Consider the following 72089-nt stretch of genomic DNA (forward strand, 5'->3'; position numbering starts at 1 on the left):
ATATAGTAACGAATGACCATGAATTGATTTTATTTTTAAATTTGCAATGATCTGAGTCTCTAAATGTTACCATATCATGATTTAATAAAAAAAAATTGAGATAGTAGATGTTATTATGGATGACAATTCTAATTGAAATCATGGGGAACCGAACCGAAATCGAATCGGTCAACGCGGTTAAAAATCGTTTAACTGGGTAATAGTTTGGTTTGGAGAAAAATCGAATACTATTTCAATAGGTATAGTTTGGTTATGGTTTTCACTAAATTTAAATCGAAACCCTAACCGAATATGTGGATAATCGAACCAAATCAAATCGAATATGCATATATATAATATATATTTATTTATTTAATATATTATATATACACATAATATATATATTGACTAATGTATTTTTTTTTACAAGTATTTTAACTAATGCATTATAAATATATAAAATATTTAACATTTATAAAGTAATTAAGAAGTAAAAATAAAATCTAATGTTAAATTATTTTATTTTTATCAATCAAATAATTTTATTTAAGAAGTTTGAAGTTAATTTGTAACTTCATGCAAAAAGAAGATAACTTTATTAGAGTTTGTCTTTGTTTGTTGATATGGATCAAATTAAAAAAATTATGGTTAAAACCGAAATCGAATGGTTTGGTTATGTTTTTAATTTTTAAAACCAATGAGTAATGGTTTTGTTTTAGTTTTAATAGTTTAAGTTTGTTTTGGTTATGATTTTGGCAAAAATCGAAATCAAACTGAACCATTGCCAACCTTAGATATTAGTAGGCTTTTGCACATAATTACACTTGTATATTTTGTGGTATCAATATTGAAGTAGTGATTATGTTCAGTTTTTAGATATAGTTGGTGTAAGTAAAAAAATTAGATTTTAACTATATCGATCTTTTGTAATTAATTTGTTTAATTGTTATGTATAATTAACTAAGATATATTGTAATATGCTAGCAATTTTATTTAAGTTATTTGGTTATTGAACATGCAAATAGAAAAAGAAAATGAAATGTATAGGTGCCACTAGATGTGTAGTTTGGTGGCATTTCAAATGGAACATTGAAAAAAAAGTACATGTGGGCTTTGTTGATTTTAATGAGGTGACATTTGAAATGCCACAATTAGGGTTTTTTCTAAAATTTTAAATATATCATTTGTGGCATTTTGGAAGGGTCATAATATCATCCTTTATAGTGGCATTTTAAGTGTCAGAAAAGCTATTAGTTACAAAACACTAATGTCCATCATAAGTGTCACTAAAAATACTACAAAATTACTTTAATAACATATTTAATTTTAGTGTATTTTTAGGCACAGTTTTCATTTTTGCCTGCCCATCCGCCAGCACCACGTCCTTTATCAATGTTGGCAATTTCCTTTTAAAATTGTTATTTGTATATTTTATTATATATTTAATTTTTATTGTATACTATAAAATTGAATGTACTTACATGCATAAATAATATTTTTATTTCCCGTAATATTTGGCCATGCAAATTTTCGTATTACTGATGTTAATTACATCATCATGAATATAATAATACCATGAATGAATAAGAAGAGTTGCTTTAAATAATTGAATAAATGAGTAGAGAGGTAACTCGCTCCATTTTATATGATAAATCCCAAATAAAACCGAAAAAAAAATTAGAAAAGTAAAACTTATATAATTGGCCTTATTTGATAGCTTAGATGATTTGTCATTGCTTGAACAAACATGACGATTTGTTATTTAATGCACAACCCAGAAAACAACACAGATTTGAAGAAACAACACGCCAAGCTTTGACATTGATTTGACCTCAGATCATGTGAACCACTGAGTATTTTCAAATGGCACCAACAGAGAGTCAAGAGACAGAACTGGGAGAAAGAAATGGCTGCAAATGGCTGAATTTAAGTAAATAAAATAGTAGCCAAACCCAGTTTTCAGCTAAACTACATAAACCTAAACCTAAGTTCTAAAAGACGTAACAATGAGGCAACTTCATCATATACTACACTCTTGTGTATATACATTATGGTTCAGAGGCTGTGGCTGTTACCAACTCCCCAACATCTTCTCAAATCTTTTTGGCAAAATGTCACCCCTGCAAAACCAGAACACCTTACAAATAGCCCAAGCCCGAAAACTCCTGATCGTACTGAAGTATAGATCCAATTGAATATTTTTAAGACTTCCCGCTTTGTGAAAGAAGCAGATGGGGATTCCAAATATCATCTGTTTTGTTGCTGCTATTGGGATTGTGCAACTAAAGGTGCAGAATGGCCAATTTCTAAAGCCCACGAGGGATTGCCGGCATTCATACTCTTCTGCGAATTGCAGGGATCAGGGGACTTTGTCGACATGATAGGAGGTGGGTGTAGCTCGAACAATGCTTTGCTGCCTTCGCCAAAACCTCCTATACATATCGTGTCACTGCGACCATGCCAGGTCCCTTCTTGAACATTGTTCATCTCCAGCGTTCTGGATTCCTGTTCCAAATAACACGATTGTTAAAATGCCCATTCCAAAAGGAAAGAAATGTATGACCACAGTGCTTGAGAATGCGGTCTTCTGGTAGTAACTAAATTGAAGAATTCATTATTTTGTTCACAAGGTTGATATGCAATGCACTGAAAGGCTAGGACAAACCTGACATAACGTGCAGCAAGGGCAGATTAGATGGTAGACGCAATCATCCACTGAACTATCAGTACCCTGCAAAACAGCAAAATTAACCAAATTATGTCGGCATAATGCAGGAATGAACTCAGGAAACATATGCATATATCATACAAGCTGAGGAATGAATTCATGAAGTTCAGAGTTCAAATCTGTCACATAAAAGAGATTGAAATTAAGTAAACTTGCAGTGCTTGCAGAAAGCAGCATAGTCTATATATGATTAATTTCCTGGATTTTAGCTCCATTATCTTTCTGTGCTGAGAGAAGCAATTTGTGATCATTAAGTACTGCTATGCACAAGGAAGGGATTGGAATGATTTCAAATGATAAACATGCAACATGCATCAAACAACAAACTGATGCAATATTGTATATCATTCAAGTCAAAACTAAGGAACAGGAAACTCAGCTCAGAAGTTGCCAGATTATTACCACTTTTAACTTGGGAAAGGGCCAGTTTAATAGAACAAAAAGACTGTCAAAATCATATAAAGGACATTTAATCAGGAGAAAATATTCATGTCATCTGTAGGGGAATAGCCATTTTTTGGACACACTGGTAAACACCAACACCTGATGGGTGTCAATAGGAGACAGGATGGGAGGGCATTCTGGTGACTGAAAGAGGCTGAATTATTTGCAGATATATGGAGGGGTAATCATTCCTTTCTTTCACCCATGGAGAGGCGTTTTATAGGGCTTTTGTCATGGTCCTAAGGTTTAGCCTAGGCCTAGAATGAAAATCGGAAGGATTCGATACAGTTAAGGTCAAGAACAGAATATATAGAGGGGAAATTGAAGAAGAATGGGGGGAGAAATTAGAGAGAATTGAGGGAGAATGACAGAAGAACGAGAGAGAGAGAGAGAGAGAGAGATTGGAGAGAAATCTTGGGAGAGAATTGAGAATTCAATTATCAAAATCAGCATAAGCATTCCTCTGTTTACAGCGGCCTTTTATAGGCATTATTAGCTTCTAGTGAATTGCATAACAGCACTCATGTGCTTCTAATCACTAACTAAAATATTTTCTAACAAATTAATATAAGTCTATTACAATATTACCCCTTTATTATATCCCTATCACAATATTACCCTTCTAATCCTCCTAGGGACATGACAGTATTGATTTGGCCTTGCCTCCTTTGCTGGACTATACTGTAACCAAAGAAATTCCCTGTAATTAAAACCTGATGGATGCAGTAATTTTATGAATTGGTTTATAAATCCGCCGAATCTGCTTCAGCCTCCCCACTATAAGTAAGAGTCATCGAAATTCACAACTGAGAGTCACAAATCCTTTCCATTCCGCAACCATTACCTTCCCTAATCTGCAATTAATTGATGATCAGGAGTATAGGACTGACAGCAATCCAAGCTGATCGCTGAAATTCACTGCAACGGACCACTACGAATTAGCTATCGCTCAAGATTTGCTCCACTTTGGATCAACGAATGTGGTTGATCTGTCCTTGAATTCCGCCGCCAAGATAGTCCGAATTTGCCGGAATTCACATGTATTCCTTCCACTCCCCAGAATTCTACCCGATTGACGGCGTTTCTCCAATGGAATCGCCTGCTGCAATCGTTTCCAGCACTCGATCACAGCAAATCCAAGATCGCCCAGACTCTCTGCGCGACTGCTGTGATTCAACGGCTGCCCCAACCTACTTCCACTTCGTGCGGAGCTTGCCGAAATTCGTGGCTGGACTTCCACCTCTTGCTTCACCTCCCATGTCCGTATTCAATTATGGCTTGCAACTGATCGCTACCTAGTACCTACCCATAATCAACGCCAACCAAGATTCCCAATGGAATATTCACCCAATCACCGACTACTTCAAGCGTATATCGTCGGAAATTGCTGCTTCTTCCCAAACCTACTGTTAAGGATTGTCAGAATCCCTGCCGCTTCCGACAACTACTAAAACGGAATCAGTTCCGAGATCCAATGGTCGTCTTCGATTTCAAAACTCGGATAGGAGTTTCCAGAATTCCCAAACTACAATCACTCACCCAACCACTGTCCAAGGAGTGTCGGAATTCACCTGAATTCAGTGCCTCTGATCTGCAACTAAATAGCCGATCAAAATCGACTAACACGATAGATCAACCACTTCCGGACTTGCTCACGATCGCTCCAAATGCAAGGTCGTCCAGTCTACGTCCACTTCACGCCTTGGTCGATGATCACAACTTCCTAAATCTTAACCGAGAATTAATTCTCAACCGAGATACCATCCAAGCACGCTGGAATACTTGAACTCGCCTATTCCGTTTAATCATTGAAATTGATTTCAGCAGCCTTCAAAACGAATTGAAACCACAACCAAGAATCGTTGGCTCTGATACCAATTTGTCATGATCCTAGGGTTTAGCCTAGGACTAGAATGAAAAATCGGAAGGATCTGATACAGTTAAGGTCAAGAACAGAATCTATAGACGGGAAATTCAAGAAGAATGGGGGAGAAATTAGAGAGAATTGAGGGAGAATGACAGAAGAACGAGAGAGAGAGAGAGAGAGAGAGAGAGATTGGAGAGAAATCTTGTGAGAGAATTGAGAATTCAATTATCAAAATCAGCATAAGCATAAACAGCGGCCTTTTATAGACATTATCAGCTTCTAGCTAATTGCATAACAGCACCCATGTGCTTCTAACCACTAACTAAAATATCTCCTAACAAACTAATATAAACCTATTACAATATTACCCCTTTATTATATCCCTATCACAATATTAATGATGTGAATCATAAGGGAGTTAAGGCAAAGGCTGACCAAGGACATGAAATTACAAGTGATGGGCCAATTACACGTTCAAAGGCTAAGCAATTACAAAAGGAATTTGAGTTATTCATTGGAAAGAGTCCAGCCCACTTGGAGGAATTAAAGCCCAAATTAATCACTTTGCTTACTTGCTTGGAGGATCAGCCACGAAATTAATCAGAAAGGAATCTTGGAACCTTCATATCTCTTTGATGGATTGGAGTTAAGAGGCGTGCCATATGTCATTGGAAAACTCACGATCTTAGTAGCAATTTCTTGTATTCATGAACGCAATTCCGAAATTCCAGCTATGATTTATGGTCGATTTAAGTTTGCTTGGCAGAACATTATGAAGAAGCGGGAATTCAAATTTATGGGGAATCAAAGCGCATTTATGGCTTTGTCTCCCACTTTGGCTTTAATCTCTTCCATTTCCTAAGCTTCAAATTTATGGAGAATTGAAGCATTTAAAGGCTTTGTTTATTATGTCTCCCACTTAGTTTTTAATGTTTCTGTTTCCCATGCTTGAGGGATGTTCCAAGAGTTATTTTTTTTTATGTTTCCCATGCTTGGAGGGATGTTCCAAGACTAGTATTTATATGGTTCCTCTTATGTACGTTTTTTGGTTAATGAACTTTTTCATCTAAATGCAGAAAGCATTTTTATAAATTCTTATCTAAGCTTTCTTTTGCTTAGTGGCGAATTTCCTTGGATTCTTATCACTCTTCCTTCTTCTTTCTAAGAGTGTGGCGAATCAACCCTAGTGTTTTCTTGTTGTGGCGAGTTTTCTTATCAACAGGAAGGTGCTGGGTTTTCTCTTTGGCATTTTGGGCACATCAATTAATCTTTTAATCTTCCTAGGGACATGACAGCTTTTTTATGCCAAAATGGATTCGATAAACAATCATATCATGGATGCATGGAAGGGGACTGGCAGATCTTCCTCCTTAGCCCAGTAAAATAGGGAGATGACTTCCCATTCTGAGGTTGACAGCAAGGCTATCATTCTCCAAATATAGTCATTTCTTTTTTTTTTTATGAGAAAATATTTAATCTTTCCAGCATGTAGTGAGGGAGAGGGAGTGTGGGTGAATGCTTTGAGCAAGGGTACAGTTATACATGAGAGGAAAATCCTCCCTATTGTAGAACACCCCCTCCACCCTTCTCCCAATATCAAGGCAATTTTTCCCATCAATGGGATAAAAGGGATATGTACTTTGATGGTGCTTGGACCTTAGCCTCCAATAGATAAGTTGTCATAAGGATGACGTTTTTGGTGTTCTCACACCTAAATATGTACCAGAGACATGTTGGACTATAATAGGGTTGTATTAGAGCCACCCAAATACAAAGCACCCAACCCATGAAAAGTGATTTTGGAGCCACTCACAGTACTATCATGTGGGTTGGAAGCACCACAAGTAACTTATAAAGAGGGGGTCAAGAATTGAGTGAGGTGTGCATAACAAGGCAAGTATTGATCCCATATCAAATGTTTAACTAGTGATTTTTGGCTATACAAGAGAGAGAGCTAGTATCACTAATAGGAATTGCTTTTGGGTTAGATATTAAGTGCTTATCTCGTGACACAAGCCCTCTAGGTTCTTGTTCAGAGGGAGGGAGAAGACTAAATCCTGTCTTACCCAAGTTCTAAGGAGATGTTCTTGATATTTTTAGGATGAATGTGAAGGTGCATCCAACTTTGGCTTAGGGGTGTGCAACGGTTAGTTTGGGTGGTTTGGAATGTGTTTTCCAAACCAAACGACTATTGATGGTTTGCCTATCTTCTAAACCATAACCAAACCACCATATGCTTGAAACCCAAACCACAACTTAACAGTTTGGGCAGTTTCAACTATAATAATTAATAGCAACTCATAAAAAAGGAACATACCAACAACAGTGACATTTTTTATTTTTTGTTTTAAATTAAAAAAACTTGAGAGTTGTCAATTAAACCAACCCCGCCAAAGTTACTAATTTGTATGGTTGAGAGTGAGGGAAAAAGTTGATGATATTTTGATTGTTTCGGAGGCTTTATGCCAAATCATTAAACCAGAAACTATGAATTTTTATTAACTTGACAGTCAATTAAAATTCATAGTTTTATAACTAAATAAAAAATTCAAACCATAAAAAACTTAATTTTATTTGGGATTTGAGTCATGTCATATACCTAGGGTTTGGACTAGAAATCGAAAGAACCCGAAGGAATTGGAATCAAGAACAAAAGGGATTGGAGGGGGAATTGGACAGAATTGGAGGGGATATTGGAGGGGGAATTGGACAGAATTGGAGGGGATAGTAGAGGGGATATTGGAGGGGGAATTGGACAGAATTGGAGGGGATAGTAGACGGAACAGAGAAGGGGATAGTAGACGGAACAGAGAAAGGGATAGATTAGCAAGGAGGGAGGGAGGAAATCAGACAGAATTGGAGAGAGAAATGACGAGAGGGAATTCTAAGAGAATTCAGTATCAATTCAAAACATAATTTCCCATCCTCAATTGTGGCTTATATATAGCCTAACAGCCTCCTACATGCATCCATGTGTAGTACAAACGGTAAGCCTAACTGCCTATAAGGGCAATTATCTATAACAGAAAAGAAGGAAAATTACAATTATTGTGTAATGCAAGCTAACTACTATTATAATGACAATTATAGACTTGGGGATCCTTGTGGTTGTGACAATTTTTCCCTCCTTGAGGGAGTTCTTGTCCCCAAGAACTTATAACGATTGCGCCGTTGTTTCTTCATCCAATACTAGCTCTCTCTATCTGGTTTATTCCTCTTTCTCTCTTTCTCCATCTAGGCCTATTCCTCTTTGCCCTTATGTTCTCATCAACTGGAACAAAACCATGGGTTATTACCACAACTTGTACAATTGCAATCAAGGTTGCATCTACCTCCAAGGTGTGATAGACCCTTCCCCATGGATTTGCAATAGCTACCCAATCAAGATTGTTGGTACTCACGGTCTTAGGATCCAATATGGTGCCAAAACTTGTCAATATGTCCACATCAAGTGCCTTTAATGAATTTAGCCGCTCCCTGTCGTAGGTAGCAGCTGAAACTTGCAACCCTAAAGCCTTCAAATGTTAATCATTTTGGAATTCACACATTTGACAAGTTACCACATATGTTCCCCTCTTTTCATCATCTTCAATGTTGGCTATTTTGAACCCAAAGGATTGACTAAATAATTCTTCAGTCGCAGTAGAAAGAAATGAATAGGTAGACTGTCTTCCTCTAGTCTTAGGACCTCTTCATCCTTATGAACAGGTTCCTTATAGCCAATATAAGACTGTTCCGATCTGGATTGCCCCATCAAAACGTCTTTCACTACATGTGGAGCATCAAAGACTTGATCCAACCTAGAATTGTTATCACAAGAATCACCACTCACAGCTTCAACCTGCTTTATAACCGACTTATCTAACAAATCAATGTTTCGTTCCAAAGATTCCAGCACCAATATCCGCACAGATGGATGGTCCTTCAGTTGAATTTGCTTGATCCAATGCCATTCCATCAGCATCTTTTTCTTTCTGTTTGCCGACATATTTCCGAGGTTCACTCTCCACATCCAATCTCCATCTTCGGAATCTTGAGTTACCATTAACAACTTCACTTCGATTACAACATCATCTTCCTTAATATTGACTGAATTTTCAATCGCAACCTCCTGATTCCATGCAAATAATTCAGCAACTCCTTTTTCTTTGTGTTTGCTGGAATATCCCTCTACATGAACTTCTTTTTCAAGAAGATCAAATCGTCCCTTTACATCTGCTACCCTAGCAACCTGATTGTTACAAATTCCCTTTGGATAATGCATTGCACCACCCATATCATCTCTGATGTTGCAGTCATCCTTCTTGATAATTCTGCCTAAATCAAAATACTCCTTCTACGCATACTCGAAGGTAAGCAATGAATCATTTTCCCATAATCTAATCATTTTCCCATAATCTAGACTTCTCTTTAGGCGGCTTCATTTTCAGGAACTCCTCTTGGTTAGAACTTCCGCGGTGATCATCTGAAACATTTCTTCTCGGTTTATCGAAGAATTCAGCAGAAAATTGACATTATAACTCTTAGTCAACATCTTTGCAAACTCCTGCAGTTGCTCTCGTAGCACACAACCTATTTCCACGCATAATTCGTGTATCACTCTTCTTGTTTCCTTGTCAATTCGATTGAACTCATTATCAAACTTCTTTTTCCATGTCTGATGCTTCTAGCCAAACTCCTCACGATTTATGTTGGATCCAACTAAAAATGAAGCATTCTTTTGTTGCAATTGAGACTCCAATTGTCTCATGTGTGCACTGCTCCCCATGGTCGACATCTCACAAATAGGACACTTCGTGAGATGTCGACCTATTTCCACGCATGATTCGTGTATCACTCTTCTTGTTTCCTTGTCAATTCGATTGAACTCATTATCAAACTTATTTTTCCATGTCTGATGCTCCTAGCCAAACTCCTCACAATTTATGTTGGATCCAACTGAAATTGAAGCATTCTTTTGTTGCAATTGAGACTCCAATTTGTCTCATATGTGCACTGCTCCCCATGGTCTCACGAACAGGATACTTCGAAGATCAAGCATTCTTCTGCTGCGATTGAGACTCCAATTGTCTCATGTGTGCACTTCCCCCCATGGCCGACTTCTCACGAACAAGACACTTTGAAGAACAAGGAGTAGGAGTCCTATACATACTGAATCCACACCCTTCCGTGAGCTAATCAGCTCTAAACTAGAATCGCCTCAACGCAATTCAATAGCCGAGGAGCACTCGCTCTTCTTTGCCTTTCTAATTCGAACCAAGTTAACCAAAATTCACAGCCGAAATCTACCTCTTGTTTCCCCTTACTCACAATCTAGAATTTCGATTGGAATCAACACCTTTGGAATTCTCTTCACTGATTTATTAATATGCGTTGTCAGACTTCTAATCGGAATCTCCTGAATCATCGCTCAATCAGTCTCGATAATGGCTAAGGTCACCTTCTTGAACAGCGACTGTAGCAGCTTAGACATAGCAACGAATCAAACTGTTGCTCCACCTTCACAGTCGAACCTTCCACTTCTCCTCTGCAATTTGAAACGAAAACCCAAAGTATTTCTTGTGAGTTTGATCAGTTCTATTACAGCCTCCAAAAAATCAATTGACTCCAAAACAGCTACTATGCTCCACCTAATTGAGAATTGATTTCCTCTCAATTCAACAACCTTAGATCCGTTTCACTGAATTGCTGCTATGAATCGCCTATCAAATTAATCGACTCTGTTACTCTAAAACTAGAAATCTTAGCCAAAATCAACCTATAGGTTTAGCCCAAGTCACCATGTAGTAGCCGATAACCACCGACTCTGAATTGCCTTCAATTTCAACAGATCATTCACTAAATTCCACCCTCGGAAAGTCAGACTTACACAAGCAGAAGAAATCGAAGGCTAAGGAACTGCTCTAGAATTCACCACTGTTCACCTTTATAAATCACCTTCGTAAATCACCATTGCTCCAAAAGTCAAACAACCTTCCTGATTGCCGAAATTCTACCAAAACGCCAAAATTCACCATTGGAATCATTTGGGTTGCTCGCTTCCCTTGATCAATTGTGATGCAACCAACGGAGTTCTTCGAAATTGATAATCGATGGTTGCAGTAGTTTATGACTTGGCTTCCAACTCCGCCTAAGCTGTTTCGCCCTTCCACTTCGAGCAAAAATTATCGCAATTCATGGCCAAGTGTCAACCTCCTGCTCGCCTCCAAGAAAATTAAACAACTCTTTTAGATCACAAGTCGTGATCGCTTGTGACCCTGCTTACCCAATTGTTTCCTGCAACTCAATCGACTTCGAGAACCACTCACTCTGTGTCGCCAACAAGTTGAAACGAGATGTGATCATCAAGCCCCGCGCCCTCTTCAATCAGCTCCGTTACTATCCTTCAAAGTCGCCTCAATTCACATCTAAAATCGATTGAAATCACAGCTGAGGAAGGATGCTCTGATACCAATTGTCATATACCTAGGGTTTGGACTGAAAATCGGAAGAACATGAAGGAGTTGGGATCAAGAACAGAAGGGATTGGAGGGAGAATTGGATAAAATTGGGGGAGATAGTAGACGGAACAAAGAAAGGGAGAGATTAGCAAAGAGGAAGGGAGGAGATCAGAGAGAATTAGAGAGAAATGACGAGAGGGAAGTTTGAGAGAATTCAATATCAATTCAAAACATAACTTCTCATCCTCAATTGTGGCTTATATATAGCCTAATAGCCTCCCACATGCACCCATGTGCAATACAAACGATAAGCCTAATTGCCTATAACTAAGGGCAATTATCTATAACAAAAAAGAAGAAAAATTACAATTATTGTGTAATGCATGTGAGCTAACTACTATTATAATGATAATTATAGCCTTGGGATCCTTGAGGTTGTGACAAGCCGATGGTCAGTTTGGAGGTTTATCAAAACTCAACACCCAAACTAAACCACTTTAGGCAGTGTTCAAAATTGTCAAACCATAACTAACTGCTTCTCTTGTGGTCTGGCTTTGGTGATTTGGGTCAATTTGGTTTGGTTGATTTGAGTGGTTTGGTTTTTTCTTGCTCACCACTCGAACTAAGAGATATTGGCCAAGCCTAGGATGCTAGAGGCTCTATAGTTTGAAGAGGGGACCTACCCGAGCTCAATGTTTAATCCAATTATTTTGGAAGACATACAAGTCATGTGTCATCTAACTAGACTGACATGTGTTGCCAAGTGGCAACTAATGAAATTTTCAGTAAATGCCACTTGGCATGATGGTAGAATACTCGCATCATCTCCACTCCGTTTCTTTGATCTAATAGCAATCAACTGTTAATGATAACAGGTTAGCTTCTAGTATGGTGTCATGCCTTTAATGTAGAAAGGAAAAGTGGTTGAATGAGGAAGCACGCACTATAAACTTAGAGAAAACTTTCTTGCTTCACCTATGGAGGCTGGGGTGCTCCACACATTGTAAGCCAAAAATGTGCATATTCAAATAACCTGAGGCGGAAAAATTAACCTAGTAATGCAATTATGCAAAATCTAACACAGTAAATTTCTGAGGGCTCTTCTTTGTTTCCACTATCTCCGCTACCTTTATTTTATTTATTTGTTCATTTTTTAATTGTCATTCCCCCACAGCCCCACATGGTGGGATTAAAAAGCTTGATATGTTGCCGTCCTCCCACTACCCCATCAAAGCTGACAGAATAAAGGCATTCTGAGACTCCACAGTAATTGGTCATGTGAAAAGGAGCCTATTATGCTGATAAGCCAATGTAGTCATGACACAACAAAAAAAAATAGTAGAAACAAATAACACCAAGAAGAACAACGAAGGTTATTCATTCAAATCCTTAACAATTTCAACAGTACGAAAACATGAATTCATACTGTTGAAATTGTTATTTAAATTACAAGGTGCAACACCCAAATTCAATTTCTTAGCAGTAACACCCCTGTGACAAATCCTAGACTCAAAATAGACCTTTATATCAAAAAATATTACATACATACATATATATATACACACAAAGGGGAAAAAATCTTGCAGAAGCTGCAAAAAAAAATGGAGAAATAGACACAGCTTCCTGTTATATTGTTTCTAGTGGTAAGTAAAGTAAGCAACATAAAATCCCACACACAGCATGTTCCCATTTTATTTTTCCCTAATAATTCAGAAAACTGCAAACTGGTTGAAAACACTTTTAAAGGTGCATACATGACATACCACAATTCCCAAAAGATGACAATACAAAGTGAAACAATAGTATGGGGAAAAATGGAGTAGATTAAGCAAAGGCAGCACGTAACTTAAAACTCAGAGAATGTATAATCTCAGACAACCTAAAATAGAAATGCTTACCCTGATGTTAAACTTCTTCCTTATCTGCGAACGAAAAAATCCCAGATATGCTCCAACTGAGATGGTGAAAGCAACAGCCAAATATAGAAAAAAATTTCTCTTGGTCATAATAAAGGCTATGCAATTGACAAGTGCACTAACACCAAGAATGAAATGTACAATTCCCTGCTCAAACCAAAACAAAAAGAAACTTTATTAAGGCCAGTTTCAATGGTATCAAAGAACATGACAAAAGAAAACCTAAAGTAGGGTGTTAGATCATCATCATCATTAACTGCACCTTATACTAAGTTAGGATCCTGCCACACAATATCAACTGACTTCTAAAAGTCACATTGATAATACAAATCCATGCAAAAAAATAATTTAGCAAAATTTTACACCAAATGCCCTTCATAATGCAACCATCTAGAGGGGTAATGATGAGATAAAGTTCCAGCACCATCTTCATATGGAAAAGTTTCAAGAGACGGTGGTAAATGAAGATAATTGATATGGTTGTCTTCCATTATATAGTTAATGTTGCAAAACCGACTTGTACAACATGGAAAGAAGGGTGTTGGATATCTCCTCAAATCCCATCAGATGGGATTTAAGCAAGGATTTTTTTTTTCTGTAAATGATTTAACCAAGTTATTGGATAAAAATTGTAACGTTGGTTATAAGTGAATTATTCCTAGTAGGGATAGTGGATATAGGCCTATTGACAGACCTATATCAAATCTTTGCGCTCCTCCCCCCCGCGGGTACTATGAGAGTGATTTCTCCTTGACTTTGCGAAAGCATTGTTCATTATTGTTATTATTATGGAACTTCATCAACAATAATCATTTTACAGGAGAATGGACCAATTAAAAATTGTAAAAATACACGGAAGAAAATATCAATATTTGGACAAAAGGAAATACTCTTACCTGAACAATACAAGAACCAAAACCAGCTCGGCCCATGTTCTTCCCGAACCTATAGGATGGACAGCTGCAAATGCAAACTCCTAGTTAACACAAGCAACGAACAAGAGTTGAACCATACATGTTTCTTGAAATTGCTGCAGCAGTTCTTAATCACGGCTGCAGCTGGGTCTAATAAAAAAAGATGATAAATTTTGTTACATCTTGCAATTAAACACAGCAAGTCCAAGAAATGAAGGCACGTAGTTCTTGTCAAAACCCATTTGGAGCATTCAACAAACAGTTCATAGGACATAATTTTACTCAAATCAACACCAGAAATCAGAAATTCCCTGATTCCACCAAAAGGCACCCCTCAAAAAGAAAAAGGAAAAATCATCATTTTTCACCCTTAACGGAGAGAAACTCCGATCCCAAGCTCGGATAAAAGATAAAAATTTAGTTAAATAGCCGACAACCAGCATAAAACCCGTCCGATTAAACAAACATGAATTACAGACAAATAAAAGCCCCGGGGCGTGTAACCCTTCATAACGACACGTTCCACCGATGCCATGTACTGACAAATAGTGAGATAAAAGCTCGGTGTGTTGTCGTAACTGAGAGGAGAAAGGGCGGCAAGAGTTTTTACCAAGCGGATTGGAGGGCGATGCGGCGGTCTTGGAAGCAGTCGAGAAGTTCACCCTCCCACATCCTGAAGACGCCCCCAAACTCGGCGCCGCCGTCTTCGAAATCGCCGTCGTGAGTACCCAACTTGGTCCATTTGCCGCCCTGCGTCTGCATAGCCACCGTGGAGCAAAGCACGTCGAAATCCAACACTGCCACGCCCTCCAACAACCTCTTCTCTTCCTCTTCCTCTTCCTCTTCCTCTTCCTCTTCCTCCTCCTCGGCGGCGGTTCCACCGCCATCCTTCTCCACCATCTCCGCCATTAGGGTTCTCTCTCTCTCTCTCTCTCTCTCTCTCAATCCTTGTGAATCTTTGGGAATCTGTTAATGGGAGGGTTTGGTTTGGTTTGGCTTTGTTTTGCTGGGTTGGCTCGCTGGCTGGCTGGCTTTAGATGCTTTGGTTGGCGGAAAGACAGGGGAGGCGCCCAATAATTGCAGGGTGGGGGCCGCCATTGCCATTAGGGATGGTTCAGCAATTGCCATGTCTGAGTCCGTGAATTTAGGACCTCTTTTTTGGGTTTTTTACTCCTCACCTAACCAAATTAACGGTCTGAACAACCCCTCAAAAGATCTCTCAAATCTCATTTTATCAAACTGATCACGCCCTCCTCTATATATAACTATATATATATATATATCATAGCATCATTCATAGCATCATACCACACCCAGTTGACAAGGTCACTACTCTGCATGAGTGAGTGAGTGAGTGAATTTTGTACACGAGTTATAGAATATGGAATTGCCATTTTTACAATGAGTTCGTAAATACAGGGTGAAAACTCTTTCACATATAATAATAATAATAATAATAATATAATAATCTTATACAAATACGAACATAATTAAAAAGGTAGAATAATTTTACATCATAGAATTGGTTTGTATTTGATGAACGTCAAATCTAACTTAACCCTAATCAATCTGTAATTTTATAAAATTTAAAACTAATTTAATCATACTACAAAAACTGATTAACCGAACCTAACTAACTTGGCTAATGACTTTTTTCTCTAAACCAATTTTTAGTTTACCCGTATTCTTAATAACTATTTATGGTTTATGAAATTGAGGATAAATTAAACTTTATTTATAATAATAATAATAATAATAATAATAATAATAATAATAATAGTTGGATGTGACTGCGTCATCAATCCACAGGATCAGTGCAAGGCCAAGCTGGCGGATGGGGACGTGGTGGCGGTGGCTGGCTGGCTGGCTGGCTGGCGAGTTTTGTTGGGATAAGCTTCAAATTTTGATAAGGTTTGGGGAATAGATTAAATGAATTGAGTCATCAACAAACCCATGTGCATAAAGGTGTTTAGGGTCACAAGTTGACAAAACCAAGTGCCTTCAAGCCCTGCACCATACCCATCACATCACAGGCCAAGCTCGTGGTGGATATATATATATATGTATACATATATTAGTAATATTACTTGTATATAGTATTTTAATATTATATTTTGATATTCACAAAATTAGAAATATTTTTTATAAATTATAAATACCTTTCCCATAATAAAAATATTTAGTGATGTGTATAAGGGCATAGACCCATTTACGAAACCCTTAAAAGTTCAAATTTAAAAATTAAAAATAAGTGTAAAGATCAAAAATAGAAAAAATTAACAAAAAAAAAAAAACCCAAAAAACCCTCTCATATAAAGGGATCAGAAAGACTCTCTTAGTAAATTCCTAAACTCTAAATTCTAAATTTTCGTGTAAGATGACTAAAAAAATCTAAAATTTTCTTAAAAAACCTCTCACAAAGTATTCTTATGACAAATACATGCATGCATAATTCTAAATTCTTTTCCTAAAATTCTATAATAGATAGAGATAAATAAGATCCATGCCAATCCTAAAAGTCAAGAATCATTATAATTTTATATCTGCTTTAATTATAAAAAAACACGCACACATTCTCTCTACTAAGACACTTCTACCTTGCAAATAAATATAGTTTTAAAATTTTGACTTAACCATCAAATTGTTTACAAATGAAATATCATATCCCTTCTAATCATGTTCTGTTTTGTAGAATTCTTGAAACTTAAAAGATGAATCCCTCCTTACAAATTATATTATTGTGTTTGAGTAATAATATTTATAATTTTAAAATATTTACAATTTCTGTATCAATTAAAAATTATTCTTAAAACTTAAAAGATGAATCTTTCGTTACAAATTATATTGTTGTATTTGAGCAGAAATATTTATAATTTCTGTATCGATTAAAAATTAGCATCGCTGATAGTAGATTCATTCACCGCCGAAGGTTGGCTGGGTGAAAACAGTTATTAAATATAAATTTCTATATTCTCGCTTAATACGCATGATATCTATAAATATAAACTATTTCACATGAATAATAAAGTTTTCCAGAAAGATATTGGCTACCGAGATTTTATCAATAAAAAAAGTTAAAAAGGTAAAAGAATGGTACACTCGTGACGAAGGCATAGGTGAAAAAACAGACAAATTGAGCTCTAGGTGGGAGTGGCTGCCACTCTCTATTCACCAGATAAACAGTATGCATTACATTACATTACACTTCAACCTCCGAAATTAACATGCCCATGAAAAGCTAAGAGAGAGCACGAAGGGGAGCTTGACAGAGCAAGTCGTTGTACCATAATGAACACAACATGGGACATCTTCTTGTTTCATGTCTTCATTGCAGGCCTAACCAACCCCAAACCAGAGCCACTACCCAAATGTTTGAAATCTGTTGCCATCAGATGATCCCCATGCCCAGAAAACCCTGTCCCTCCTTTCTCCAAGGGAACCAAATTCCTTTCTTTACATCCCCTGTTGCAGACCAGACAAACCTTGTCCACGGCCAGGAACTTGTCCCCGCACTTCTTGCAGAAGACATGCCCGCACGAACTTAGGGCAACAAGCGATAACGTGTTAGTAAGGGTGACCTTGCAGCTGGGGCAGATGTAGGTCTTTTCAAGATCGTTTGATTTCTTGTTGTCATGAATGTCTTCGGTTAGGTAGATCGGGAACAAAGTTTTCAGCTTAAGCTTTTCCTTGCCTTCCGGACAGATTGTATTGGTGAATGGGGCCTCTACCTTGGCCCGAGCTTCTGGTGTGGCAGAAGGCAGCCAAAATGCTTTCATGGTTCGGAGTGCTTCCTCCTCATAAGAGGTGGCCTTCACGCTGTTTGCACCGTGGAAGCCATTCTTATCCTTGTTATAGTTCCTATCACTGTACTGTGGCACTGCACCGTGGTTTTGCTGATCAAATGCATCGAGCTCTCTGGCTTTCTGAAGCATTAACCTTTCTTCTTCCTCTTCTTTTTCTTGCTTCTCATGAGCAGCATGTGCAGCTAGCTTCCTGCAAGGCAATGAAAACATTTTCAGCATGTCATGGACAAAAACTAACAACTATGCAGAGGAATTGCCACAGAGTCTGACAACCACGTAAACAAGGAATATTACCAATACATGCTGCTGGATGTGCAATTGAGGCGGCGGCAAGTAATAGTGCATGACATATGTTTTGTTATTTTACCTCTTTCATTGGTACTTATTTACCTTACCAGATACCAGCAGCTTGTCCTATCTTACTTTTTTGAATAATTACTACATAGAAAATTAACTATGCTATAATTTAATGGTTAAAGAGTCTGTTAAGTGCAGTACGCATTGCGCCCCCCCCAAAGACAGGCGTACAAACGTACAAGATGAAAAAGAAATTCCTTCAATTTGTATTTATCTGCTAAATGGACTCACTAAACTGAAGAAGGCCAATCTTCAAGTTCTTAAACAACACCAAACCATCTTTGTCCCATAACAAATTATACATCTATGAACAACCCAGAAACAAAATTGCTCTCAATTTTTAAGAATATTCAAGAAGCACTCATTCAATCATGACTTCCTCTACAACTAGCCACTCAGGTATAAACCACCACATTGCCAAATATATCATCACCATCATCAACTGCACCTTATCCTAACCATTAGGGTTTGTGGCATGGCATCCAGAACATCAATTGACATATAAAAGTCACATTTAAAATACAAATCCATGCAAAATAACAGTGTGGAAAAATTTTCACTGGATGCCCTTCCTAACACAATCCTCTACTGAGGAACAATGTGGCCAAATATATGAGTTGACAAATTAGAATATCCTTTACTAACTGACCACAGTGCAGCAAAGATAGTCAGGGAATGCTGCACACAAACCACTCACTGCAACCTTCAAAATAAGGGAAATTAGACATGTAAAACCCAAAAATATATGATATATATTATTTTGCAATTAAGAAAATATTTTTATTGATTAACCTTTACAGAAAGGGCATATTGAAAAAAGAGGCAAAAATCCTAAAGCCCAGTTTTTACCTATTGAAACCAATGAAAAGAGTTCTGCTTCCTTCCAAACATCTACTTAACCATTGAACGACTCAAAGATCCTTAGTTAGTGAAAGTGAAGTACAAAGGATTCTAAACAAGTCTCTACAAGTTTTGGTAGGTAAGTCTATTTTCTGCTTTATAACAATTGTCTCCAATTTTTTCTTACATAGATTAAATCTACAAATTGATACTGCAATGTACAAATTGATACTGCAATCAAAACGAGTCTCTACAAGTTTTGATTGCAGTATAATATTTATTATATTGCATCCGGTTCTATATTTGGCAACACCCAGATTTCTCAGTCTCCTACATTGGCATTCAGTTCTATAGCCCATAAAGGTAACACCTTCCACACCTTGACTGCTAACAGTAATTTTTCTGCTGTATAGGTTGTTGATTCAGGGGCTTCAGATCACATGACTGGAGATACTAATCTACTAACTAGATTTCAACCATGCAAACAAGATTGGATGGTAAGAATTGCTGATGGCTCACTGTCAAACGTGGCTGAAATAGGTTCAGTGGCTGTATCTACAAACCTTACCTTAAATTCTGTACTCTGGTGCCAAATCTAGACTGCAACCTATTATCAGTTAGTAAGTTGTCTGCTGATCATGATTGTGTGGTTAAATTCTCACAAAATCAGTGTGAATTTCAGGATCGGATTTCGGGGAAAATGATTGACAGTGCTAAGGCATGTTCGGGACTCTACATCCTTCAAGGGACTACTTCCAGCAATAAGCTTGCTCATTTCAGCAATGGTTCCTCCATTAAACCCTCTGTTTGTCTCTCTAATTTTCATTCTAACAATAATAGTGCAATCATGTTATGGCACTATAGACTAGGACATATTCAAAACACTTATCCCAGTCAGACCTATACTCCATCTTACCATTTTTCTTTGATTCATAGTGATGTATGGGGGCCGTCGAGGGTTAAAAACATTACAGGGGCTCGATGATTCATATCCTTTATTGATGATCATACTCGCCTCACTTGAGTGTTTCTTATGAAAGATAAATCTGAACCTGGTCCTATTTTCCAAACCTTTCATTCAATGATACAACAGCAATTTAATGCCAACATTCAGATCCTAAGGACCGATAATGGCAAAGAATACTTCAATTCTATTCTTGGTCATTATCTCTCCCAACAAGACATTATACATCAAAGCTCATGTGTCGATACCCCCCTCACAAAATGGGATTGCTGAACGGAAGAACCGACACATATTAGAAGTGGCAAGATCCCTATTGTTTTCTACTAATGTTCCCAAACATTTTTGGGGTGAGGCTATCCTTACGGCCACATACCTTATAAATAGAATGCCCTCAAGCATCCTAAAGCATTAAACTCCTAGTCAACTTCTCCTCGCATCCTTTCCTCACACTCAGATTCTTTCACAAATTCCTCTAAAAATTTTTGGTGGTTGTGCATTTGTTCATGTTCACAAACACCTTAGAAGCAAACTTGATCCTAAGTCCATCAGATGCATCTTCCTAGGCTACTCTCCTCATCAAAAAGGGTACAAATGCTACTCTCCTGAGCTTCAGAAATTCTTCACCTCTATGGATGTAACTTTTTCTGAACATCAGCCATATTATCCCAAATTTGATATTCAGGGGGAGACCACTCAAAACACTCAAAATAACACTTCAGAATACCAATTTTGAGATATTCTCTCTCTTCCTACCGATAACCATCTTCCTGCCAGTAACCAGCAGCCTGAGGAACCAGATTCAAATTCCAAAATCAGCCATTCTCCTTCTCCTACCAAGGAATTTCAAGTTTATTCTCGAAGACAGTCTAAACATAAGGAAAGTGAGGACCAAACATGCCCTAGGACCGATCGAGAGGCTGACCCAAATTCAGATCTGGTGATATAAGGGGAAGGAGTACAACCACTGGTGAGGATTCTAATATTACTTCTATTGATGATGATGATTTACATTGGCCTATTGCCTTGAGAAAGGGAATAAGATCATGCACACAACATCCTATACAAAACTATATCTCATACAAGGGTCTCTCACCCAAATTCAGCACATTTGTTTTAAATGTGGATAAAGTGCAGGTTCCCAACACTATTCAAGAGGCTTTTCAACATCCTAAGTGGAGAGAGGTTGTCCTTGAGGAAATCAAAGCTTTGGAAAAAAATGAGACATGGGAGATCACTGATTTACCTCTCGGAAAGAATCCTGTGGGCTGCAAATGGATTTTTACAGTAAAATACAAGGAAGATGGAAGGATTGATAGGTTTAAAGCTAGACTAGTGGCAAAGGGATTCATCCAATCCTATGGTATCGATTACCAAGAAACATTTGCCCATGTGACAAAGCTAAATACCATCAAAGTATTGTTGTCCCTAACAACAAATTTGAATTGGCTTTTGCACTAGTTAGACATAAAGAATGCATTCTTAAATGGAGATCAAGAAGAGGAAGTCTACATGGAAATTCCCCATGGATTTTAAACTAAGCTTACAAGAAACAAAGTATGCAAGCTAAGGAGATCAGTCTATGAACTTAAACAATCCCCGAGAGCCTGGTTTGAGAGATTTACAAGGGCAGTCAAGAAGCATGGATACAATCAATGCCAAGCAAACCACACCTTATCCATCAAGCACTTCTTGGAAGGTAAATTATTTATTCTTCTTGTATATGTGGATGACATCATTGTTACAAGAAATGATATTATTGAAATAAAAAATCTTAAAGAAATACTTGCAAGGGAATTTGAGATTAAGGATCTCGGAAGTCTAAGATACTTCTTAGGCATGAAAGTTGCAAGGTCCAAAGAATGGATTTCAATCTCCCAAAGAAAGTATATCCTAGATCTCTTAAATGAGACGGTGATATTGGGTTGCAAACTAATAGATACTCCTATGGAATCAACAGCAAAATTAGACAGTGGCAAAGAAAGCACTCTAGTTGACAAAGGGAGATATCAAAAGTTGGTGGGAAAACTCATTTACCTGTCACATACTAGACTGGATATAGGCCTTTTTGTGAGCATTGTAAGTCAATTCATGAATGATCCCAAAGAAGAACACTTGGAAGTAGTTTATTGCATCCCGAAGTACTTAAAATTAACTCCAGGCAAGGGATTAATGTTCAAGAAATAGGCAAACCGAGGGATAAAAATCTATAGTGATGCTGATTGGGCTGGGTCAATCCTAGATAGAAGATCAACCTCTAGATATTGTTATTTTGTATAGGGAAATCTAGTTACTTGGCGCAGCAAGAAACAATATGTTGTCTCTAGAAGCAATGCAAAAGCTGAGCTTGGAGCTCAAGGATTTTGTGAAAGAATATGGCTAAGAAGGCTACTTCAAGAACTACAAATACCTATGATAGAGCCAGTATGAGTATTGTGTGATAACCAATGGGCTATTAGTATTGCAAAAAATCTGGTTCATCATGACCGAACAAAACATGTGGGGATTGATGGGCATTTCATCAAAGAGAAGATCGAAGAAGGACTATTCAAGTTAAGCTACACTCGTACTAACAGTCAAGTAGCTGACATTCTCACTAAGGCTCTACCAAGAAGAATATTTGATGAGTTAAGCTACAAGCTTAGCCTAAATAACATATTCAGCCCAGCTTGAGGGGGAGTGTGGAATTAAGAGATAGAGAGGTCAACAGGCCAAGAATAGTGCAAGATAAGGATCCGAAATCTTAGGGAAGTTAGAGATAGAGGGAAAAGAAGATAATTCAGTTTATATAATTCAGTTTAAATTATATTCCCAAAATTTAGAGATAGCTAGTTTGTATTTTAAATAAACTTAGATATCAGGTAAATAAAGTAGACTTCTATAGGAGGTAGACGTCTTGTACTCATATGTATATAATATATATATACATCCCATGCACGAATGAAAAGGTAGAGATTTCCTTTCTCCTAAATATTTTCTACAGTATAAATTTGGGGGCATGACAAAGCAACCGACAGAACTCAGACTGACAGTGCAACTTCCCAAAAATCATTCATTATCTTAGAATCATTTCAGACATGTAATTACCCATCCCCAACTTCTTATCATTCAACAAAAATACACAGTGTATATCACTAAGTAGAATCAAATAGGTGCTCAGTAAACATCCCCTCCAAGTTGCACCATCCTATAGGGCAGCTTGTGACTCCTACAGACACATTTTTTGAGTCAGAAAAGGTTGATGACGATCAAATTCCTGGTAATGTCAGAGAATTGAATACTTAAAAAAAATGGCAGCAATTGCATTAGGAGATTATCAACCACTCTATCACAGTCAGTTTTCCAATCTCTGGGTTCAATTAAAGCGCATACAATCTGAGCAGGCTTCTAAACATTCGACCACTGCAGATCTAGGCGATGAGAGATCACAATATAACCAGGTTAAAAACTCCGATTCCTAAGTTTCTAGCTAACCTTGTCAACGACTCCATTTATAATTCGTACAGGACTCAGTCATGACATAAACACAAACCCTAATCAAAATTATCCACCACATGATATCATACCCAATGGCAAGAAGTCCATTTTTAACCTAAAAAGAAAGTTAATCAGATAACAGAACCCAAATGCCCAGACAATCAACTAATATACAAAAATCTGAATACCATAATTTCAGGTAAAAATAAAAAGAATCAAAGAGGGGTACAATTAATTACCTTTTAATGTCTTTCTTCTGAGACAGCAAGCACTCAAGAATGCACTCTTTGCAGAAGACATGGCCCTTCTGGCAACACATGGGATCTATGAAGGGCTTCAAGCAGAGGCAACAAGCGTCGAAGGGCTTGATCGAGTCCTTGCCGAGTCTCTCCTTCTGAGTCCCGTACCCGAGCTTTCGCTTCTCATCGTATGTGAAGAAGGCGAGGTCATTGTTGTTCTTCGAGTGTCTCTGAGGCATCTCTCCGATCAAATTTATCAGAAACCGCAGTTGATCGGATCCGATGAATCGAATTTGCGATCCGCCGGAGGATACACAGCGAGACGAGCCCTAGAAAATCAGCACAGGTATTAGGTTTCCCCAAACAGCTCCTTGGGCGGTCAATGAATTGTGTGGAAGGGTATATCGGGATGGTTGGAGTTTTATATAAACCCGAATCCGAATCCAAATCCAATCTAAACCCAACTGATTGGGTTTATAATTTTGATTTCTGAATAAATTAAATCGAAAATAGAATAAACTAACCGATGGCAGTGGTAGTGTGTGTGCGTATATATATTTATTTAAATAATCAAGTAAGTAGTGTTTTTAAGGCATGATATAGTCCAAAAACTAGAAGATACGATTTTGGATTATGTGTATTTGTGAATGCAATTGCCAATTAGCTACTGTTCCTTCTGGCCCATAAGGTTGGTAGGAGCAGTTATAGTGGCAATAGAATGTCATGATCTGATAATTTTCATAATAAGGGTGGTTAGTACATATAAGCATTTTAAAGCTCAAATTAGTGAGGATTCAGAATGTAAAAGTGCTAGTAAAATTTGGAAAGAATATATTTTGACCTATGATCAAGCTTGTTTTTATAGAAATAAAGGTATTTTATATATCATCCGTAATCATAGGAGGATAGAGAGTTGAAATGTACGATAATGATAAAGATCATTCTCTAAATCTTAAATTTGATGAGGATTATGAGCTAATGAAAATTAGTATACGAGTTATATGGGATTAATGAAATTTATTAGAATCTCAATTTGAATAAAAATATTATTTGAGCTTTTTAGGCCAAGATCTAATATGAGGATTGGGCTAGGTGCCTTGGCACGGCCCAATGGGTCACTAGTTGGAAATTGTGAAAAGGTACCTCTTGAAGTCATATTTTAGTATTGTTCTAGTTAACAATATAATAACTTTTTTTAGTAAAACATTTTTAATGATAAATTACTGTGGTTATATATATTATATATGTTATGTCTATCTAATCTTATTTTTAAAACTTAATGTATTAATTAAATTTTAGATAAATTAATTATACATCCTTTTAATTATATCTCAAATACTTTTAAAACTCTAAATTTTGTCTAATTAGTCCTTAAATTTTATAAAATTAGTCACAACACCATTTCAAATGACTCAAGGTTAGGAGGCGACATGGCTAATTCGAAGAGTGATTGGCTAATTTTAGAAGATTTAGAAACTAATTAGGTGAGTTTTAAAATCTAGGGGCTTTCAGGCCAAAAGATAAAAGTGAAAGAGGTGTTTGGTTAATTGACCCTTCAATTTTTTCTACAATATAAGAGTATGTAATCAACTCAGTCTTGATCATTTTCTTGAGAATATTTAAAAGTTGAAATTAATTATTTAATATCACATATTAACTTGTTATTTTGATGAAGTTGTTAAAGATAATATGATCAAATTATTTACTTAATTCCATTTTCATCTTACACCCCCCATTGGGTAAACCAATTAGAAAAGAATACTATTATCTGATGATATAACTCTTTTTGCTATTTAAAAATAATGATATTTACTATATGTCAATGAATAGTTTATCCGACTAAAGTGGGATAAACTAATACCCCTATCATCTACCATTTTCATCTTACACCCCGTTTGGTAAATGAATTAGAAAAAAAATACTATTATCTATAGTATTACTCTATTTGTTATTTAAAAATACTATATTTACTATATGTGGACGAATAGCTTATCCAAGTAAAATGGGATAAACTAATACCCGTACCACTTACCATTTTGCCCTTAGAGTATGAAAATTGATGCATGGTCTCTTATTCTCATTTCTATCACCCGCTAATGCTATGACCAGTAACCAATATTTCTTCTTCATCTTCTTTCTCCTTTTTATCACTCTTTGCATATATGACAATCACCATTGTCCACAACTATTGTAGCTCTTCCTTTAAGGGGAGTTCTCCTCGAGAAGATAACACGTTTGAGAGTAGCAATTCTCTTGAAAGGGTCCTTTCGAGTCGATCCTCTCGAAGGACCATACGATAGTTTTTCTGAGACTAGCTTCCTAAAGCCGTATCTTGCAATCTTTCTCGTCAAGCCTAGCTCTCAGAGAAAACCTAAAGAGATCCATTTACTGTACAACATCGCCCCACGTTGTCGCGCACAATGTTGCCCACCTATTTTAGGCTCTCATTTTTCTATAAGACCTTTCTTCTAGGAATAGAGTTCTCATGAAGACCCTCTTTTGAGCTTAACCCTAAGACAACATCACATGTGTCAGAAGTATTTCGTCTTTTCGCACATGTGTGTCACGTGTCCCAATCACGACTAATGACTATAATAGCCTTCAACCCCTCGTATTCAAGGATATTTTTTTTCTCACCTTCAACCTCTCAGATTCTCTCTCATTCTATTCTAAGCGACCTTTTGCATCCTAAACACTCAACATCACACTACTTTTCCAAGAGAAACCTTTCTCCCCAATATTCTCCAGAGCACTGCATACTGCATTCTAGACTCCATGACACTATCTGACTTAAGCATAAAAAGGTATGTGTAGGAAAAATCCCTATATCTCTTTTGAGTGCTTCTTTGTATCATAGACAATTTTTAGAGGACACACTAACTCTCCCGGACAATGGAGACATCCCCTAAACCATGACAACTCCCTTTCTCCCTTCGGTCTTGCGTTAGCTCTCCCAAACAGCAGATCAATCTCTCTTTGAGGCCAATCCTAACTTTCTTGGACAATAGATCGAGCATGTCTCATATAACCATCTCCCTCCCCTTACATTATGGACACCTTGACATAAGATTGTGTTTTCTCTTGAGCCCTGCTTACTGTCTGTTGAGTTTTTCTAGAATAAATAAATATTAATTATTATATTTTGACAATAACAACAACTATTACTATTGCCACTATTCACAACCATTGAGATCACCACTATAACATCTTAAATATTTTTAAGATAATTAAAAATTTTAAAAAACAAACTTAAATTTAATTTAGAGATAATTTAGGATTGTCAATAAGATTTGGGTGAGTGGGCTTTCAAGTTGATTGAGTTAATAGTGATAAAAGAAATAATTCGAGTTTGAGTAACATCCCAAAACCTTATAGAATCTTGAGAATAAATTTTTGGATAGTGGGAGTTGAAGAAAAAAATTAATTGAAAATTAATTAGAAATTAGCCTATTTGATCAAGGAAATAGGTCAAATTATATATATTGTACATGTATGTGTATATATATATATATATTAAATTGCGAGTGAGTTGACACGTAGACTAGCTCGACAGGTAAAATGACTAAAGATAGGCTCATTTTTTAAAAAAGACCTTACGATTCCTTTTATTTGGCCACCTAAGTAAGCAGTTTGCGGTTCGCCCGCGTGAGCAACAAATCTCCACCCCCTCTCCTTTTTTTCTTGTCTTATCTTATATGTGGGAATTACCACTCTTTTCCAACTTTTGACGCCAATTTTGAAGGGCAAGAAATTGAAGTTTTTCACCAAATTGAAGAAGAAGACTTTTAAAAAAAATTGAAATCTTACCCATTTAAAAAATATTATCTTCCCAAAAGGTAGAGTGGTGCCAAGTGTGTTTGGGTTTAAATAGAAATCATGAGATTGGTCTTCAAATCTGCATAAGAGAGGAAGGGAGAGATAAGAGAAAGAGAGATATATAGTAAGGAGGAATAAGAGGCTGCCACTAATGTGACAAAGGAGATGTTGAAAATCTAGAAAAAGTAAGTAAATATTTCTTCTAAATAAACTCTAAGGCGAGGTTATCTAGCCCACAAAACCCTTATTTTATGATTTTGTTATGTTGCATGAAAATTGACTTGAAAATGTATTCTATTTGACTTTTCATTTGCATCCATAATCATGTATGATCATGCTATATTGTCTTGTATTATTTGGGCTCAAGGTAATATAGTTGGAGGCCTTTCAAGAAGCGTTTATGGCACTATTAAAAAAGTTTTTGAAAGCATACTAACAAAGTCACAAGTGGCATCACAGAATAGAAGCTTCATCTTTCATGCGATAAATAATTCTAGAGGTTCCTCATTTATCTTTTAATTTGGTTTTATCCCTTAAAATATTCAAATGCTCAGGTAAGGCAAACGATTTTAAGGGAAAGGAACGCTCAAAGCTTTGTTTGGAAGTTCATTTATATTTTGTAGCATGCCATGTTTTTTTAGGTGTTATACAAGTTTTATATGATGCATTAGGAGCACGTATAAATTTTATTTTAGTAATATTAGAATAGCATGCTAAATCTGTTGTATAAGTTGAGTTTTCATGAAAGACATGTTATTTTTATTTTGAAAAAAAAAAATAGATGATCTTTATATTCATATTTTAAGTTATAGTGACTTAAAATTTATTTTAAAAGTTTCTAAAGATTTCTGATGATTTTGAAAATAAAACGGAGCCAATGAGGAATGAATTAAAATAAGGAGAAACCAAATAAAAAACGAGAACTAACTTTCTAGACCTGAGTTATAGGAAGTGAAAGTTTTAGAACTTGGAAAACAAGTTTCAAAACTTATGACTACTAACTTCAAGGCTTGTTGTTGCTCATTGTAACAAAGCAAGGTTAGTCCCACTCGAAAGCTCTTGGGAGATAAGTTAAAATCCTGTCAATCGAGATGCATAATTTTTGGGAAACAAGGCTTGAAATCGACTAGTTTCAAAACTTATGTAAGAAGTTTCGAAACCTTTTGCTTAGAAATTGTAGGATGAGTTTCTAACCTGGCTAGTTTGAGACTAGCTATGACGACCAAACAAGTTTTTTTTTATATAACTAAATTCAATATTTTGAAATAAACTAAAAATTTAAACTTCTTAATATGAGGTATGAATTAAAATTGGTTCAATGCGAGAAAATAAGTGTACACACAAAAATTCTGTCTCGATAAATTAAATCAAATGGAGGAGTTTGGGTGAAAAGTAGAGATCAAATAAAAATTAAAATTAAAATTTTTTAACTATTAATTAATAGTAAAAATAAAAAAGAAAATCAAAATTTAGGTGTTTTACAGGGTATGTGTCTCAACTGCCCATATGCCCAAAGCTTAAAGAAGTCAACACCCCATCCACTTAGGCCTTCACCCAAAGAGTCCCATGCTTTCCATAATGGCTCCTGGGGCCTCGGCTCAAGGTGCACCCCCTGGATTATATTATGCTCAACTTATGTAAGTTAACTCAGCATATTTTAAAATTTATTAGAGTGTATTCATATATAATTTTTTTGTATATTTACCTAGTGTGAGTGATATATAGACCATTGTGTATGTTAGACGAACTTTTCTAGTAAAAATTAAATATAATTGACTGTGTGTTTTTATTGATAAGGAGAAAAAAAAGAGTAAAAATCTTAGGGCTGTTTGATACAACTTTTATTTTTATTATTTTGAAAATGAAATCAGAAAAATTGTGTTCAGTTACTCGATTTAATTTTCAAAAATTTTAAACAAGCAAAATGTGTGTATTGTTGTTGTAACATCTTGCTTTTCTAGGTATGTTATAATTTCGGGATTTGAGGATTTTTTTTAATAATTATGTTTTGTACACAAATTTTTTTCTAAAATTGTCCTTTTAACCCCTTAATCTAGCAACTTTAATAAAAATATAATTAAGACAAGTAATTAGAGTCTAGTACAAAATGTTGGTTAGATCAAACCTAAAATGAAGTATAAACTTCTAATATATATACATTACATTCGAGTTTACTTCAAATAGTAATATAAATTTATTTAATCTCTAACAAGATAAGAGTACAAATTTAATACATTGAATTATAAACATGCAATTGAATACGAAAATCTAAGGAGCGAATTTGTTCTTTTTCATATCTCGTTCATTGGCCAATTTCTTTTTTTATCCATCATCCATCTCATCTACTTATATATATATATATTATAGAAGAAAATACATTTAGGGTGAGCTATAACTTCTAAGACATTTTTGCATAAGTTACATGATATGAATAGACAAATTCATTAATTTGATAACATCAAGATATCACAAGAAATAACTAGATAAATACCACATATGATATAACTGCATGAACTAAATAACTTTCGGTTTCTTATTTGTGGTCTTGATGAACTCAAAAATGTTTTTACAAACCTTAAATGTTTTTCAAACACTTGGTATTCTTTCAAAAATATTTTTCTATAATTTTTCCTCTTATCTCTAACCACCATTTTATTTCTAACGGCCTATAACCCCATCGTTTCCTCATATTTTCTTCTTTTTTTTTTCTTATTCTTTTCTTCTTCCTTTTCACCTTATTTGGACATTGTTACCTTACTAGATTGATTTTTCCAAAGAGTTCCTCGATTTTCTAACAAATCTCGAAATACCCTTCAAAATATACTATTTTCTCTCTATTTTGTCCCAATCTCTTTCTTGTGATCTCTTCTACAAAGACCCTTTATAAAATCTCTTCAAAATCAATCAACCATGATTGATTTGTTCCTCTAATTTCAGCTAAAACCCCTATATTTATCACAAATCTTCATCGTTCAAACCACCCCCATCCTCAAATCCTAGCCATTCTTCATTTTCTTCATCATCCATAGGTCAAATCCTAGGGATTTGACCTCTGGGGATGGTAGCCCAAGTTGCCCGAAAAGTTGCTCATCAAGCTGTAGATATTTAAAAACTACACTTTTTAAATTGTCTAGTGATTCTAAAATGAACTTATGCCTGATACCTTGCGTTGAGTTTGATTCTAAAAATATTTTGAGTTTAAATTATTATATTGGAAATTATTTGGTTGATAGAGAATTGAAGTATATTATAACAATCCCAACATTGAATAAGAAAACAAGGGATAGAATTTTTCATTCCAAAATTCAATAATAACAAATTCAACCTAGAGTTTACAAAACATAACCAACTTCAAATTCCCTAAAATATAATTCTAAGGTTGAAGTCGAAAAGGTCTAATTTCTTCCTTCACTTAGACTTACAAGTCTCTAACATTTGCATTCCAACAAAGGTAGCTTGCAGCAAATAGCAAGAAAAGACACCGTGCCAATTTTTTCTTCAAGCTTTTCCTTTCTTTCTCAAGCTCTTTCACTCTTTTCATCAACCCATTAATAGCATAATAGACATGATCAAGCCTGGGAGGATCATGCTACTGAAAAAATTTTCATGCTTCATGCTTCACCCTCTGTAACTCAAGCTCAAGAAACAAATCCAAACCTCAACCAACAGGGTATTACATTATCCAATATGGAAAAAAAGTAAATTAATTACCCCATATGGACGATAACCATAAAATCACTTGTCGACTTTCACTTTCGTGTATGAAATTCTTAGAATTGCAAAAGGCCCACACCTGCATTCTTGGTGGATTGCATCCTTAACTTTCCATGTCTATTTCAGCATTCGCACGCAGATGAAAGCAGTGTCGGCAAGAAAGTGAGGAAGTAAAGCAATAATGAAGCAACATTAATGAGAAAGGAAGAAGCAACGTCGATGATGAAAGAATGAGGAACCAGTGTCGATGAGGAAGGAAGGATGTGAGGAGAGAATGTGACCTTGTAAAGGTTGAAATTTTTAGTTGTTGGAGGATTCAACAATAGAGAACCAAGATGTGTAATTGTTATAAAATTAGAAGTTGAGGGCCTAACAAATTCAAGTTTAAGTTACGGGTGCCAAGAGGCCAAATTGCCAAAGTTGATGGGTATTTCTTTTGCCTAACATGAAAAAGTATTTTACAAGTCATGCATGTGTGCTGCAATAAATGCATTGCAGGCAAGCCTTTTCACGTAATAGGCGAGCAACTGCTAGGCTGCTAAGTGAAAGGCACCCAAAGGTCCATTTCTTTAATTTTTTTGCATGGAAGAGGTGAGTTGCAGCCCACACCCCTTCGCATGACACTCTTTTTCTCTTAAAAAGACTTTTAATTTGAATTAAATTAGTTAATTGTACAAGAAAAGAAAGTTTCAAAGGATAAACTAACATAAAAAGTCTTTAAAATTAATTGACCCCTTAATGAAAAAATCAAGGCAAAAATTTGATTCTATATAGAGGAGGAGAAAGGGGTGGTCTTTTACTCTTAGTGACTCAAGAAATATTGTTTAATTAAAATAGAGAGAATATAGAAGAAAATAGAGGCTTTGGATAAGGAAGAGGGTGGAAGCCTAGGAGCAAAATAAATCTTCTTCAGGCACATTGTTAAGGTAGGGGAGAGTAGTATATTTTTTCTCCCATTATTTGACATAATAATTTAATTTCATAAATGCTATTTTGAATAATTTGTGGAAAATGTTAAAAATGAATATGCATATTCTTGTTAGGTATTCTTCCAAAAATGCATGTTACATGAGAATATTTTGATGCATATTTAATTTGAAGTTTCTTGAAAATGCAATGTATGTTAAAATGTTGACACAATACTTGATAAATGTATAGTTTACCTCAAAGTGTATTTTTTTTTTTTTTCTAAATGTGTGTGTGTGAAGACGTGAGAGTAGATCTTCCAATGGCAAAGAGAAGATTATAGAATTAAGGAATATATTTTTTTGAATATATTGCAAATCTATGTTCTTGTAAATTTTTAAACTATATAAATTTCATTTTGGTAGATTTTTTATGAGAGTGAATCCTTATGTAGTAACATATAGACCATTGAAAGGTTAAGATGTGAAATAATTTTGATATGATTGTTTGGAATGAGAAACTAACATATGTCTACATTTAGTAATACTTACCATCTTGGGCTAAACAGAGTTTATGGTGTATATTTATTTCTTTAACTATATATTTTTTTTTAGAAACTAAGCGGTGTTGCGGAACTTTTAGTGTAAGAATCATTAAAAAATGATTATTCTGCATTTAGTTATGAATTTTCATGTAAAACTTATCTAAATGGTTTAAAACATAACACTAGTATGAACTAGTCTTTTTGGTAATAATAAAAATAGTATGTGTTGTGTCATAAGCAAAGGTCATTAAAAGGCTAAGAGCTCAAAACGATATTTTAGACTGATAGGCATACATTTTTCATATGCATGAGGGTTTTACACAAATGTGCCAACTAGATAAGTCCAACATCCAAAAATTTCTCCAAGAAAATGATAAATGATTATTTATAAAGAATCCTAATTCTGAAATGATTTCAAAATATTGGGATAAACAATCATCCATACAAAATTTTATTCCCCAAAAAAGCAAGATAAACATCATCTATGAAAAATAAATGTCATCTATAACAATTCTAGTCTCAGCTAAATTAAGATTAATTAAGATAAGCATTATCTATAAGAATTCTAATTCTGTTACACTTTAGATCACTCCATATTTCTCTATAAATAAGCAAGCACTCATTATTAAAAAGGTAAAACGTCTCTAATACTAGTTTCTTTCATCATACTCAGTGTTTAACTTAAATATCGGAGTATTTGTACGAAGACTTCTTTGCACCTTTTGATTGTTTTCTTATTTTTACAGATTTGGGTGGCTTGACGACGATATTTCCAATCAACTAAATTCATTTGTGTATCCAGGCAACAATAGTGTTAAATTATAAAAAAATTCCAAATGATGGCTAAGGAAATAATGAGTTTTCTTTTTGCTTGATCATATGAGTTTATTCTGTTAGATGGTTGAGGGTTAGTCAAACTAAGTTGTCTTGTTTTCCAATGTTGGGTAATGACTCTTCTCTTATTCTCCAATTAGGTTGGTTTTCTCTAGTTAAAGACTTTCAAATTTCTCGTCTTATTGTTGTAGCTTCTTCTTCTTTCTTTTTTTTCCTTTAATTCCCTCCTCCAAAATCAATCCTATCAATTGCCATGGAGTTAATGGTTAGTGATTCCCATATTTAAAATGAATGTCATGACTTCTAAGGAAGTATGTGTGACAAAAGAAAATGGTGGAGTCACTAAGCAATTTTAGACATGTCATTTAGTTACTAGGATCGCAAATGAGTTGAGTCGTTCACGAGTGGCTTGGTGTTCAGCTCAAAAAAAGTTTGTTCGAGTTTGTTCGTTAAGATAAGTGAACTGACCTTGAGGCTAACTTTGAAATTCGATTTATAAATGAGTTGAGTTTAGTAAAGCTTAGTTTGTTAGCTCGCAAACTGATTCCATTAGAATCTTATGAATACTAGTAGACTCGATTAAATGTTCGTAAATATCATTGATTAGAAATTCGCAAATAGTTTGTGAATAATCTCGTTTGTAAATATATTAATATATTATTTAACATAATATTATCAAACTTTAAATTATTATAATAATTACACATTATTGCTAGGGGTGTGCATTCAATTATAACCGAACCAAACCTACCAAAAAATACTAACTCAATCGAACTGAACTACATGTAATAACCGAATCGACTGACCAATCTTAACTAACCGAACTAACCGAAATCTAAACTGAGTTAACCGAAAACTGATTGTGCAAAACTAGAAATTAATTTATAGCAACAGAGGAACAACGTTTGTGCAACTTGTTTGTGCAGACGAAGGAATACACACAAGAGAGAATACAAATCCATTTATAGTGAAGAAGAATAGAAAAATGCAAACCCATTTACAATGCAGAAATACACAAGAGAGAATACATATCCGTTTGTGGAAACAAAGGAAATACAAACGAACAACCCATAATGCAAACGAAGAAATACATCAAGAAACTAATTCAACTGAAAGTAAAAAAAAAAAAAAAAAAAATCTTACAAAACCCTAACCTAACTGTCGATACTAACCCAAGTAACCTCTGTCACTCGAAAGTTAGTGGTCGTTGCCTCATTGGTGTGGATCGATCGTTTAAGCATAAGGAATGAAAGGAAGAAACAAGGAAGTGATGGAACGGTGTAGGTGTGGATCTGACGAAGGAGACGAAGGGGACAGCCGAATGGCGAAGTGAAAGGCGGGCGTGGCCCATTGCCGTCTGCAAAGGCATCGAAGGTGGAGGAGGTGACCATTACCGATTCATCGATGGCGACACGCGATGGACACAAAATCGATCGATTTGTGCAATCGATTTGTGCTGGTCTGTTATTGGAGTCTCTTTCTATCGGTCGGTCTTGGTCTCCAGGTGAGTGGGTGAGTGGCTGTCTCGGGGGAAGGGGGTGGTTGGGTGGGTCACAGACTCCTCATGGTCACAGGTCATGGGTTACTTTTGGTTCGGCGCCCACGCGCGGGGGGAAGGGGTGGGCAAGTTCAGTTATTCGATTATTTTTGTATAAATAACCAAACCGAACTGAATAACCGATTTTTAGGAAAAAGTATAATTGAATCGATTTTTTTTTTTTTAGAAAAACCTAACCGAACTGATCGAACTTGTCGGTTCGGTTAGTTCGGTTTACCCGAACTTCTGCTCACCCTTAATTATTGCTTTAGTCGATAATAGATATATATATAATATTAAAGGAAACTTCTCAAAGAAGCTTTAACAAAGGAGAAAAAGGGAACACTTCCCGTGGAAGCTTGTGAGAAAGAGAGAGACGGGAGTTTGAAAAAGTTGTTGCAGTCATTCTTGTTCATCTTTTTCATTTGCCAGAAACAACAAGAAATAGGTTTTTAGAAATATCAACAAGCAAGTGGTTGGCGTTGTATTAGCGAGCAGAACAACAACATCCAGCGAAGCTTACGACAGGTGTCCAAAAAAGCAACGCCAACAGCTTTTTACGTGATTGCATCTGCAAGTGTTACTGACAAACTTCTTCGACAGCAAAACTCCTAATCTTTCTAGGTTATTTTAGTTTTTCTCATCACCTATGCCATTGCTCGAGCTCAATTCATGTTAATCGAGCTCAAGCTCAAGCCAATCTTTAAGGCTCAAGTCGAGCTCAAGCCAATCTTTAAGGCTCAAGTTGAGCTCAAGCCCAGGGACGCAAATGAGCCGAGTCGTTTAGGCTTGGTTCGGTAAAAGTTCGTTCGAGTTCGTTCGTTAAGGTAAATGAGCCGAACTTGAGCCTAAATTTGAAGCTCAATTTGTTAATGAGCTGAGCTTGAGCTAAGCAAAATTCGACTCAATAAGCTTGCGAGCTAGCTTAATTATAGGCTCGCGAGCTAGCTCGAATAGTGGCTCGCAAGCTTGCTCGAATACTAGCTCGCGAGCTGGCTTGCTTAGAAGCTCGCGAGATGGCTCGATTACAGGATCGCGACCTGGTTCGATTAGAAGTTTGCAAGTTGGCTCGTGAATAAGTTTATTTATAAATATATTAATAAAATTATTTATAATTTTGAGTATACTTATTTATAAATAAATACACTAATAAAATGATTAATAGAATGTGTTGATAAATAAATTTGTTGTGACTTTAAATTAATTAATTAATGTATGAGTTTAATAGTTTGATTATTATTTTATCAACACATTCTATTAATGATACCAAATGATTATTCGACTAAGTGGTACATTACATTGGTTTAGTGACTATAACATTTAATTTAAGTATCAAAGTAATAAATATATTTATTTAAATTTTAAATATATCAATTAATATATTTCATGTACATAAAATAAAAAATAAATTAAATGTATAATAACTAACTATTGATAATATATAAAAAATAAATAAAAATATAAATATAAAGTGTTTCCATCCCAAAGCTTCCTTTAATTTTGAATGCAAACATCCAACTTTACAGAGATGATGGTCGGGAATGAGCCCACTAAGGCTTATTCTTTTACATAGTTTAATTATATAAATAAAAATGCAATCAAACTTTAATTTTTTAACATATTATGAGAATTTTGTTGGAGGGCAAAATTTATAATAAATTAAAATATATATTAAATGTATAATAATTAACTATTTGTAATAGTTATTAACATTTTAATCATCGTAAAATTTATTTATTTAATAATAAAAAATAAATTTAGTTGTTGCAAATTTTTAGAAAAATGTATGAAAAAATTTATAAAATATATATTAACTCTTTTTTATTTTGTAATCAATTAATTTATTTAATTTATTTCAATTAATTTATTCTAATTTATTCCATAATTGTTCTAGCAACTTTCCGAAATTGCTGCACACGTCTAAATGTTGTCGCGGGGTCGTAGAATTTCCCCAAGTAGAGATTAAGGGGAAAAAGAAATTTGGAAACGTACTGTCGGTTGCTCGACATACCAAAATCGTCGACCATTTTCAGGAATTTAGTTATGTGTAGCTTGACTGAGAACATAAAATTTTCAGGCTTTGAAAGATGTGATAATTCAAAGTCAATATTTTTACTTCAATTTGATGATTTATTAAACAGCTACAAGAGGCTGAGATGTTTTATAATCAATATGCAATCAATGGTAAGACAATGGAATGAGACGTTAAAGTACCAAAAGCATGATATTCATTCTATATGTTCAATACGGTTACAAAAGATCAAGCCATACAATTACTCAAAAGAAAAAAACAAATTATAGAACTGATAATGATGCCGATGTTCAGTGATGACGATGGTTGCCAAACATGATGGGTCCTAACTCATCAATGTCGTCCCGGAGTGGCATTTGGCTATTGCTAGTGTCATCAAGGTAAGGTGGAGAAGTGGTCTCAGGGAAACTAGGAAGCGAGGCATTTTCTTGGATGATGGGAAGATCATAGCTCCAGTTTGGGTTTGGGTCAGGTTGTGGAACAGGTTGAGAATGTACAAAATAGTGTGCGAGTAGTGAATCCTAGAATAGAACTCGATAAGTTTGCATGTCACTAACCTGTTGTTGAAGGGAAAGGATATGAGATACACAACCATAGACGGGATCCTGAAGCCGGGCTTGAGCCTCAAATAAAAGTGTCATAACAGCTCTAAGCTGGTCACTTACCGAAAGATGGGCCAGGAGGATTGGAGGCATTTTTGTCACCAAAAATGCAATGGATGGTAGCAAAATAAGTAGCTCATTCCTCATGACATAAATAAGGAGCAAATATGCACAGTGGGGTGCACTATCTCCTCAAAACTCTACAGGCACCACATCGAAACGGGATTCTTGGCATGATTGGATTGGTTTAGATCTATTTGGATGCATCAAATCAGGTATGAGTCGAACCTAAAACAAGTCGGGTCGAGTTGTACCTGGTCAGGTCGGGTCGACCCAGATTTGACTTCAGATTCGACAACAATGGGCAGCGACGTTGATGGTCGGCAGAGGCAGCGATGGTTGTTGTGGCGACCAAGGGAAGATAGGCGGTAGCCGCGCGAAGGAGAAGGCACAGGAGGCAGGGCCGGATCTGGCCGACGCGAGGGCTGTTTGGGCTAGCGATGATGGCTGGGAGGAGATGGTGATCGGTGGCCGATGGCGGAGCAGGCACTGGAGACAGTTACAGAGCAGGCGGTGGCTGTTGTGGGAGATGGTGACGATGTTGGAATTCAACGATAGCCGATGGCTGTTCGCAAGCAGGGTCTGTGCGTTGCAGAGGAAGGAGGAAAAAAGGAAAAAGAAGAAAAGAAAAAGAAAAATAAAAAAAATAACAAAATAATTATAAGAAAAATTATTTAAGCTTTTATCAGATTTCAATGAGATTTCTTAATATTTGTATTTGTAGTGTAACCATATTTAAGTTTTTAAATAAGCTCGAGAAATCTGATAGCAAGTTTAATAAAAATAAAAATAAAAAAAATTATCCACATCTTAGATCTTTACGCTAAACTAAAATTTCTTTCTAATTAATTATAATAATAACCCATCACTAAAAGCTTGGATTGGATTTGTTTGTCGTTTATAGTTTTGCTTTTGGGTAAAAGAAGTGAAAGTTGCAAGTGAAAGTTGTTGTTGTTTGTCTATTTATTTTTTATTTAATAACTAAATATTTAAAAAAATAAAAATGCAAATCTAAAATCACCCCCTCCGAATTCTCATTTCCGATTTACCTGTCACTCTCTGAACTCTTCCCTCTCTCTCTCTCTTTCTCTCTCTCACTCATTCTCTGAACTCCCGTCTCCAGCCATCTTTCCCTCCGTCTTTGGTCTTTAGTGGTCGTCGTCACCTCGAGATCCGCCTATGTCGCTATTCGTTGCTGCCAGATTCGTGTTTGCTTGCAGGTTACATATATGTATTATGTGTGTATATATATGTGTATATATGTGGCTATGTGCAAATCTGAAAATGCATGCTAAGAGATGTGGCTGTGTATATTTAATAACTAAATATTTAAAAAAATAAAAATGTAAATCTAAAAATGCAACTGTGTATATATGTGGCTGTGTGCATGCTAAGATATGGTTTCTTTTTACTACTTCATGTTCTTTTCTTATTTTGAGGTATACAAACTTATAAATGAAAAAATAAAAAAGAAGTTAATAAAACTTTTAGTGAATGATAGCATTCTTCACAATTCTATACATTCTTCTGTGAAAACTTTCATTGGAGTTTTGAGTTCTAACCTCCAAGTAAACTATGAACATTTGGATTTGGTCTAAAAAATTTACATCTAGAGAAATTTATGTGGCAATGTTTAATTCCTTCCCAAATGTTGAAGCCGAGATATTTACTTAGGAAATAGGTGAAATGTAGTTGAGCCCAAGCTCGAACCCGAACCCGAATCCCGACCGAGCCCGAGCTAAAGAAATGTTATCAAGCTCGAGCTCGAGCCCACATTTCAGGCTTGTCTCGAGCTCGAGCCAGTGCTAAATGTTATCAAGCCGAGCCAAGCTTAGGGAAGTTCGGTTCGATTCAGCTCGTTTGCAACCTTACTCAATTCTAAGTTCAAGCTTGTTGAGCTGAGCTTGAGCTCAAAGCTCAGCTCAACTCGGTTCTATTGCAACCTTATTAGTCACTAGCAACATTAAGAGTAAAAAAGAGAATAAAAAGTAAATTACAAATTTAAAAATGAATACAAAATTGTAAAATGATATGTTAAGTTCATATTTTTTAAAATAAAAACAAAAATTAAACACAAAAATTTAAAAATAAAAATTGAAAATAGAAAAAACTAAAAGACATCTGAAACAACCCCTTAAAATATAAAAAATATTTTTAATTCATATATATATATTAAGGCTGAATCTAAGATCTTCTTTGATGAGTATTTCATTTTTCTAATTTTATAGTAATAAGAGAATATTTTGAATTTTTTTTGAATTAATATTAAATTTTTCTAATTTTGTGGTGATTTTTAGATTTTTAAAATTTTAAATTATTTGTAATTTAATTATTATTTTATTAATTAATTAACTATATGTACATTATTTGAATGTAACTAGATGCATACATTAAATTTATATAATCTAATCTAATAATATTATTAAACCTAATTAATTTTTACTTCACTTGAACTTTACACATCTAAATAACATTTCGTATTCATAAATATTTATTACTATTAAATTAAGTTTTTTCTAATTTTGTGGTAATTTCTAAATTTTTTAAATTTTAAATTATTTGTAATTGAATAAATATTATTTTATTAATTAACTATATATACAATCTTTAAATGTAGGTAGATATATACATTGAATCTATTTAATCTAATCTAATTATATTATTAAGCCTAATAATTTTTATTCCACTTCAATTTTAAACATCCAATTAACACTTCCTATTAATAAATATTTAATACTATTAAAGTAAGTTGCACCTATATAACCATTTGAACTAGAATTAAACAATAGTTTCCAACAAGAAAAAAAAAAGGTATGAATACGCTTTCCTCAAAATTTTACAAGAAAACTTATGATAGAAATCTTTATGTTAAAAATGTACAGTAATAATAATCAGTTGCAAGTCAAAGAAAACAAATAATTTAAGTTTTAAGAACTTAAAGGGTTTGAGATAATTCTTTTATTTATTTATTAAACTCAATTTTCTTAATAAAAAAAAGTTACTTACATAATTTTCAATTAAAAAAAATTGTAGGATTCCTAGCATCACTTGTAAATAAAGGTTGAATCTAACATCTTCTTTGATGAATATTTCATTTTTCTAATTTTATAATAATAAATGAATATTTTAGATTTTTCTTGAATTAGTATTAGATTTTTCTAATTTTTGTGGTGATTTCTAAATTTTTAAAATATTTATAATTTAATGATTATTATTTTATTAATTAATTAACTATATATACATTCTTTGGGATTATCGCCCTTATGCGGTCCCCTGCCATTCGTGCCCTCAATTTCAGCAGATGAGATAAATCGTAAGTGGAGACTTTGCCTTATTACGTGAGATAAGGAATTGAATCCACGACCTACTGGTGCCTTGAGAGCAACTATATATATATATTCTTTGAATATACGTAAGTGCATACATTGCATCTATCTAATCTAATCTAATAATATTATTGAGCCTAATAATTTTTTATTCCACTTGAATTTTACACATCCAAGTAGCGTAACGACCCGCCACTTGAAGCCTCGCTAGCATAGAGGATTTGTGAGGAGATCATCAATAAAATGATAAAGAAACAACTAGAATAAGAACATTCAACCCAACAACCAAAAAGAAAGACATAACATCAAAACATCCATAAACACTCCCTGCATTACCAAATATGTACATCCACTCATGACACAAGTACATATGTACTAAACTTCCATTAGATGCAATATCCTAAGTCATGACCACAACAACATATACATAGGCTTTCAAAATATAAGAGACTGACAAGTTCTTAGCAATACAATAAAAGACATCAAATGAGCTTATTTTTAAGTAATCCCTGTACACAGCTAAGTCCCCAAAGATCCACCCTTGCTAGATAGGCCTTCAGCTTTAGTTTTGTTTTTTCCTAGAATGATGGAAGAAGCAAGAAAATGACCCACAAGGCCTAATAAGCATAACAACGAATGATAATGGAAATCATAGTACAACATGAATAATTCACCATAACCCGTCCAAGGTAAACCCATAGGGAAAAGGAATAAAGCCCAACAAATCACACACATCAGTCCCATGAACAAAAGAAAATATATGCACACATATAAATCTCATTAGCTTATACAATTAACAATGGAAGCTTGGGGCCAAACAACTCCACCCTAGGGCTATGCTCATGAGTACATATAACTCTTGAGGACAATCAACTCCCACCCAGGGTTATAACCAATTCACATGCCACAAGGTCATTGGGTCCGGATAGCTCCACTCTAAGGGCGGTGCTCGTGACCACACATGACCCTTGAGGTCAATCAGTTCCACCCAATACTTAGGCTCACACACATATATATACCATAACATGATAATGCATGAAACGCAACCCAAATATGCATCTTAACCATCTCTCATAATAGTTATTCACGAGACCCAAAACTCGATTCATGTAATGCCACGGAACGTGGGTTGAACTCTCAATTCCATTAGGTATAAATTTAGACCCTAGGGAAACCTTTCAAAACTTTTCCAAATAATATCCATAATATATCAAATCGAAGCCTATCGAGTTTAGTTTATAACTTAACAAACGGATCTTAATTCTGATATCTGGGAGAAAGGTTATGGCAAAAATAATATAAGGTGCACAATATAGTCTATCGTAGGAGTCGACTTTTGACTCAAGGAAAGTCGACTTTTGAGGCTCAGTCGATTCCTACATCACCTTAGGGAAATTTGCAAAGATTTTTACGTAAATCTCAACTAAGAACATGAAAAGCATGGTTTTTTTTTCCTTAATTAATCCTCAATACAATATGATTTAAAGATTTAGAAGAGGAATAGAGGAGTAGAACTTGCCTTAATCACATTTTTGAAGGACACCACTTGAAGAAGTTCCACCAAAAGTCACTACACTTATCCTTAACCCAAAATAGGGGAAAAACAAGCAAGAGAAGATTAAGATGATAAAAATCCAACACCCTGTTAGAACAGTAGGTTTTATGGCACACACCAAGAGGGGGGATGAATTGGTTATTTTAAAAAAACTTAATTGATAGAACTTTGAAATCCTTTTGATTGAAAATAAATAACTCAATGCACATGAGGATAATGAAATGCTAGCAGTGATAAACAAATAAAAAGAAACATAAGTAAGAGAGAACACAAAGATTTATAGTGGTTCGGCTTAACCCAAGCCTAATCCACTACCTTAGCTCCTCACCAAGGATTTTTCAAACCATCCACTATCAACACCTTACTCAACCCGAGTAGGTCCTCTAGTCCGAGACTAGGAATTACAATCTCCCACTCAAATGGGCCTTCTAGCTACACAAGCTAGGAAAATAACAACGATACAAATGAAAGAGAGAAGATGAGAGTTAACACTCTTAGTTACAAGTTCTCTTACAATGAAAACTAGGCTTAAGAATAGATTTACAATGATAGAACAAAGCCTTGCATAGAAAAATATAACAATGAAAGCACAGAGAACACTGTAAGCACGAATAAAATGATTTGTAATATTTAGATCATCTCGTTTCCGTCCATTAGTCTTCTCTTGATCATCCATGACATGTATATATAAGCTTCCCACAAGATTGAAGAGAAATGAAGCCGTTTGGAGCCGTTGGGATTTGAAAAAATAGCCGTTGGAAGCTTTCTGCGAAACACATAGTCGACAGAGAAAATAGGTTAGTCGACTATTTTATCAAATAAAACTAGCCATAGTCGACAGACAAAAAAGCATAGTCGATTATCTTATAACACAAAAATCCCATAGTCGACAGATACAAGTGTATAGTCGACAGATGTGAAAATGTGAAGAAAAGTTTGAATTTACAGAACAAAAATAGTCGACAGATGAAATAGCATAGTCGACTATCTTTTCACAATAGTTGACAGACGCAAAAATAGTCGACAGATGTAAGATATAGTCGACAGACTGAACAAGCATAATCGACTATTCTTATGCATAGTTGACAGATTGAAGCACACAGTCGACAGATGAAGAAGATTTTCAACAGAATGAATTTTGAAAACATTATAACATATTTACATTTCTTTAGTTTAAGTAAATGTCCTCATTTTGTTTAATTTATATTTTACCTTCCATTTACTTTAATACATAAATGTAAATAAGAAAGTACCCCTATTTGGATTCAATAAAAATATTAAAAAAATCAAAATCCATAAGAATAAAAAAGTAGAAGAAGAAGAAGAAGAATGGAAGAAGCCTAACTTCTCTCATTTCTCCCTCTCACGAATGCCCCCCCTTTTCTTTATTTTCCTTCTTTTTCTTTTTCTTCTCTTTTCCTCACTTATATATATATATATATATATATGCTATTATTATTACTCTTATTTTATTTGACTTTGTCCAATATTCAAGAAAAACCCATTTTCATTTAAAGCAAGATTCCATAATCCATATTAAAATATTTCTAATACCTCAAATTTCATAAAATGCTTATTTACATACCTTGCAAAGTCGTGAGTCCCACTTCCATTAGAGTCAAATGTTTGATTTATTTTTCACATTCCCTCTATTTTGGTCACATTAGCTAAAAAATGTATCAATATGCTTTCCTCAAAATTTTACAAAGAAACTTATATTAGGAATAATTTATTTTAAAAATATACATTACTAATCATCGGTTGCAGGTCAAAGAAAGTAAAGGATCTAAGCTTCAGAAACTTGAAGGGTTTGAGCTAATTCTTTATTTATTTATTAAACTCAAATTTCTTAATTAAAAAAAGCTACTTACAAAATTTTCAATTAAAAAAATTATAGGATTTCTAACACAGAAATTTTAAATATTTCAGAATAAAAAATGAAGAACAAAGTAGACTTGGATTAGGACAATGAAGATGAAGATGAACAACAAAACAAAAAGAGAAAATTAATCTATTCGGATTAGATTTCATATAAGATAGAATATTATAATTTTTATGAGAAATGTTTTATAATTTAATGACACGTGACTACAACTTCAATTTAATTGCAAGTTTTATTAAGTATTTATAGTAAATATACTGAACTACATACTCTTTTATTATAAATCATTATCTAAAATTTTTGTTAATTTATTATTACTTAAACTTTTATGATAAAAAACCTATATGTGGTTGAGATGTTGATATAATGGCAATAGTGATGCTTTAGGAGTGATGGTTTGCAAATAGGCTGGGCATTATAATAATTGTATTATTTGTATGAGTCTAAATGTATAAACATGCGACTGTTTTTCAAATTATTATTATTTTTTTAAAAATATGGAATTAGGTTTATAATTAACCTGAGTCAAGTTAACATAGTGCCAGTCTTAAGCTCAATGCAATTACAAAGTTCAAAACTCCACTCAAGCTTGATGAGTTTTATTTCTAGATTTTGAGCTCAATTTGATGAAATACTTCAAAAATTAGAGTTCAATTTAGCTTAACTCAATAACTCAAATAAAACATTGAGTTTAACGAATTTTAGGGAAAAAAAAAAGGCCAACTTAGTAAGATCTACCAATTTGGACAATTTCAAATCCTACTTAAAAAATTTGAAGAGAAAAAAAAATTAAACAAACATTTCAACCACTAACTCCAACAACAAAAAATTAAAAACAAACTAAAGGGTTACAAATCAATAATCATATCCTTTCAAACAATACATTTTCAATTCCAACTGATAAAATCAAATAGATAAGAATTTTTTTTTAACTTCATCAACAAAATTATCATGGATAACACTTTTGCTAACAAACGTGACAAAATCTATAATATATTTCATGTAAAAATTTATTTTATAAAAAATTAAAAATTAATACTAACAATATTTATAAAAAATATAACTCAAATATTACTATTATTTATTTACAATAAAATTTGTGCATTGCACAGAATAACGCAATCAAAATAAAAATATAGATCATCAATAAAATGGAAAGGTAAAGAAATCAAAAGAATAAAATTTAATAAAATCATTATTCCAATTTCCAACAAAATATAAAGAATTCATATTTTGTTTTTTTTTCTGAGAGCCAAACAACTCAATATCTAAAATACCATACCAGTTACCAAACAGAACTTAGAGACTCGGTGGACTCGACCTCAGACAATCACCATCCTCTTTCTTCCTCGATGCTTCTTTATCGGAAATTCCGAAACATTCTTAGATGAAAATCGACAGTCATCCAACGATCATCCTTCAGTCGAGAGTGTAGAGCCAAGCCCTCAATCCATCCAAAAGCCCTAATATTTTCTCTTCCCAAGTACTTCTACATCCCCATAATCATTAGTCATGGCGTCACCGAAGAGGCCGCCGGAAGTCGAGCGACGGCCGGCTGCCATCATGGTGCAGCCGTCATCGCCTCGTTATCCACTGAGCCAATCGGGGACGCCGACGACTGGAGCCCAGCGGAGGATCGCGATTGCGGTGGATCTGAGCGACGAGAGCGCATACGCCGTGAAATGGGCGGTGCAGAACTACCTCCGCCGCGGCGATGCCGTGATCCTCCTGCACGTCCGCCCCACCTCCGTCCTCTACGGCGCCGATTGGGGCCCCACCCACCCCCCGTCCGACAACTCGACCGACGAAGAGTCGCAGCGCAAGCTCGAGGACGATTTCGACGCATTCACGGTCTCGAAGGCGAACGACTTGGCCCAGCCTCTGGTGGACGCTCAGATCCCTTTCAAGATTCACATAGTGAAAGATCACGACATGAAGGAGAGGCTGTGCTTGGAGGTGGAGAGGTTAGGGTTGAGCGCTGTGATTATGGGCAGCCGAGGGTTTGGGGCTTCCAGACGCAACACCAAGGGCCGCTTGGGAAGTGTCAGTGATTACTGCGTGCAACACTGCGTTTGTCCCGTTGTTGTCGTCAGGTTTCCTGATGATAAAGATGGCGGCGGCGGCGATGGCGACGCCGGGGCGGTGGACGACGGCAAGGGGCTGCACCCGTTGCCGGAGGAGGAGCCGGAGTTCCATGATGCCTCTGATAAGCAAACAGGTTAAATTTCTTTCTTGCTTTTGGGGGAAATTTGATTATTCAACATACTTGATAATGGGTCTATATGGGCTTGGTTTGGGTCCATTGGAGTTTCTCAACGTGGCTCTTCTTGTGTGAATTTCTTTTAACTTTAAACCTCGGGGGTTCAGTCTGTAATGTTTATTGCTGTAATTATCCTTGTGACTGCGGATTTAGTCCCATCGTGGATGAGTAGAATTCTGGGTTTTTTCTTCTCTTGTGGTGTGTTGGAGCGAGTGTTTGTGCAACTGCAGTCAAAAGTTCTCAATTGCAATTGAAATTCTAATTTCCTCCAACTGCTCAATGGCACCCTTGCTATGCATTGCTTTGCCTGGAAACGCATGGATGTGAATTTATTTTTGTATGTTGTTGTAAACCGACTGCAGTTGTTTGACTTGCTCATGCTTTGGAGGTCTCTAAGGTTGGGAGGTGGTTTCCTAGTGATATGTTCAACTAGCCTTGTGCTTTTAGATTATGTTACTTGGTCTTGGCATGACTTTCAGGTGCAATTAATTTGTCCAAGCTTAGGGCTTATCTAATTCTCATGTCGATATGGGAGTTGACTAAATTTAAAATCTTATTGGCATTTGGTATCCGGCTTAGTTAGTGATGGGATTAAATAATCCCTACCCATGTTTGATATAAGGAGATATGAGCTTTAGGTAATATCATCCCATGTTTGGTATGTAAATTTTGAATGAGGTATAGACTATAACTGGACTTTTTAAAACACCTCTGGCAATCCATCACTGCTGGAAACCCACCGCCAGAGTTGCCACTTGCCAGCAACTGCGGCATCGCTGATGAAAGCTGTTGGAGCTTCCAAATCTGGAAGCTTCAGTTGAAGCTTCCATGGCGGATGACAGTCCACCATGGGAGAAGCTCGCAGATTTTGGAGAAGCTCCCAGATTGGGAGTTGCCAGCCACCAGATGGGTAGATGAGAGAGGAGAGAAGAAGAGATATCTGGGCTTTTATATATCAGGGTAAAATGGTCCAACTTGTCAACACTTTTAATGCCACCAAAATGGGATTAAATAATCCCATGGGGGAAGTGGGATTATATAATCCCATATTTGTGGGCTTTGCTACGCCATGGCTTATCTAATCCCACCTGATATGGTATTCCAAACATGGGATTACCATGGCATGAGGTAATATCTCCTGTTAATCCATGTACCATATGGGCAGTTAAGAGGATATTTTAATTTGTTGATATAAATTGTGTTCATAAACTAGAATATAACTATGTTGTATAGAGTGAGAATTTTATACAAAACAACACAAGCTGTAATTCCACACTAGGTGGATGTCACAACTCCAATGTGACAATGAGAACCACCTTCTAATTCGGTGTGAATTTGACATAGCGAGTAGCGTGGGTGTGAAAAAGATACACCAAAATAAACCCTTGAAAGAACAAACTTCAATGGCCGAAGCTTGGCTTTCAAGAAAATGCAAAAACAAGACTGTTTTGCTAAGAAAATCCAAATAGGTTGTTGAAATTTCATTGAGAGAAACTTGATTACAACCCCTAACTTCTAGGTATATTTATAGTGTTTGGCTAATCCAAATCCTTTTAATATTTGTAACTAAAATTCAACTAGAATCCTAATAGAAATAATCCTAAGTAAAAGTCAACTAGAATCTTAATAAAAATAAAATCCTAATCAAATATGAAGTAGAATCCTAAATTAAGTAGAAACATGAAGGTAGAATCCTAAAACATATGAAGTATTAAAATATTATTCTAGCGCTACTATTCCGATAATACTGTTCCGATTTGGTCGGGTCGGCCTTGGGCTAGGTTTTGATTGGTAACCGCATCATTTACCTCCATTTGAGAAAAAATTTGACCTCGAATTTTGATCCGGGTAGGACAAATCCACGTTCGGAAAGTACAAAGAGAGATTAGCCACATTGAATGTTTAGAAATACCCATATGATTAGGCAAATCCACAACATGAGCATTATCATTGGTCTTCTTTGGAATCTTGTAAGGACCATATTTCTTTGGCTTGAGCTTGTTCTGCTTTCCTGCTGGAATCCGTTCTTTTTTCAAGAATATCATAACTTCATCTCCAACCTCAAATATCTTGTGCTTCCTATGCTTCTCAGCTATCGCCTTGTACTTCTTATTTGTGCAACTTTTGCTTGACATTTTCTTGAACTGCTTGAACTTTTCTGCTAATGGAACATAAGAAAAGACATTCCTTCCCCTCTTAGCCCTATCTTTGTTGGCATGGGTCCAACCATCACCATGTTTGTTGCCCTCTGCCTCCATTGTATTATTACTATTAGATTGAGGAACCTTCCATCTTGAGCGCTTCTCTAATTTGGTAGATCTTATCATAGGTCCTTTTCCTCTCATCCGCTTTCTTGATTTTGATTTCTCAACAGTTTCCGAATTCATCCGTAGATTTTTCTTGCATGGAGAATCATTCTTTTGCAATTGTTTCGAATAGAGGCTTATTCCATAACTACCAGTCTCTCCATTACTTAAAATATTGATGCTTGTATCCTTCTTTGGTCCAGACACTTGATTAGCTATAATAGTAGCTGCTACAACATTCTTAGTTTCAGAATCTAATTTCAGATTAATATCGAAAGCAGTTGCACTACCTGAGTTAATTAGCTTGGGAGATCCAACACCTCTATTCACAAAGAGACCCCTGTGACCATCTTGCTTTTGCAATCGCAAAGGTGAATATGTTCCTATTGGCTTTGATTCAACCATGTCGGAGCCTAAATAAATTGTAGAAGGATCTGTTACCATGGCTTCCATCTCCTTTATAGTCGCACATCGATCAGAAGAAACATCACTATCCTTGGATAGCGAAGCAATGCCTGAGCCCTCGGGACTGGAAAATATCCCAGTATGAGTCAACAACCTTGGAGTTTCTGTCATCTTAGCAGCATAAACCAGACTTGAGTTTGCAAACGTGGAGGTTGTTGGGACAACATAATGTTCGAGATCAAGCTCCAAACTCACCGAAAATTCATTCTTTAGTTTATACTCATTGTTTCCCCAATGGTTGTGTTGTTGCGCATTCCTCCTAACCCTTCTAGCACTAGGGTTGGCTATCATACGACCAATATCATCCTCATCATCGCTTTCATCCATCATTGGTCTTTTAGGATTAATGAGGACATGATTAATGGCTGGTCTTCCTGGTTTAATGTAACCGGCTTGATTCACGCCATTAGTCTGGTTTCGATTATCCTTAACTCATTGTAAAACACCCAATTGGTTGCGGATTCACTCCAATTGCTGCTGCATTGTACGAGTTATTTCCCGTTGTTCTTCGATTGCTCTCCAAACCGCGGGTAGCCCCGATCACCATCACGAGGCTGGTTGCTATCGTTACCTTCAAGATTGACCATCTGATTGGTTGATGAATCGTTTTGATACCACCTGACGCAGCATGTAGCGTGGGTGTGAAAAAGAGACACCAAAATAAACCATTGAAAGAACAAACTTCAATGGCCGAAGCTTGACATTCAAGAAGACGCAAAAACAAGACTGTTTTGCTAAGAAAATCCAAATAGGTTGTTGAAATTTGATTACAACCCCTAACTTCTTTGTATATTTATAGTGTTTGGCTAATCCAAATCCTTCTAATATTTGTAACTAAAATTCAACTAGAATTCTAATAGAAATAAATCCTAAGTAAAAGTCAACTAGAATCCTAATAAAAATAAAATCCTAATCAAACATGAAGTAGAATCCTAAATCAAGTAGAAACTTGAAGTAGAATTCTAAATCAAATAGAATCTTAAAATATATGAAGTATTAAAATATTGTTCTGATGCTATTATTCTGGTGATACTGTTCCGATTTGGTCGGGTCGACTTTGGGCCTGGTCTTGATTGGTGACTGCATCAGAATTAGAGAGTGCAGTGGGGAATTTGGAGAAGAAGGTGGCGGCAAAGAGAGATTGGAATTAGAGGGAGAGGAGAAACATAGATAGAGATGAAAATAGAGGGAAAGATAGAATTTCTATTGAAATTTCACATGCCTCCACAAGCAGAGTCTAGAGGATATTTATACCTCTAGCCTGGGTGCTGCCATAGTAGATCCCACCCCTAACAACAAACTATTTTGTGTTTTTCCCAAGTCTTTTTACACGTGGCCTCCCCTATAGAATATCTCTAATAACCCCCTTACTGCTGTAATATCCAAACCAACACAAATACATAAAGTAAATAAAAACATAACAATATAACATTAAGGAAATGACTAAGAAGACAACGGAAATTGTAAATGGGCTGCCAATGTCGTGCTAAGATCTTAGTGTGTGACAATTGCCTCTTCCTTGAAACATTTCTTGTCCTCAAGAAATGCTGAGGAGGCTGGTAATTCTTGGGAATTGCTGAAGAAGGCTTGGCAAATACTCCCAGGTGCTGCTTCCTTTGTCCTCGTGCTTCCACTTGACCAGCACCTGAATGAGAGGGACTCCATGGTTATAGATCACCCTTCGGTCCAATATTGCTTCTGGTTCTTCCACTCTTTTCTTTTCCTTAGGCAATGATGGTAGTTCGGGATTGACTTGCTCCTTGCCTGATGACCTTTTCAAGAGAGATACATGGAAGATGTGATGAATTCGTGATCCTTTTGGAAGCTGCAACTGGTAGGATACCTTTCCAACCTTAGCTACAATAGGGAACGGACCAAAATATCGGGGAGTCAGCTTTGTAACCAATCCTTGAGTAATGGACCTCCAATGGGGGTGTCTCAGTCGCAAATAAACCTTCTTCCCAACCTCCAACTCTCTATCACTTCTCCTCTGGTTTGCATGTTGCTTCATTCTATTTTGGGCAGAGGTCAATTCCTGTTTCAGCTGTCTAAGTATCACCCTCCTTTGCTGCAAATACTCTTCTATTGAAGCAGCTGTAGCTTGTCCTCCTATGGCTGGTAATATAGGGGGCTTGTAATTGTAATTGGCTTCAAATGGGGACATTTTTAGGGTGGTGTGGTCGGTAGAATTAGGCCACCACTGGGCCAATGCAAGCCATCTGCGCCACTAGTTAGGATGTAAGATACAAATGCACCTAAGATAGGTTTCCAAACTCTAATTCACTCTTTCCGTTTGCCCATCCGTTTGGGGATGCTAAGCAGTTGACATGTTGAGTTTTATCCCCATTGACCTCATCAATTCTTTCCAATTCTTGCCAAAAGGTGTTGGTGAATATTTTGTCCTTGTTCGATATGATAAATCTTGGAACCCCATGTAGAGCCACTATCTGGTCCATGAATGCCCTGGCCACCTCTTAGGCCGTATAGGGGTGAGCCAAACCTATGAAATGTGCAAATTTAGTGAACTTATCCACCACAACTAGCACGCTATCTTTCCTTTCTGACTTAGGTAAATCCTCAATGAAATCCATGGACACTCCAAGCTTGGTTAGGAATTGGTAGGGGCTAGAGCAATTTGAGGTATGCAACATTCTCATATTTGCACCTCTTGCAAGTGTCGCAAGATAACACAATTTCTCTCACGTCAATCTTCAATTTCGGCCAATGGAACAATTGCTTCACCCTCAAATAGGTATTTTGGACCACTGAATGTCCCCCTAAAGAAGACTCATGCAGTGATTGCAAAATTTTTCCCTATGGTCCCCCTTGCTGCCAGTGACCACCCTGCTATGAACCCGCAACATCCCTTCTCTTAGGGTATAGCCATTAGTTCCTTGTGATCCCATAGCCATTCTTTGTATGAGTTCTTGCACTTGCTCATCCCTTTTGTAAATATCCACCATTTCTTTACACCACTTTGGTACCACCGTTACGGCTACCAAATTCCCATCCTCATGGTCATGGCATCTTGAGAGGGCATCTATTGCCACATTCTCTTTGCCCTTCCTATATTATATTGAATAATCCAACCCCATTAATTTGGCCATCCCAGTTGAGTTTATAATTTTTGTTGCAACAAAAATTTCAAATTCTCGTGGTCTGTCTTAATTATAAATTTATCCCCCTCCAAGTAATGATGCCACTTATCAACTGCCATCAAAACCGCTAAGAATTCTTTCTTATATATACTTAGGCCAAGATGCCTCCCACTTAGAGCTTGGCTTAAGAAGACTAAGGGTCTTCCCTTTTGGGTTAATACCGCCCCAATGCCACTCCCACAAGCATCTATTTCTACCACAAACAGTTGGCTAAAGTCGGGTAGCCCAAAAACATGAACTTTACTCATTGCCCTCTTCAACCTCTCAAATGCTGCCTCAGCCTCCTGCCCCCAACTAAAGCTTCCCTTTTTTAAGAGGTTTGTTAGAGGTTTACTTATGGTCCCATATCCTTTGACAAATTGCCTCCCACTTAGAGCTTGGCTTAAGAAGGCTAAGGGTCTTCCCTTTTGGGTTAATACCCCCCCAATGCCACTCCCACAAGCATCTATTTCTACCATAAACAGTTGGCTAAAGTTGGTTTGCCCAAAAACATGAACCTTACTCACTGCCCTCTTCAACCTCTCAAATGCTGCCTCGGCCTCCTGCCCCCAACTAAAGCTTCCCTTCTTTAAGAGGTCTGTTAGAGGTTTACTTATGGTCCCGTTTCTTTTGACAAATTGACGATAATAACTCGTCAACCCAAGAAATCCCCTCAAGGCTCTCACTGTGGTGAGTTTGGGCCAAACCAACGTGGCTTCTACCTTCTTAGGATCAGTACTAACCCCTGCCCTAGAAATTAAATGCCCCAAATACTCCACTTGATTCTGTCCAAATGCACATTTTAACCTTTTGATGAAAAGTTGGTTAGCTCCAAGGACCTCAAAGGTGCTTTTTAGGTGAGATATATGTTGGTCCAAGGTGGGGCTATACACAAGGATGTCGTCAAAGAATACTGGGATAAATTTTCTTAGGTATGGCTCAAAGATTTGGTTTATTAGGGACTGAAATGTGGCCGGGGCATTGGTGAGCCCAAATGGCATCACCAAAAATTCAAAACAGCCGTGATGTGTCCTAAAAGCGGTTTTATGGACATCTTCTGGCTTCATTTTAATCTAGTCGGATCTAAGGTCAAGTTTTGAAAAGAAATGGGTATCATGTAATTCATCCATCAAGTCCTCTACCAAGGGTATAGGGAATTTATCTTTAATGGTTAGGGTATTCAATTTATGGTAATCAACACAAAAACCGCCAAGATCCATCCTTCTTTTTTAACTAGGAGAACTGACGATGCAAAAGGGCTTTGGCTATATCTTATGAAGGATTGGTTTAATATATCCTTCACCATCTTTTCAATTTCGGTTTTCTGCATTGGGGAGTACCTGATGTTGATGGGTTCAACACTAGGCTTAAGGTTTATGGAGTGGTCCAAGGTTTGGGTTGGAGGTAAGGCTGTGGGTTCAAGAAATAAGTCCTTAAAGTTTTCCAACAGTTCATCAATTAGGTGTTGAGAATGTACCTGATCAAGTTCCTAGGGCTGAGATGTGACAGTCAAGTGTACTTCTCCTTGTAGCTCTTTCTCGGACCCTTCCTCCATTGTCATCCCTTCCTCCATTGTCATAAGTGAGCCTTCCGTCACAGCCACCAGCGAGAACAATTGGGACAGTTGACACCATTTGTTCTTGAACATTTTGTGTAGTTTCTTGCTTGAGATCATTTTGCAAGATAGGGTCTCCCTTCCCCCAGTCAGTGTCATTTTCTTTCTCCCCTAGTCAAAGAAAACCTCCATTCTATTGAAGTCGAAACTTATGGGGCTTACTCCCTTCATCTAGTCAACACCCAACACCACATCACATCCTCCTAATTGTAACAGCCTCAACTCTACCTCAAATTCCTCTCCTTGCATCTCCCAAGTAAACCCGTGGCATGCTGATTTGCTAAGTACCCTGTTGCCATTTTCCAGTGTCACACTTAGGGGCTGAGTTCCTTAGAGAGGGCATTTTAGCCTCTTAGTTGTTCCTTCATCAAGGAAACTATGCATGCTTCTGCTATCAATTAGGATCAGCAAGTTATGATTCTTCACACGTCCTACTACTTTAATTATCTCGCTGTTGGTCACTCCTTTGAGTGCATGTAGTGATATTTCTCCATTGTTTTCTTCCTCTGATTCAGCTCCATCTTCTACTTCTTCTTTGGACCCCTCAGTTTCATCCTTCTTGTCTCTTTCCAGCAATAAAATTTACCTCTTATATTGGTGTCTGGGATGATACTTATCCCCACACCTAAAACAAAGGCCAACCAACCTTCTTTGCTCTCTTAATTGCTCCCCATAAGGCACGGTGCTGGACCCTACCCCTTGTTTCATTCCTCCTCCACTCTTGCCTTCTTCCCTGTTAACATGCTTGACTCCCCCACTGGCTGATCCCACCGTTAACCCCTTGTGGTTATCTTTTTCATAAGTGCTTCTACAATCATTTCTTGTAACCTTGCACTTTTAGCGGCTCGTTCTACTGTTTGTGGCCTAATCATCTTTACCATTGGCCTCCATAAGCAGAATCTAGAGGATATTTATACCTCTAGCCTGGGTGCTGCCATAACAGATCCCACCCCTAACAACAAACTATTTTGTTTTTTTCCCAGGCCTCTTTACTCGTGGCCCCCCCAATAGAATATCTCTAACAACCCCCCTTACAGCTGCAATATCCAAACCAACACAAATACATAAAGTAAATAAAAACATAACAATATAACATAAAGGAAATGACTAAAAAGACAGCAAAAATTGTAAATGGGCTGCTAATGTTGCGCTAGGATCTTAGTGTGACAGTGGAGTTGGCCGGACTACATGAATTCTAGATCTCCTATATCATTTTTATTCATGGTCATATCCTCTTTAAGGTTATTATATCATGTGTTATGTCTAAATCATAGGTCATGTCTAATGGTTTCCCATCAAGTTCTTTGGTCTTTCTTTCCCTTTTCGGTATAAATTTTTGTATTTCATCTTCCCACGTCACAGGTGCTTGTATTGGCTCTCTTTTCAATTGTACAAACCATTTTAATTGTGACTCCCTTATCTTATTATCTTAAATAACAAAGCTTATTATGAATGATTTGTTTTTTTTTATTGCATCTTTTCTTATATGGCCATACATCTATTGTATTTGTCTATCTCAGATATGCTTATATTTTGCACATCTTAGTGTTTAATTGCCCAATTTTCTGAGCCATATAACAAAGATGATTTTATAGTTGTTTTGATAAAACTTCCCGTTTGGCTTGAAATGGATTTTACATTTGTATAAAATACTGGGTGCACTTTTCCACTTCAATTATTGAGATCATCCATAATCTCCTCCTCTCTTTGAACAATTAACCCAAGGTATTGGAATTGCTCTTTTTTGGGATAATTTAATCTCCAAATTTCACAAAAATATTATGCACTTATCTTTATTTTATTTATTTATTTTACCAAGTCAAATTCAAAATTATTTTACTAAGCTAACATTTTATGTACGTAGTTTTCAGCCTACTTACGTTAAGAACTCATAAATTTTGAAACTTTTTTCCATAATTCAAGTTTATTATTCATGCTTTCTTTTGTTTTGTCCATCAAGACACTATCATCTACAAAGCATATTTTATTGGATGTGTTATGTGAGTTCATCCATAATAAGAGGAAAGAGGTAAGGACTCAGTGCAGATCCTTGATATAATCCAATTACTCAGTGCAGATCCTTGATATAATCCAATTGTAATTGGGAAAATCTTAGTATCTCTTGGACAAGTTCTAACACAAGTTTCTGCTTGATGATACATGCGCTCACATTTCAATGTATTTGTTCTTTTAAATGCGTTATCTGTCCATATTCAGCTAACACATTTCCTGTTTCATATATGAACTCTTGGGTAACCAGTACGTGTATTCACCAATTCAAAATAATCCATACTACATAGCTTTTAGATTTAAACCTATGGTGGGTGGTGATAGGTTTGGTGCCATGAAATGTTGTGTTTTCTTTTTTTTTTTTCTATGAACTTTTTTGTTTCTGTGCTCAATAGTTGTGTCCCTCATTGGTGTCGAGCCTTATCTTGAAGTTGAATTCATGGGTTCCCAAAGTATTTGTTTCTATGATCTTCGTCAATGCCTTTCGGCCCTTTCCATTTGGACTGAATTTCTGAAGTACGGATACATGTGACAACTTGATTTGTATTTATTGGTCAATCTCCAGTTATTTTTATCCTTTTATTAACATATTTGGGAGCTTTTGACTGACATCCAGATTGTTTTCCTTAGCTCCAGATCAGTACTATAAATTTTAACCTGATTAATTGGCACAAGGACCGATTGGTGCTGGTATAGGATTAGGACTTGCTAACCTCTGGACACATTTTCCCTGCAAGATCGCTAAGTTTGTTTGCCTTCTGTTTCTGCTCCTGGGTAGGCTGTGCAAGGAGTAGGATATTGTGGACATACTGGAGGTATAAGAGATGATTCTTGGTTTGGCCTCTTTTAGTCTTCTTTCATGGATTCTGACAAATGGGCTTTATTTTCTTGTTTTGAATGCATTCCTTGTTTGTTCATTTGAGAATGATGATTTCTCTCTATTTTCTTCCTTGTTCTGTCTGATTACCTGCTTCACATTCTGATGAACACCCTTTTTCTTCAAATGATATCTAAATTCTTCATAAATGACTATTTTAGTCATCAAGTGTGTAAACATGCCTGTACATTCTATTTTTTTTCGTTGTTGGAATTCAAATTGTGGATCCTCCAATTGTCCTTCAAGTTATCTATCCTCTTTTTTATTTTAATCTTTTAACTACTTTAGACCTTACCTGTTAATTTGCTGGTTTCTTTGATGTGATAAATTAGTCCTTATCTATGATACCAACATATTATGATATGCTTGTCTGGCTGTTGAAGATGCACGTGCCCATATTTGTCTAGCTTAGTTGAAGTAGTTAATCTTTAACTAACCTTTCCTATCAATTTGTTTGTCCTATGGACTTCTCTAAATTGTAGCTCACTAATTGGGAAATTTATTTTGACTAGTGCTTAGAGTTAAGAGGAGGGATAATCTCTGCATTTATTTTCAAAACTTGTCTTGAAATGCCAAAATCACCAATTTAACTAAAATAACTTATTGTGAGACTTGATATATTCTTAACTAAGGTGGACAATACAACAACAGTCTGGAAAATAAGAGGAAATTTCAGACCTTTGAGGTGCTAATTTTAGGCATTATCAGTCAGACCAACAGTTTAATTATGCTGGTCTAACTTTTCATTACCATGAGCAATAATTTTATTGAGAAGCTTATTAAAACAGCAGGGGTCAATATTTGCCTAGCTTTAAATAACAGGAAAGTTTTTTCTTTTTTTTTTTTCCCCCTGTTTGCACTTTCAGGTTAACTGCTTTTTGCTTTTTTACTTTGAACTTTTAAGTTATTTTTAACCATGCTGTTGATCTGTGATCTTAGCCTTCGCTTTAGCATTCAATTTTTAGTGGGTGTTTTTTGTAGATGCACTTGAGCATTTTTTCCTCCATTCTAATTGGTATAGTATACTTCGCTTTAAGCTCCGGTACCTTAATATGTGGGGTTGAGATGGGGAACCCTTTGCTTATCTGCAGAAGTTTGATTAGAAAAAGGCTTTTTATGTGCCCGTGAGATTATCCTGTTCTGGCAAAAAGTAATTGCTGCCTTAAACAAATATGGGGCCAGCGTTTGTGTTGAAGTAGGGACTTGTTTTATTGAGCCAATCAAGTTTGTTTTCCATGATTATGTTTTCAACTTTCTGATTTGAGCTATGTTACCTTCGACGACTTCAATGCAATTTTGTTCTCTAGGTGGTTCTACTTTTTTTTTGCCTTTTTCTTTTTCTTTTCAAGCTCTTGCAAGAGATTAGGCTTTGTTTTGTCTTTTATTTGCACACTACTACTCTCCTCTTTGTTGGCACATGTTTAAGACTTGGGTGGCATCGTGTTAACCTGCTTTCTGGAGTTGAGTACATGCCATGTAAATTGTTTCTGTATGTAGAAAAGATGTTGCTGCAAGGGGCATGATGCCATATAATATGTGCTTTATTGTTCTAAAATTTTAGAGATTCGAACAAGAACAAAAGTTTTGGTTTGTATATCTAGCATATGGATGGAATTTCCTTGATTATCCTTACCAAAGTTCCTGTTTCTATCAATTTCTTAAAAAGGAACTGGACAGTGGTAACTTCGGTCCCATGCAACTTATTGTTGTTTCTCCGTGCTTAATCTTGGTCCGCATTTTGTAATATGTTTATTTTGGTGATCCATCACAAATTTGATTGATTAATTTTCACCTTCACTTATGGCCGATGCTGTTATTTGATAATTGAAAAATAAGAAAAATGCTGATCCACATCATCATCGTATCACCACACTTTTATCATTATCTTTATGCCTCCGGCACCCGCTGAACACAGTAATCCTGTAAGATTTCAGATAATGCCAGATGTTTTTTAGTTGGCAGAATGAGCTCTTAGAATGGAGCGCTTCTGAGTTGAGTGGTGGCTTTAACTTCTAAACTAAAACCTGAAGTAGGCTCGCATAGTTTGCTGGAGGTATCCCCACAACATAAATTGTTGACGATTTGTTGCTAAGCAAATTGTTCTTCGTCCACCTGATCAATTTTTGTGGTGCTTTGGAAATATGTTTTATGAAGGTACTGCCAAGGCCATGGGGAAATGTTGAATCTCTCATGGATAATTACCTTTGGTTATTATGTTAGCAGAACTGTGCTCTAAATAAAGCTTCTATAATATGTCCATTTGATCATTTACTTGTTCGATGAAAAGTGATTGAGGAACTCTTCTGGGTCTCAGAACTGGGGAAAGCTTCTTGAGCGAACCAGGTGACGGGAAACTGACATGTATTTAAAGTTGGGAAGCCGGGGCGTCAGAAGTTGTTGAATCATCTTTGTAGGCATAGACTCGTGCCATTCGACAACAATGGAGTGCTGAAGTGTGGAACCTTCTCCTGGTTCAGGTCGTTCTGTTGCTGCATGTACACTTCAGTTGTGTTCAGAAAAAAAACTATGAACCTCTATTACCAAAAAAAAAAAAAAAAAGAAAAAAAAAAGAAAAAAGAAAAAAAGAAGAAAACTATTAAAGCTTGGAATGATTGTTTTGTTGTTTTTAGATGGATTGTGGTGCTCTTTATTTTGCCTAAAATGACTCTTGCTTTGTGATCTCATCCTCCTTTACGTTATTTTTTAATTTGAAGTGGAATTTTGTAGAGCTTGATTGGATTTAGTTACCAGTGACAAGCTGCTCTTGCAATGTACCTTGATTGTGTGCATTTCTGTTTTAGGCTCAGTGATTCAGAAAAGGCACTACAATTTAGCCGTGCCTTTGTTATGTAGATTATCTTGCCCCCTTAATCTTGCTTACTGAAAGAAAACTAGCCGGGCCATGCCATATTGGCCAGGCACGGGAGTTCATATATGCCCGGAAAGGTGTCATGGGCTCTCTTTCAGTCCCAATTGTTTATTGTTTGAAAAATGTTATTCTTACACCATTGTGTACATCTTGAGCTACACAATGGTGTAAGAATATCTAAAATACCCCTAAGTCTCACTATGAGGTGCAGGATATTTTGGACATTTTTATACCATTGTGTAGTCCAAGGTATACACAATAGTGTAAGAGTAGCATGACTTATTGTTTAGAGGGGGAAATTTTGGTGGGTCCGCCTACACCATCATCTTTATTTAGCCGTGCCTTTGTTAGAAAATAAGCATGGAGCTTTATGCTGTCTGTGGAGAAAGCATTTTCTTGTGAAAAAGTCACATGAATGGAAAGGGGCTTGGAAGGACATTGGAAAGAAGAATTGATTTATGCATATTGTTACAAAATGAGGTTGCTTTGTTTATTTTCAATGGTAATGCAATTAGATGGTTTAGGGTTTAGACAAACTTTTAAAACAAGATATAGGGTATAATGGCTTTGTAGAGAATACCGCTACAGATAGAATTAGTTAAAAAATGGAAGATAGAAAATCTGCATTCAAAGTAACAGAAACAGAAACAAAAAATAGCGGGGGGAAAACTGGCTGGAAGATGAAGGAAACCTAGAACAACTAGTAGAGAGAGAGAGAGAGTATTCTAGAGCTCATTCATCAAGACTTGTTCAAGCCACCTTCTTGAGCCTTTCATGAGATCAGGGCTAAGCCTAAACATTAGAACACAGAACTCCATTTGGTTCAGCCTCCCGTCGCCGTCCGAATCGCCTTCTTCCAGCATGCACTTCAGCTCGTCGTCGCTCAAGTCCTGCAGCCCCAGCACGGCCGAGTTCTTCTTCAGGCTTTCGAAGGTTATCACTCCCTCGTCCCCGTCCATCAGCAGCCGGAACCCTTTACAAAGCTCGTCAATGAACCCCTCGACCCCCAGCCTCGCCACCATCGATGGGAAGAAGTCCTCGAACACGAGCCCCGAACCTTTCGCCGCCATTGATGAGGAGTGTGGAAATGGAGCTCGAGACTTGACAGTGAAATTAGGGAGATGGATTGGATGGTTTGGGGGGGGGGGGGGGGGGGGGGGTGTTAAATAGGGGGATTATGAAGAGCGAGTGATTTGGTGGGGAAATTCAGTTGGATGAGGAGACAAGCAATGGAAGAGAGAGAGAGAGAGAGAGAGAAAGAGAAGGTTCAGTTGGTGAAAGATTCATGGCTGTTTCATGGCGCGGGGAGAGTTATCTCCTTCCCAGAAGTTGCATGGGAAGCTGCCATTAACAGTTGAACGTTGGTTGGCCATGGCAAAGCATTTTCCTCTCATGTAGAAGTTGGCTTTTTGTTTGGATCCGCAAATTACTTCTCTCCTAATATTATTATTTGTCTTACAAAAGAAATTAATTCACCCCAAGTCCAACTGTTCCGTGCATTTGGGGGGGCATTTCAAGGAGGAGAGAATATAAACTTTAAAAAGATTTGTTTTTGGGTGAAACTCTATTTCTAGAGAGAGAAAACAAATATAATCATATAAAATAAAATAAAAATTATTTAAAAATGTGGGTTGGTCAAAGGACTTCATACTTATTCCTGACTCATTTTTTGGCAATTTTTTTTCCCCTCTATATCTATTATATCTCGACAGGAAAACTTTTTTTTTTTATCTAAATTTATCCTATATAATGAGTATTAATTTAAGGAGTATCCATTATCATCTCTAGATGTTTCAAACCTAATAGTATTGAGTTACTGTGCATTGGAGGGTGAATGTTATTTTCATTTTCTATAATTGAAGTGGGAATAACGTTGAACTTATGAGCAACGTATATAAGGTGATTTCTTGGACTTAAGGGTTAAGGAAATGCATCATAGTGCATGGTTGGCTGGCTGGCTGATGCATGCCCGCAGGAAGGTAGGAAGAAAGGCAATGGACGGAGAGAGTGCTGAAAATTATGCAAAGCTATATATAATAAATACAAATACACGCATACGCGCGCGCGCGCGCACATATATATGTATATTTTGCTAGCTAGCTCTTTGGCTTCTTCCCTAATTTGCCTTCATTTTCAAGAAGTTTCGTCCAATGTTGCCAGCGAAAATACAAGGGGACTTACTAATGAACTTTTGCTTAATTTTCAAATTTACTCCCAATAGTTTTAGTTTTATCAATTTAATTATATCTATTTCTTAATCTTTGTAAGCCAAACATGTTACCCTTTGATGAGGGTGTTTTATATATATATATATATATATATATAGCAGCAACAAAGCAATTAATAGTGGTAGAATTAATTAATTAGATTATTATGTGACGACTGATAATTATTGTGTATTTGCTGTGCCTAAAAATGATAATACAGGGGATCCAAGTAAGCAATAGGTGGTAGATCATATGGTATATACGGTAAAGTTAGGATTAAATTGGCTATGAGATTTTGTGTGCATATATGGTCGAATCAATATCGTGAATTTAGCCTTTTAGATCGGTCTATATGTCTTAAAAAGTTTAAATTAATATAAAAAATAAATTAAAAGAAACTAAATAAAAAGCCCACCATATGGACAACCTGACCCACACCCAAATCAAGGCAAGGAGGCACTTTTTCACATTTCTTTCTATAAAAAAAAAAAAAAAATCAAAACCTTAAAACTAACCTCATCACTGATTATTGGTATCTCATGTCATGTCAATTACTTGCAAGAAGAAACCCCTTTCCACACCTCCATTTATCAGTTTCAAACGAATTTATTAAATGAACAAATTACTAGAAGAATATTGAACTTTTATTTCTCTTCTAATTTTTGAATAAATTTTTATTTATAATAATATATGCAATTTATTTTTTCAATTTCATTTGTGAAATATTGCTACTTTCACTTAATGTCTTCCATTAAAATGTTTATATGGAATTGTATAGAAGAGCGAAGATGTGGCTGGCTATCCAAGTGTCAAGTACTTCTCTTTGGTTCGACCTTCAAAGCACCATGACCTCTCTCGCTAGCTCATTTTGGAGGATGATCATTCGAAGATGGTTGAAGGTTTCAGGTATATATCACCAAATCATGAGGGTAGAAATCAGGGTAGAAACTTGGTTTCTTCATTGCACATTGATGTGTCATGAACAAAGTTTCATTAAAAGAGTACAAGTCCAAAAGTTTAAAACAATTTTTTGGACTAAAAATGTAAATCGAAATGTCTTTGGGGAACATGGTCTCCTAGAGCATGGACGTGTCTCCTAGAGATTGGAAGAACTAGGAAACTATCAAGTCTCCTAGAGGTCGTTTTGGGAGACTTTTATAATCTTTTAGAGCCTATAACAAGCTCAAAGAGACTTTTACCCATAACAATCTCAAAGAGATTGTAAGATCATAGAACTTGTTATGTAAATTTTCTTTTGATTTGGGAGAGAGTAGGGGTGGGGAAAGAGGTCTTGAACAAAGCATAAATAAGATAACTGTGACATTTTAAAATTTGTTAAAGAGTTATACAAAAAAAGATAAACATTACCAATAAGAATGCTAATCCTAGTAGATCTTGAAATACTTAGATAGACATTGTTCGGAAAAATTCTAATTTTAATAGATCTTGGAAAGCTCCACACGTTTCTCTATAAATAGATCAACTCTCATTCCAAAAAGGGAACGTCTTTGAAATTGATTTTAATAAAGCATTTAAGTCTTTAATGTCTGACTTAAGTATCAGAGTATTTGCGTAGAAATTGTCTTATTTCCTCTGATCGTTCTCTTTCTTACAGATTCCAAACAGCTTGACGATGACGTTTTCAGTTAATAAATTAATTGTTGTGTTCGAGTGACAACAATTGGTGCTGTTTGTGGGAAATGTTCAAAAAGCCACAAGATCTCAAGCCACGAGTAACAAACACGACTAAGAGGGTCATAGCTCTCATAATCCTAGACTATGGGAGATAATTTCGTCTGAAGTTCTTGGAGTAGTTCCTCTAACTGTTCTACTCAGTGAGTATGAAGTTTTAAAGCAATGTCATGAAGAGAACACCGAGGATTTTTGGGAGATGGCTATATTCCTTCAAAATGCTCTCTCGCATACTCCATTTCCTCCCATATTACAAAACTATGTATCACAACCTCAAGAAAATGAAGTGCAAACATGTCTGTAGGAGATTGAAAGAGGGTTGAGGGAGACAAAAAAAAGGGTTGCGAGAGATTGGTCATTAAAGAATTCCACGAGAAGAAAATCAAGGAACTATCTTGGAAAGAGGTCTCAGGGAGAACCTTCTAGAAGACTATCTCCTAGAGAACCTTATTTGAGAATCTCCACGGGAGATTGCTTGCCAGGAAGGTCTTTGGGAGATCAAACCACGAGATAATTTGGGTTGACATTGGGTGGATTCAATCCAAAATGATAGAGTTCTCCCATATCTCGAAGAAAAATATCATGAAGTGGTCGAAAGAACAATAATTGAATTACCATTTAAGTAGCAACCAAATCAATCTAATTTCACTGCTAGAGATGCTGAAGATATGAAAACAATAGTCAAGCAAGTTTTAAAACAAAGGAAATTGGTGACTGTAGAAGAAGACTGAGATGGAATGAAAACTCCCTTTACCACATAAATTACGGAAAAATCGCTTCCTTCAAAATTTGAAATGCCCTATATTAATTCTTACTTTGGCAAGATAGATCCCTATGACCATATACAAAACTGTAATAAATATGGGTTATGGATCCGAGTCTTGGACCTAGGTTGATCCGCCCATAAAGGGCCCTAGATCCAAATCTAGATCTAGATCTGCTATGTGTAGTTGGACAAAGATAATTGTTAGGTGCAGTTAAAGTCATTTCCTCAAATTGTGGAGGAAGTGGGTAGATGAATCAATATGCATACTCGTGAGTATGCTGGTATATATATCAAATATATACAATTGAAAAATGAGGTTGAGAAATAACAATAAGGCTATGAAGAAAATTGTGCTCGTGTGCTTCGAACTTGTGTAGAAGGAAAATAAGCAAAACTCTCAAAAAACATTCTATGTGAAGTAAGGCTTTTAGGTTATGGGTTAAAAACGATTTTCACTTTTGTGATTTTGTTTAAAAAATAGTTATTCAACCCGAAGATCCAATTTATTTTCATTGCAAGAAAATAGGTAAGTGATATTGCATTTGTTTGTGGCTTTTGTATACCATTTACATCCATTTTCTCCAACATTGGTATTAGAGCATAAGGGTTGTTTTGTGGTTATTTGATTATGCAGTTTCTTTAGTTCTGTTACATGGCATATTATCCGGTTCTACGTCAATGTCCTCTTATCAATAAAATCAAATGTTCGGTTTAGATGATCAGGTTTTTTGCACATCACATCATTAAGTTGTGCCTTACCCAACCGTGCTCGGTCAGTCCGCCCACCTATGCCCGGGCTAGTCCCAATGGGCGGGCCTCAAGTTATCCCGCCTTTCGCAAATTACCTTGAAACAAACACACTCTCCCCACCTAATGTTGGAAGTACAAAAGAGGCAACAACAAATATACTATGCATAATCAAATCGACATACAAAATCAATCGCGACTCAGCTGATGGTAATGAAGCTCAACGACACCGTTTTACCTTAAGGACCCGGGCAGGAGGGTCAGCTGCAACAGTGCCATGTGGCACTGGAGGGCAGCTCGACAATCGCCCAGGTGCCCATCATCTCGATCGTGCCCTTGTCTCGTCCTTCTGCAATCTGGTCCGTCGATGCTGCCTTTTATCTAGTGCAATCCGAGCCCTTTAATTGCATCGTGCGACCTGTATTTATTTACTGTGCATTAGGATTTGTAATGTGACAGACGAGAGAGAGAGAAAGAGAGTGGTCGCTGGGCTTGAGGGGGTTTCTTCATTCTTGATTCAGACCCTCTTCGGCTTCTTCTGGAATTCTTTCTGGTTCGATTAGGGTAAGTCTCTGATCTATTTCTTGTTATGATTTTGAGGCGATTTTGATAGAAACATTGCCTTTTGTAAATACGAGTGATAGTGAGGCTTGTATTCAGAGTGTTTGTAAACCCTATTTCATACTCCGATAGTGCAGTGAGCTCTCCGTTACCGGAGCTCAACGTGGACGTAGCCCTTTTGGGTGAACCACGGTAAATCTCTTGTGTTCGTTCTACTTTCCAATTTTATTTGTATCTGTCTGTGTGAATGTTGGTTTCGTTTTTTTTTTTTTTGACTCTGTTTATGTCGGGAAAGGATTCTATTTTTGAGATTTGAACAGTGTGTAAGATTGGGTTGCTTTCTGTTTGCGCAACAAGTGGTATCAGAGCGAGTTCTTTGATGCGCACTGTGTGAGTCCTTGAGTTTTTCCCCCCACTCAGAGTCGTGTTAGGGTTGTTAGTCACCTGGTTAACCCTAATTTTTAGCCTCTAGGGTTTTCTGAAAAGCCACGTCAGTAGGTGTTTGCTGTGTGTCTTTGTCAGTGTCTAGGGTTTCATTAGGATACCTTCGTGCAAGGCGAAGATGACAACAACCCGATTTGAAATCGGAACATTTGATGGAAAGGGGGATTTTGGGAGTTGAAAAAAGAAGATGAGAGTATTACTCTCTCATCACAAAGTGCTAATTGCACTTGAACCGGATGACAGAAAATGGTCCACTGAGCAATCAACTAGGACCGATGAGATAAGAGAGGAGGCATTCAACCTGATGTTTCTCCACTTGGGGGATGCTGTTATCAGAAAGGTAGACGGTATGGATAACTCTCTTGACTTATGGAATAGACTTGAATCTTTGTATGTTGTTGTCTCTGCTCCTAACTTAGTTTTGTTTGAAAGGTATGCTATTCAATTTTAAAATGAATGCATCGAAATCTATAGATGATAATATAGATGAATTTACTAAACTTACAGTAATGTTAAGAGGGACTGACCAAGCCCTAGGTGATACTAGTGAGGCAATGATATTATTAAACTCATTACCTGATGATTACAATGTGGTTAAACATGCTTTACAGTACACTGGTATAGTGCCTACATTAGAACTAGTAATTTCTGGAATCAAGGCTAGGGAATTAGAACTTCACACCTCTAAAAAATTAGGTAACAACTTGTTTGTAAAGGGAAAGTTTGAAAAGGGTCAGGGTAGTTTTAACCAAAATCAGAATGGGGGTACAGGGCATAAGGGAAAACAAAATGGGAAGAAGGGAAAACAAAAACAATCTAAATGGAAATGCTACCACTGTGGAAAAAAGGGTCATATCAAAAAATACTGTTATGATTTCATTAAGAAATAGAAACAGGGTGGGAATGTGACAGTAGCTACCAATAACTCAACTGCCTTAGCTGAAGTTTTAAATATCTCCTGTACATCTACTGTAAATGAATGGATTATGGATTCTGGATGCTCTTTTCACATGTGTCCAAATATAGATTGGTTTCAAAACTTTAGCTCTAAAGAAACTGGCACTGTCTTTATGGGAAATAATCATTCATGCAAAATTAAAGGTATAGGTGACATCTCTCTGAAACTGCATGATAATAAAATTAGAATGTTAACTGATGTGAGATATGTATCTGGACTAAAACGAAACTTGATTTCTCTTGGCACCTTAGATGAATTAGGACTTTCATATAAAGCTGAAAACGATTTTTTGCATGTATTTAAGAATGATGATCTTATTCTCTCTGGTACAAAGAAACATGGTTTATATGTGTTGAATGGTTATTGTCATATCCCATCTGCATGCATGGTTAAATCTGATAGAACAGATTTGTGGCACTTGAGACTTGGCCATATGAGCCAGAAAGGACTACAGGCATTGTCCAACCAAGGATACCTTGGTCCAGTGTCTACAGATGCCTTAGGCTTCTGTGAGCCATGTACCCTAGGCAAGCAACACAGGTTGAGTTTTCCAAAGGGAACTCACCTGACGAAGGTATGCCTAGAGTATTTGCACGCAGACCTTTGGGGTCCCTCCCAAATTCCCTCACACGGAGGTAACAGGTACTTCTTGTCCATAATTGATGATTTTTCTAGAAAGGTATGGATATTTTTAATGAAATCTAAGGATCAAACTCTAGAAAAATTCAGATCATGGAAAATCTTGATTGAAAACCAAACTGATAGGAAGATCAAAACTCTAAGAACTAATAATGGATTGGAATTTTATAATAGAGATTTTGATGAATTGTGCAAAACCTTTGGTATCCTTAGGCATAGAACAGTAAGAAACACCCCTCAGCAAAATGGGGTTGCTGAGAGGATGAATAGAACCCTCTTAGAAAAGGTTAGATGCCTTTTGTTTACTGCTGGAATGCCTAAAACCTTTTGGGGAGAAGCCCTGTCTACAGCTACTCACCTAGTGAATAGGAGCCCCTCTACAGTTATAAATTTTAAGTGCCCTGAAGAGCAATGGACTGGGAGAAAACTGAACTTAGACTATCTAAGAGTGTTTGGCTGTGAGGCTTATGCTTATCAATCAATTGGAAAGTTAGACCCCAGGGCTATTAAATGTGTCTTTGTGGGATACCAAGAGGGAACCAAGGGTTATAGATTATGGGATAGAACTTCAGGTGGAGTTAAAATCATTATTAACCGAGATGTAAAATTTAATGAATTAAATTTCCCATGCAAATTAGATAATAATGAAGATAACCCAACACCTAGCGATCCTAGTGAGATTACTCTAGGCGGTAGCACCCAAATTGAGGTGGAGCAATAGGACTCTCCTACTACTCCAAGCCCAAATGACCCTCACATCCTTAATGATCCCTTAAACCAAGAAGAAACCTCTGATCATGAGAGTGATCATGAGGCTCAACCTGATGACCCAGAAGTTGAGGAGTATGATTCTCCTCAACAAGACCTAAGTAATTACCAACTCACCAGAGGCCGAGTGAGGAGGACAATTAGGCCTCCTGTTAGATATGCATATTCAGATATGGTATTCTGTGCTTTGATTGCCAGAATGGAAATGAGGAGTAGTGAGCCTACCTGCTATGATGAGGTTGTCAGCTCCCATAACAGCACTAAGTGGAAACAGGCTATGGATGAGGAAATGACCTCTCTAAAGGTTAATGAGACTTGGAAACTAGTTCCAAGACCTGATAAGCAAAAGTTAATTAAATGTAAATGGTTGTTTAAGCTTAAAGAAGGGATATCTCTATCTGATCCTCTAAGATTTAAAGTAAGACTTGTAGCTAAAGGTTTTTCAAAAAGAGAAGGAATAGACTATATTGAAATCTTCTCACCAGTAGTTAAATTCAAAACCATACGCATGATGCTTGCTGTAGTAGTACAATTTGACTTAGAACTTGAACAAATGGACGTCAAAACTGCTTTTTTACATGGGGACATAGATGAGATAATTTACATGGAACAACCTGCTGGCTACATTGATAAAAATCATCCAGATCATGTCTGCTTACTTAAAAAATCATTGTATGGACTAAAACAATCTCCTAGGCAATGGTATAAAAAGTTTGATAATTTTGTTGCTGAGATTGGTTTTAATCGAAGTAAATATGACAGTTGCTTTTACTATATACTATCAGATGCCCCTGTTTATCTCTTACTGTATGTTGATGATATCTTGATTATTAGCAAATCCAAGTCAAAGATCTGTGAGTTAAAGTCACTGTTAAACACTAACTTTGACATGAAAGACTTAGGACCAGCTAAGAAAATCCTAGGGATGATAGTAGAAAGAGATAGAAGCAAAAGAAAATTGAAAATACACCAGCATGATTACCTTCTTAAAACAGTACAAAAATTTGGTATGGCTGAATGTAAAACTGTCAGTGTTCCCTTAGCTGGACATTTTATATTGTCTAAAATACAGTGTCCATCATCTGAATCAGAATCTCTAAAAATGGAAAATATACCATATGCAAATGTAATAGGAACCATAATGTATTCTATGATAAGCACCAGGCCAGACCTAGCATATGCGATATCCCTATTAAGTAGGTTTATGTCTAACCCAGGAAAAACTCATTGGGAAGCCTTAAAATATGTATTAAAATACATTAATGGTTCACTACATGTTGGCTTAAACTTTGAGAAAAGAAATGACACTCTTGACCTAGTAGGATATGTAGACTCAGATTTTTCAAGAGACAGGGACTCTCGTAAGTCCACCACAACATATTTCTTCACATTGGGTGGCAACTGCTTTAGCTGGAAGTCCCAGTTGCAGCCATTGGTTGCACTGTCTTCCACTGAAGCTGAGTATGTGGTGGTCACTGATGCTTTCAAGGAAGCTATTTGGCTTCAAGGCCTCTTGAGGGAAATCAGTCTTCTACAAGGTAAGGTCAAGGTATTTTCTGATAGCCAAAGTGCAATACATTTGTGTAAGAATCCTGTTTATCATGAAAGAACTAAACATGTTGATGTGAAGTTTCATTTTGTGAGAAATCTGGTAAGTAATGGAACTATGGAAATCCACAAAGTATCCACAGAAGATAATCCAGCTGATATTGGGACAAAGATAGTAACTGTAGCTAAGTTCAAGCACTGCTTGGGCTTACTGCATGTTGAAGTTGGTTAATCCAAACCAACCAGAGCAATGAAGGTAAGGATAGGAGTTGGCTGCACTTATTGGTGTTTTGTCCCTTGTGTCGTTAATGCTTGAAGGTGGAGATTGATGGCAATGAAGCTCAACGACACCGTTTTACCTTAAGGACCCGGGCAGGAGGGTCAGCTGCAACAGTGCCATGTGGCACTGGAGGGCAGCTCGGCAACCGCCCAGGCGCCCATCATCTCGATCGTGCCTTTGTCTCGTCCTTCTGCAATCTGGTCTGTCGATGCTGCCTTTTATCTGGTGTAATCCGAGCCCTTCAATTGCATCGTGCGACCCCTATTTATTTACTGTGCATTGGGATTTGTAATGTGACAGACAAGAGAGAGAGAAAGAGAGTGGTCGCTGGGCTTGAGGGGGTTTCTTCATTCTTGATTCAGACCCTCTTCGGCTTCTTCTGGAATTCTCTCTGGTTCGATTAGGGTAAGTCTCTGATCTATTTCTTGTTATGATTTTGAGGCGATTTTGATAGAAACATTGCCTTTTGTAAATACGAGTAATAGTGAGGCTTGTATTCAGAGTGTTTATAAACCCTATTTCATACTCCGATAGTGCAGTGAGCTCTCCGTTACCGGAGCTCAACGTGGACGTAGCCCTTTTGGGTGAACCACGGTAAATCTCTTGTGTTCGTTCTGCTTTCCAATTTTATTTGTATCTGTCTGTGTGAATGTTGGTTTCGGTTTTTTTTTTTTTTTTTGACTCTGTTTATGTCGGGAAAGGATTATATTTTTGAGATTTGAACAGTGTGTAAGATTGGGTTGCTTTCTGTTTGCGCAACATCAGCCTTACACCGAACAATGTAAAAAACAAAGGAAAGATTATTACATTTCTCAACTTAGTCTTAGAAAGAAAATAGAAAGCAACAAAGCAGATGCAGTCAACAAACAAACAAGGTAATAGATCAAGGAAATATTATTTATTGCATCAAAGTCAAAATTATAGAAGAAATGCCGACTTATACTACAAATTTACAGCAAAAAGAAATAGAAGAAATGAGTAAGGGTCTAGTAGGTCCAGGGGTAGGATTAGTCGTTGGCTCAACAACCATTCCCAAAGTGAACTTAAAGGCAGTTGCGAGCTCGCTGAATTTGTAATGCCCCCAAATTTCCCTCAATTTCTCTTTTACACAAGCTCTGAAATTATAACTTCCCTATCACCGGAGACCTCGCAATCAAGAAATTTGAG

General features: G+C 36.3%; 4 protein-coding genes across 5 annotated transcripts; 1 reads left to right on the plus strand and 3 right to left on the minus strand.

Moving 5' to 3' along the window:
• Positions 1 to 1873: 1873 nt before the first annotated feature.
• Positions 1874 to 15463, minus strand: LOC127794969 (uncharacterized). Its single transcript, XM_052326315.1, has 5 exons — positions 14899 to 15463; positions 14271 to 14334; positions 13357 to 13521; positions 2645 to 2710; positions 1874 to 2484 (listed from the first exon to the last, which is right to left on the minus strand). Exons 1-5 carry the CDS (start codon positions 15195 to 15197, stop codon positions 2245 to 2247), a joined length of 834 nt encoding a protein of 277 aa, XP_052182275.1. The 5' UTR covers positions 15198 to 15463; the 3' UTR covers positions 1874 to 2244.
• Positions 15464 to 17401: 1938 nt separating this feature from the next.
• LOC127795852 (E3 ubiquitin-protein ligase CSU1) lies at positions 17402 to 24370 on the minus strand. Its single transcript, XM_052327780.1, has 2 exons — positions 23966 to 24370; positions 17402 to 18281 (listed from the first exon to the last, which is right to left on the minus strand). Exons 1-2 carry the CDS (start codon positions 24202 to 24204, stop codon positions 17606 to 17608), a joined length of 915 nt encoding a protein of 304 aa, XP_052183740.1. The 5' UTR covers positions 24205 to 24370; the 3' UTR covers positions 17402 to 17605.
• Positions 24371 to 46080: 21710 nt separating this feature from the next.
• Positions 46081 to 60171, plus strand: LOC127794894 (universal stress protein PHOS34). 2 transcript variants are annotated; one of them, XM_052326188.1, is made up of 2 exons: positions 46081 to 46991; positions 59598 to 59848. In XM_052326188.1, the coding sequence occupies exons 1-2, from the start codon at positions 46286 to 46288 to the stop codon at positions 59624 to 59626; spliced, it is 735 nt and encodes a 244-aa protein (XP_052182148.1). In that variant the 5' UTR covers positions 46081 to 46285; the 3' UTR covers positions 59627 to 59848. The 2 variants fall into 2 exon arrangements, with proteins under 2 accessions (XP_052182148.1, XP_052182149.1); XM_052326189.1 differs by having other exon boundaries at positions 46084 to 46991; positions 59758 to 60171.
• Positions 60172 to 60864: 693 nt separating this feature from the next.
• Positions 60865 to 61521, minus strand: LOC127794895 (calcium-binding protein PBP1-like). The gene has a single exon (XM_052326191.1). It carries the CDS (start codon positions 61380 to 61382, stop codon positions 61038 to 61040), a length of 345 nt encoding a protein of 114 aa, XP_052182151.1. The 5' UTR covers positions 61383 to 61521; the 3' UTR covers positions 60865 to 61037.
• Between the last annotated feature and the right edge of the window lie 10568 nt (positions 61522 to 72089).

Source organism: Diospyros lotus, chromosome 2 (assembly GCF_014633365.1).
Source record: "Diospyros lotus cultivar Yz01 chromosome 2, ASM1463336v1, whole genome shotgun sequence".
NCBI lineage: Eukaryota > Viridiplantae > Streptophyta > Magnoliopsida > Ericales > Ebenaceae > Diospyros > Diospyros lotus.

Bases quoted from the DNA above. Each gene is read 5' to 3' on its own strand.
- LOC127794895 (XM_052326191.1), bottom strand. From the start codon at position 61,382: ATGGCGGCGAAAGGTTCGGGGCTCGTGTTCGAGGACTTCTTCCCATCG.
- LOC127794969 (XM_052326315.1), bottom strand. From the start codon at position 15,197: ATGGCGGAGATGGTGGAGAAGGATGGCGGTGGAACCGCCGCCGAGGAG. The intron at 14,335-14,898 runs GTAAAAACTCTT...TTGCATTTGCAG, and splicing joins ATCGCCCTCCAATCCGCTTG to CTGTCCATCCTATAGGTTCG. The intron at 2,485-2,644 runs GTTTGTCCTAGC...TATTTGGAACAG, and splicing joins CTTGCTGCACGTTATGTCAG to GAATCCAGAACGCTGGAGAT.
- LOC127795852 (XM_052327780.1), bottom strand. From the start codon at position 24,204: ATGCCTCAGAGACACTCGAAGAACAACAATGACCTCGCCTTCTTCACA. The intron at 18,282-23,965 runs GTAATTAATTGT...ATTGCCTTGCAG, and splicing joins CAGAAGAAAGACATTAAAAG to GAAGCTAGCTGCACATGCTG.
- LOC127794894 (XM_052326188.1), top strand. From the start codon at position 46,286: ATGGCGTCACCGAAGAGGCCGCCGGAAGTCGAGCGACGGCCGGCTGCC. The intron at 46,992-59,597 runs GTTAAATTTCTT...TGTTTTATGAAG, and splicing joins TGCCTCTGATAAGCAAACAG to GTACTGCCAAGGCCATGGGG.